Source organism: Mercenaria mercenaria, chromosome 12, assembly GCF_021730395.1.
Source record: "Mercenaria mercenaria strain notata chromosome 12, MADL_Memer_1, whole genome shotgun sequence".
Lineage (NCBI taxonomy): Eukaryota > Metazoa > Mollusca > Bivalvia > Venerida > Veneridae > Mercenaria > Mercenaria mercenaria.
In genome coordinates this window covers 25,495,112-25,567,200 of record NC_069372.1, presented here as the reverse complement: position 1 = coordinate 25,567,200, position 72,089 = coordinate 25,495,112, and positions in this window count along the sequence as shown.

Here is a 72,089-nt window from a genome sequence, read left to right as displayed (position 1 = left end):
TTATATGATATACTATGAAATACTGTGATAGCTATTTTTTAAAACATTTTAGTTTTTCTTTTGACATTTCATATTCGCACAGTTTCACATGTACATCTAGTAGCGTGTAGCACTTCAAAGACGAACAGATAGACAGACGGACAGACAGACATTCAAAACAATATAACAATGCTACGCACATCCTCAACCATTTTCTATGTACCCTTTGCTAACATTTAATCATGATTTTCGGGTACTAACAAGACTATGGTAATACAAATTACTTAGAGTCTGACATCAATAGGTACATGTGCATTGGATTAATAGACAGCAATCCTGTCCCGCTGATCATTTATTGATATCTGTAAGAGATACATGATTCGGTCGAGAACATTTGTGTACAGACGAGAAGGTTACTGGGACGAAGAGAAAAACAAGGAAGACGTGACACTAGCGATGGAAGGTACAAAAGTAAACTTCGCTGACATTTATAGGGCTTATCCGCCCCCGTCTAAACGTTCCTGGCAAAGGGTAGGACACTTACCGCTATCGCGTGAATGGTAGTAAAACTGGTGTAGAGTCTAAAAAGGAAAAAGGGTTGGATGCCATACTTAACACTGAGTTATTAACTATCTGCTCTATGGCATTCGTGTTAATTTGCACAGTGAATTTTCACCTATTTAACTTTTACTCACACGCACACACCCGAATGGCCATTTACTTGTGTTTTATTATGTATATATATCATGTTTTATATTGTTTAACAGAAGCATAGTAATATAAAACAATGAGCTGTCGAGAAACATTCGACACTAAAAGAAATATTTGAAAGCCTTAACTGCAGTCAAAACTACATTTTCTCTCCATATGTTTGCATGATTTTTTTTGGATATTAGCATCGTTATAGTTGAAAACCCGAAACATCTTTATATTCTACCATTTTCGTTTTAACTTGAATAGATTATTATTGGCACTTTAATCTTGGTTTTATTTCGAGAGATATACGGGACTTCTGCCTGTGCATTCCTCCAGTTGCAAATTCTACTATAAATGTATTGACACTCAAAACGATGGTTTATTTATGCAATAAAGCCTTTATTGAAAACTAATATTGTCTCAGATGTTGAAAAGGAAACTATATCTATCAAATGGAATGCGGAATGAATTTTAACGAAGTCGAACTTCTACTGACAATTAGTTTTATACAGTGGTATATGCGTGCAATGTTTCTTTCTGTCCACATTCTTATTAAACCTGTTGGCAATTCCATGATCCGTGAAGTGTTGAAAAATATTCAATCACCTTTATCACTGCTTGCCGGAAACATTATTTGTATCATATTTTGTAATTTGACATGTGTTTGAGGAACAGATTGTGATTATGTTTTATTGTATTTGTCGTCACTCGAAGACGTCGCACAGTTTTTCTTCTAAGTAACTCTGGTGACATTCATTGATTATCAGTGACTTATCCATCTCATCATACACCATTGTACATGGTATAGCAGCATGTCGAAAGTCTGAGATCTCTCTCTCTCTCTCTCTCTCTCTCTCTCTCTCTCAGCGTGCCAATGCTTATACAGACCAATACGCAACATAAACAGTGACTAAAATCATCCGTTTTCGCGCATTAAATCAGGATTTAACGGTACCGAGAAGATTACGCTTATATCAATTAATAAGGTCCATGCATTAATTTATACCAAATTGACGAATACAATAGCCCTATATCTAGATTTTTGGTATGTCAGAAGATTATTTGCATTATGACAAGTAAAAGGCTTTTTTAAAGAAAAAGTAAAAGAAACCCGCACAAGTAAATATTCATATTGTAATGAAGAAAGAAATAAAAACACATAATCATTAATAATTTTGGCAACCTCTAACCCATCGCTTGAAATAACTATTCCTTTCTTTTCGATATCCCGCACGTCCCTATTCCAGTTTCAGTTTGAAAGAAAATACTATAATGTGGTAAATCTAGGATCTTTTCCCAGCATAGAATCCCCCTTTAAAAAATGTTAATTAAAATTATTTTTTTGATTTGAGTGTACACTTATTGAACGGCTTTTCAGTCAATAGACAGAACTATTTACAGAAAGGGCCCATGTTTTGACATTTTACTAGCAAGTCGTTGAATAAGACTAAATGACATATAAAATGACATCAGATACGAATTTTCCAGTGTTTTTTTTTTAAAAATTATGACTTATTAGCCCAGTAAACATTTGTTGAATATAGACTGGTCATACAGCACAAACTATGGACTGGCAAAAGAGTGCTATGATATTTGATCTACATTTTATACAAAATCGTGTAATGATTACACACAAACTACGTGTCCAAAATAATTGGTTATGCCCTCGTGAAATTATTCCAAGCGTGGAACGTTTTCCCATATGTTTTAAAAACTTGTTATATATCAAAACATATATCTGCTATATACAGTCAAACCTGTCCATAAAGACCACCCTTGGGAGAGCCAAAATGTTGTCTTTATTGGGAGGTGGTCTTTATTCACAGGTTAAAATACACTGTAAATATTAAAATGGGAAACAAAATATGTGGTCTTTAGAGCCAGGTGGTCTCTATTCAGAGGTGGTCTTTAACACAAGTTTAACTGTATGTGTATTATTTCTAAGTTAAAATTTATATAGGCACTTGATATTTGGATGAAACATTAGTATGGAAGCGTCCTGGTGCCAGCAGAGAGATTTAAATTTGTCTTACATACGACTTACTATCTCTTACGTAGGACTTAGTATCTCCTACGTAGGACATAGTATCTCCTACGTAGGACTTAGTATCTCCTACGTAGGACATAGTATCTCCTACGTAGGACATAGTATCTCCTACGTAGTACTTAATATCTCCTACGTAGGACATAGTATCTCCTACGTAGGACATATTAAGTACTACGTAGGAGTTAGTATCTCCTACGTAGGACATAGTATCTCCTACGTAGGACTTAGTATCTCCTACGTAGGACATAGTATCTCCTACGTAGGAGTTAGTATCTCCTACGTAGGACTTAGTAACTCGTACGTATGTCACTGACTAAAAGACTCTCCAGCATGCGTAATGGAACAATATACTCGTGTGTACTATTATTTAGTAAGGAAACGTGTGTAATTTAAACTACACAGCATGGATGACTTTATAAAAACATATTTTGCATCTGGTATGAAATACCGTGAAATATTACTTTGTCTTGAAAAATAAATGGGTTTAAAGTTTCTTTACGAAGCCTTAAACGGATATTGTCACGTATGAAGTTATTTAGACGCATAAATAAAAGTGATGAGCTTAGTGTGGTCTCTATGTCATGGAAAATGTAATGACATCCAGCAAACAACTTGGATACAAGATGATGCATCAGAAAACTCCTTCAAGAGGGATATGTTGTTACACAAGAAACAGTTCGCCTGATGATGCATATTTGTGACAAAGAAGGTATTGAACAGAGAAGGAGAACTCGTCTTCAACGTCGGATGTACCTGAATCTTGGACCTAATTATTTATGGCATATCGACGGGTTATGATAAATTAAAAACCGTACGGGCTGTGTATCACGGAGCTATCGATGGATTTTCTCGTTTCATAATATGGCTTGAGGTGCACAAAACAAACAGCGATCCTAAGATAATTGCTGGTTATTTTATGAATGCTGTGAAACATTTGCAAGGCTGTCCAACGCGTGCTAGGTCAGATTATGGCACCGAGAATGTTTACATTCGACAGATGGTCATTTTTCTTAAGGGTCAGAGAGACGAACAGTTAACAAACAGCTGTTTTTTACAAGGATCAAGTAACCATAATCAAAGAATTGAGCGTTGGTGGGGTATACTTCGAAATGAAAATGTTCAGTACTGGATAGATTTTTTCACAATGCTGAAAAGTACTGGTGATTTCAACGGAAGCTTCCTTGATAAGGCTGTTCTGCAGTTTTGTTTCATGGACTTAATTCAGGTACGTCTATATTTTTTTTTACAAAACATATGACAGATTTCTGACCTTTCTACACGGATTTTCGATTATATCGTTCATCGTATAATGATGTTACTTTATATAGAAACAGTTTTGCTCTACATGTATGTAGGTTAATTATTTGCTGGTCGTGTTAAAACTATAATTTAGTGACCAGGCACAGGCACCAGTATCGGACCTGGACAAAAATATGGCCTTATTTTCATCCTAAATGAGTTCAAAATGAAAAATATGTAGTGAAATATGAGCCCCCTTCAAAAGATACATATGTCTACTGAAGGCTAGAATCTCGAGAATCGAGCCTGCGAGCAATGGGTTCACTTCCCGGGCCGTTTTGAAATAAATTCTCTAGACAAACTCACTGTTTCTTGTATACATTTAGCTACAAAATGAGACCGACCCGGTACGTAAACATAGACTAAAGTATAGCTGTCCGCCGATTACGGCTCAAATTCAATAAAAAAAGAAGTACTAAAAAGTATAAATACATAACTAGGGCCACTCAAAATCGTCAGTAGCATCTCAAACACGCGATATTTGCGTTTCATATTTTTTCCACGGTCTTTCAATTGAATGCTACGCCATTGAACAGAATTCATTAAGTATTCTTAAACTCAATTTCTGATTGGCCAATAGCGACACACCTCCGACAGAACCGCAACGTTTCGTACAAAATTACTCGGATATTATCATATCTGTTTCAATGGCGGATCATATCTGTTTCAATGGCGGAGAATACAATCGAAAGACCGACGGAAAAATAAAAAAGTAAATATAGCGTGTAGCAGATGCTACTGACGGTGGTGAGTGGCCATAATTTACTATTTAGTAATACTTGTTATTCATGGCAAGTGGATTTGACCCGTGCTAGGCTGACAAACATCTTTTAGTCCGTAATTTCGTACGTTTCGTTGTGCCACACTTCTATCTACCTGGAGCTTGCAGCATTCTGATAGAATATTTCAGAAGGGAGGGCTTAGAACTTGGGGTTGGTTCAGTTTTAGCTAATGTACATCAAAAATTTTGATAGGTATTGTTTAATTTTTTTTATTTTCAAAATTAGTTGTCTAATTATGTAACTATGTACTGGATGTAAAACTATGAAGTACACTTTGTCAATGTTGATAAAGTAATCACACAAAATATATACTGATGTTTCTGAACGCTTTATCTGAATTCACAAACACTGGCGAATTTATTAGAACAATCCACGTCATTCCATTGGTAATTCCAATCACGAACCATATCCATACAGCGTATTCCTCCGTCGGGGTGGTAAGGCTGACCGGACTTCCAGTTCACGTAACCGCTGTTCACGACTGAACCGTCTAACCATACAAACGTATTCACCAGGTTTTGCTTGCTTTTGCCACCTATCCAAACTCTTCGGCTAACTATAAGATAGAAAATTCGTTTTAAACATACGCGGACGTAGGTGAAATGTGTTTATTCGAGAAAATCTGTTTACAAGAACATGTTGCGATATTGAAATTTAATGTAAAATATGGTTTGAATGCTTTTAAACAATTTTAATTGTACGTCAAAGCTTCTGTTTAAAGACAATATTTACAGTTTTCTTTTGCTTCAAATTCTTTCATGGTTTTTCCTGAAGTTTTAATTTACTATTTCAATTGCTAACAGAGGGGTAATTAGCACTAACAAAAACCTGAACAGTATTGCAAATATTTTGTAATGTGTGAATTGTATTCAAAATTTAGTTTTTAAAGGCATGATATGCACATCTTTCATTTAACTTCATGTGTGTAAAGCTATATTCAGTATATAAACTTTGTATGTAAAGCTGCTTTCACTAAATAAACTGGGTATGTAAAGCTGCTTTCACAATATATGTAAAGCTGCTTTCACAATATATTAACTGTGTACGTGAAGTTGTTTTCACTATATAATATAAACTGGGTATGTAAAGCTGCTTTCACTATATAAACTGGGTATGTAAAGCTGCTTTCACTATATAAACTGTGTGTGTGAAGTTGTTTTCACTATATAAACTGTGTATGTGAAACTGTAATCACTTCGTAAACTTTGTGTATAGCTGTACTCACTATATAAACTGACTGTTTGTAAAATTACATTCATTATATAAACTGTGTAGAGTGTGTAGAGTTGCATTCACTTCGTAAACTGAGTTTGTTTGTAAAGCTCCATTCAGTATATAAACTGACTGTGCATGTAAAGCTTCAGTCACTATATAAATTGGCTATGTGTTTAAAACTGCATTCACTATATAAACTATGTGTTTAAAGCTGTTTTGACTATATAAACCGACTATGAATGTAAAGCTGCATTCAGTATTTAAACGGACAATGTGTGTAAGGCCACATTCACAATCACTGTCATATGTAGTAACAGTCAATGTCATTTCATAAGTGCTAAAACAAATTCATACTGTGGCTATGTATACATTTATTGAGTGCATATGTACTATTTTGGCCGAACACACAAACACGTATATTTTGTGCTTACATCGATGCATGCTTTGCAGTGATTTGTTTTCAAAATAGTTTTCAAGAACATTGTTATCTTTTGACTATATAAGACTACTGATCATTTACTTTTGATTTTAATTGTAACTAAACTGACCAAATATATGTTTTTTTCGGACTTCAAAAATGTCACAGATCTTAGAATTTGACTAAAAGTACTGTACACACCTTATTGGAGTAAATGTTAAGGTTTGATCTATTCCTTCTGAATTATTCTTCCCCAAATTTGATGACACTTTTCAAACAAAAATGACATTTTTGAAATAAATCTTCTCTAGAAAGGTGCCTAAAATGTGAATGATAAAATAAATCAAACCATTTTTTATCAGATATTACTCCTGAAGGAACATGAAGGGTTCAAATGTCAGAACTTATATCAAATGTAAGTATCTTGCCTTCTTATCAAGGTAAAGTGTTTTATTCTAGTCTGCAATGCGAAACATGCAACACATTGTGAATGAAGCAGGTAAAATATGCAAATAAAACAGATATTTGATGTATAATACATATATTTACAAAACTGCAATAGAATTATTTTTGAATATACTTACTACCAGAAACAAGCTTTTCTATTACATCTTGTTCTTGTTGTGATTTTATGTCGGCCAAATATCCACCAAGACATTCACAGTTTGACTGTAATTAAATATTTAGTCACATTTGGGCGAGAACATCACAATTACAAAGTGTTCGACTATTTAAAAGCAACTATGATTTAGATAATGCTCAAACCAGAATTGTATTACTATCAGCGACTGAGAGATTTTACCAGCATGACCTAATACAGAATTGCTGTTGTTTTGTCTTATATGCTAAATCAAAATTTGTAATGATTTCGCATCAAATTTGTCAATGCATTTACAGAGTTATGTCTATCTTATAACCATACGGTCGATGCTTTACACTAAAAATGTCATAAGTATATTTTCATTGGCAAATATATTACATGTAATAGCCAAACTCTCTATGTAAACATTAGTTGCAAATAAAACATTATATGTGGTGGTAGAAGTTTTCATGATCATATTTGTAGGAATACATTTGATTTTTTCTTTTTGTTTTATTAAGTTTAGAGTCATACCGACATTTCCAGTTTTTGGAAGTGAAGACAGACCTCATGTGCCCCACCGGGCATTGTTTCATGCACGAGATACCTGGGTGGAATCACCGATCTTCCCTTAGTCAGGTGGATGACTTGACTTCGATCTTACCTGAAGAACTCTACACTCGAATCCGCGTCAATGAGAGGCAAGTCAGAGACCTTAATCACTCGGTCACAGAAACCCAAATAGTGCACTTGAAACCCAGTACTAACATTATATAAATCGTCTTGCATATGATGATTTGCTCTACCATTTGATATCAAAATTTGAGATTAATTTATTAGGAATCAACAAATAAATGATAATTAATCTATATCTATTTTATTTATCCAATCGTGAACGTTTATTTGCAACACGTGACCGTACAATATATTACCGTATTGGACGCACGTGCATACGAAAAAAGTCTGTATTTTTCCATATTTGGACTGTAGAAAATACAATAAAGCCCGAAACGTGTGAAAATGGTCCGAATGTAAATCTTGAAATCAGTCACATTGCTCTGTATAATATATATTTGCACTCATACCAAGCTGGGAAAATACAGAAAAAGGCAGAAATACAATATTCAATGAATCATCTTTTAATTTAACTAAAATAAAACAGAAATAGAAGGTCGTCCAATATGGTTTTCTCAGCTGGGTACTCGTCCAAATATATCTCTGTATTGTACAAAACAATGTTAAATAACCTAATATTATCTATAATATGACACCTTAGCTTCATCCCAAGTGTACTTGTTCCTCACCAACTTGTAGTAGGTATCATCCGATCTTAGTACGTCTGCAGTGAACACAACCTCTAAAATACAGTCAACAGCATGTTACGTACATCGTAACTGCATGTTTCTTTTGTTTGACTTATCAGATTATTCATACAGTAAAATAAGTATAGCCTGATAAGAAATATATATCATGAACGATACTTTGAGCCTTTTCCTTTTATGTGTTTACTATCTTGGCATTTGCCGATACGAGATAGATAGGTGATAGATATCTGGAAATCTATTGAAATGAAATAAAATTGAGTAAGAAGAACATAAGTAAATGTAATGCTAGAATGCGTAAACGCAGTTTTTGGGAACGATTCACGAACAATCTGAGTTATTCTCTAAACGCACGTGTAAGTAAAATAGAAAAAAATACACCGGTGTGGTCTAAAATCTGAGATTAAATTGCAAGATAATGCAAAGAAGAAATAAGTTTCTACCGGGTAAGCACTTAAAGCTAGTTAAGCTCCAAGCTCCATCAGCTTCACACGTTGATATAGATATGTCTGTGCTATTCATAGCATATCCCTCGTAACACTGATATGAAATCTTACTTCCGACAGAAAACATATTACCATGGAGTACCGCCCTTTCTGGCGTCTTTTCTGGAAGTGGGCAACCTATTAAAACAACAAAACATCCTTTAAATTGAAATAAATACAGTGTACAAATACCTCTGGGTACGGCCATTGTTTATTGACTATTTGACAGTATAAAATATGTCTAAAGAAATTCCTGTAGTCTCAAGTATGTGAAAATTAATTTTCTTGAAATGCAAACAAAAGTAGCACAGAAATATTAACGGACATCCAATAAATAGAACACAATGGAGACAAAAATTGCTTTATCATAGACAGCTTTTCTAATAACTATTTTGTGGACATATACTTAAATCATGAAGGCAAATATAATATGCTGCAGACGTGTAGCGTCGAAGCTTTCTTAACAAAATATAGCATTTACCTTAGTACTAGACAAATACGAAGAGGCATTCGATTAGCTCTTGTGGTCTGTCAAATTGCTTAAGGAAGATATCAAACCTGATGTTAGTCATTTATCATCCACAAGTACCATTGTATGGTCTACAATAATATATTTTCTGTAAATAAATTCTGATTGAGCCGGTGCTAATGGGTATGAAGGATTTTCACATTTCAATATCTCCTTGGATCAGATTTTCAAACCGGATCTGCTATTACTTTGCTTGTCCATGAAACCGCAAGTACTGAGCAATTTTATTACATCATACAGTTTAACCTTAATTTGTTCCGGTTTAAGTTTATGCTATTACTCCAAATGAATTGCAGCTGTATGACGTATGACTTGTGGCGTAATTAAAAGCCACATTGTCACAGAAGTTTCTCATACTTTTGCAAATAAAACACATATATGCAACCTGTTTTGATATTGATTAAATCAGTCAGGGCGTGACAAAACTTTCATAGTATACGGCTGTTCTGCAAGTGTACGTGCAGCTTAAAGTTACTTACCAGAGTTACCACATTTCTGATCTATACTGCATTCACCATTGTCACTACAACCTTCGCATGGACTGTACTCATCCTGAAAAAGCAGAGATATATTGTGAGCATTTAAATACCTGTGAAATTTTATTTGTATACAATCTTAAACATTTTTTTTTTATTTCCAGACCTCTTCTCGTTCACTTATTTTTCAGGAAGCACAATGATTCTCCTAATACCATTAAAGTAGTTGGTGTCATTTTCAAAAGCTGTATCTTTGCAGTCTAAATTCGTTTTCCCTGTTGGAATTATATTCAGCTCAGTCCTATTTTAATATCGATTTCGTTGATAACAAAACAACAAACAAAAAGATGGAGGTATATGATAAATTGACACAGTAGCTACATCTTGGATTTTTGTATTCGGCTCTAGTGGATTTTGAGATTGGTATTTGTATATACTCGGCATTTTCCGTATCCAATAATCATTACCGATTCGATAGTCGGCATATGTACAACCAACGGGAAAGAAAATGGTTTCAAAATAAATCTGTCAACATCGTAATTTTGCTTCAAGAAAAATGTTTAGCTTGGTCTTGCATTTGTACAAAATACTTTCAATTATCGTGAAAATCAGGATTTAAATGGTAATTTTCAATTCCGAGTATGTATCAAATTTCCGTCCGAATTTTGGACAGAATCTCTAATATTTAAACAATTTCAACGACCAAAAGCTTCTAGATCACCCATTCGTCCAGACCCCCGGTCATACCGTACGAACCTCACCTGCCCGAACTAAAATGGACCAAGCAGAAATGCGCCGAACCGCCCCTCCAACATGCAGAGATACACCGCAACATAAAATCAAGCAGAACCAATTACCAAAGCATGTTCCGGATCTTGGAAAACTATCCCGGCAAAATATCGTCCAACGGACGTAGCTGACCCCCAAAAATCTCAGACAAGCATCAAATGTCAGTATCTAATCAAAAATTTTAGTTAATATATTAAGAAATAAAGCATACAGTAAAATCTAATTTGAATCATAGAGTGAACAGGTGCTGGAAACAACCGTACGTTGCATCAAACTTCCATATACCTAAAAATGTAAACATGCCCGCAAGATCTCATTCCCAGTTATACACAGTGTTCGTCATTACTAGATGTAAGCGCCCACGACCTTGCCTCCAAACGAACGAAACCAAGCAGAGATGCATCGAAATGCAATAAAATTATATACAGACACCTCTTGGAAAACTGGAACAATTTATAAACACCTGATTAACTCCGGAACGTTAGATAAAAACCCGTCGATTACCAAGCCACTACAATCTGACACGCGTCCGAGGTTAGTATCTAATCAAATATTTTCAGTTAATGTATTTAGAGTGAAAATAATTGGTATTATCAAATACGGGAGTGTAAACCAGCAGTCCATGAAGCCGAAATGCCAGTTAGAGACAACTGCATTGAAAAACAGCTGGGCACCGTCTTAGAATTATACGACCCCCAAACACATCCGTAATTCAGTGTGCTCGCAAGTCATGCAATCACCCGCCATAACTACACACAACGTAGTAGGCTCCCAGAGAAACTCGGGCAAGCGTCAAATGTTAGTATCTAATCAAAATTTTTAGTTGATATATTAAGAATTAAAGCATACAGTACTATCCAATTAGAATCAAACAGTGAACAGCTGCCGGAAACAACCGCACGTTGTATTAAATTACCATATACCCTGAAGATGTCAACATGTTCGCAAGGTCCCATTCACAGTTATACACAGTGTGCGTCACCACTGGATGTAAGTGCCCATGATTTTGCCTTTAAACGAATGAAACCAAGCAGAGATGCATCGAAATGCACTAAAATCACACAAAGACATCTCGTGGAAATACTGAAGCAATTTACAAACACCTGAGTAACTCCTGAACGCCAGAAAAAGAAAGAAAAAACTCCGTCGATAATCAAGTTACTGTTAACAGACAGGCGTCTGAAGTTAGCTTCTAATCAATTATTTTCAGTTAATGTATTTAGAGTGAAAATACATGGTATTATCAAATACGGGAGTGCAAACCTGCGGTCCATGATGCCGAAATGTCAGCCGAAAGACAACTACATTTAAACATTTAAACACAGCTGGGCACCGCCCTAGAATTATATGACTTCCAAATATAACTGTAAGCCAGTGTGTGCGTAAGTTATGTAATACCTCAAACATATTAAAAACAGTTATTTAAATGCCAAAAGGAAAGCATGGTACCGTCTTACACTGCAGCATTATAAACTGTCAGATTTTAACCAGTGTGCGGCATTACTTGTACTCTTGTTCCTGGACTAGATATGGTTATTTCTTAAATAAACTCCCCCTCACCCCTCAAAAAATAAAAAGAATTTGTCTATAAACTCTGTGAAAATATATCTACGTTTAACTAAAATAATTTCACGGCTGATCAGTAACTCTCAACCCTTATAATATGACGTTGAAACATGATGACGTCATGAGCTAACTGTTGAAAGATTCGGAAAATAGACGTATTGTCTGTGTTATATATTCTGGGATAAAAACTGCCAGACCGTACGGAACATCATCACCGTTCCCAAGCTCGAGTACCCTAACTGCAAAACCTCGGCGCCGCGCATCCCTGCCACCTTATCACCAGATACACAGTGTAAAGGATCGTGTATACGTTGGGGCACCGCCTTCTGATGGTCTTCAGCATGAAACGGTCAGCGGCACACCTATCATCTGGGAGCTCGACCTCCCCCCCCCCCCCCCCGACCCGTGCTATGCAAAGCCCCACCATTATATAGGCACCCATATTGATGCACATCACAGGCTGATATGATACAGATCAGAATGAATGCAAAAAACAACAACAAGCCCATTTTGCTTCTATCATTCATCTTTTATTTGATAAAAACCAGTCAGTCACTGTGATTGTATCCGCATTATAGCCACTATAAACTATATAGTTGCAGAAGCATGACTACCATATGATACATTCTACTAGGTAAGAAAATAAAACTGTATAGGAGCACAATACATTTATAATTTATATTGTTCAAAGGTAGAACGTATTATACATATGTTAGTACCCGGTACAGGCCCGCTCCCTCAGTAGAAAAACTTTGCTATAGCCTTCACCAAGAGATTACGCGGGACTTTTTCAACATTCTATGTTTGTGTATAGGGCGGCTTGACACATAAAGTATGTGCTCTTCACCACTGTACCTATGAGTCGTGCAACATCAAGTTGTAAAAATGAAATGAAAGAACTGCACGCAGAAAAGTGCCATTCAATATTCCACATGACATTGCAAACACAACCAGCCGTGTCCAACTGTATAAAAACAGTTTGGTTAATTCCGAAAGACACGCATCAACACATCCCGACATGCACCAACAGTAGCCCGATGAACTCCCCGGAAACAATACCAGATAAATTCCCTTGCGAAGAATTAATGGCAAGTTAAGGCCTTTACGCGCGCGCAACGCTCCTTGCCTATCCGGCCCGAATCCGAAGCAACCCCCAAGCAAAACTGTTCACATGTCTTCTTCAAAGTTAATATCTTCCATGAAAAAGTGATTATGGAGATTTTTGTAAACCATTTGTTTTAAATCATTATTCAGTTTGTGTAAGGACCTGGCTGGATCCTTTTTGAAGGTGGCCACCAGTTCAACCGTGTAATCACTATGAATATCGTAGATGATAAGACAAAAGTGTTATGTAGTAATTGTGATGACCATCTAATCTGCCTTCTGTTCCCAAAAATATTTTATATTATATGTGTCATTGGTTACTTGCATTTGATTCAGATCAAAACGGCTGCTGTTTGCCACCCAAAAAACATCTACTGAGTCAACAAGCAATCTATCCATCCTAATATCCATGTGATCATAAAACAATTCAGGCGGCGAGACCACACCCGAAAACCGAAACTACACTAACCTATATCTCAACCCTAAGACAACAATAACAATCCTCTCCAAATTGTGACAATGCGATATACTTACCTTAACACAATGAGTGAAACCATTAGGGCACCGCCATAGAACCATGTAAACTAAAATTCCGAATTCCGAGTATGTATCAAATTTCCGTCCGAATTTTGGACAGAATCTCTAATATTTAAACAATTCAACGACCAAAAGCTTCTAGATCACCCATTCGTCCAGACCCCCGGTCATACCGTACGAACCTCACCTGCCCGAACTAAAATGGACCAAGCAGAAATGCGCCGAACCGCCCCTCCAACATGCAGAGATACACCGCAACATAAAATCAAGCAGAACCAATTACCAAAGCATGTTCCGGATCTTGGAAAACTATCCCGGCAAAATATCGTCCAACGGACGTAGCTGACCCCCAAAAATCTCAGACAAGCATCAAATGTCAGTATCTAATCAAAAATTTTAGTTAATATATTAAGAAATAAAGCATACAGTAAAATCTAATTTGAATCATAGAGTGAACAGGTGCTGGAAACAACCGTACGTTGCATCAAACTTCCATATACCTAAAAATGTAAACATGCCCGCAAGATCTCATTCCCAGTTATACACAGTGTTCGTCATTACTAGATGTAAGCGCCCACGACCTTGCCTCCAAACGAACGAAGTTACTGTTAACAGACAGGCGTCCGAAGTTAGCTTCTAATCAATTATTTTCAGTTAATGTATTTAGAGTGAAAATACATGGTATTATCAAATACGGGAGTGCAAACCTGCGGTCCATGATGCCGAAATGTCAGCCGAAAGACAACTACATTTAAACATTTAAGTACATTGTTGTATCGATTATAAATTGTTTTTTTTTTTCTCAACAACTGTTGTTGTTTATTAAGATAACCACAGGAAAGGTAACTCTCGCCCACTCTTGAAACACACTGTTCAAGCCAAAATAAAGGCATTTACATGATATAAATTTGATGCACAAGGTAACAGTGTAAGTGCCAGGTAAATACTAAATGAATGGGTTTAAATTTCGTTAAAGTAACTTTCGGTGGTATACACATTGTAGAGTATGAAAGGAGTTTGCTTTTGTAATTGTGATTGTCAATATAAATATCACCTATCACAGGACCCCCACCTTGGGTCAGAAGGTACAACGATTTGATGTTAATATCTGCATGTAAGTCTTGCAGTTTTATTTTAATAAACACCCCATGCCCTAGGCCTTGAGTATAATCAATGTGGTAAAGAATATGGCGGCATACAGTATACATAAACGTAATTTCACACAAAAAAGTTACAAATACTAAATTATATAATGGCATTATTATCAAATACACATTGATAGATTATACAACTCTGTTATAAACGAAAATAGCAATCAGACATAATTATGTTCTACTATAATCCGGAAGATAAGTACTTGTCTTGAAAGTATGTCAATGTATTTTATGGCTGAATTATATAATTTTGTGTACATGGTAATTTAATAAAGTAAATACATTTCATTGGAGTCAGTATTTGTACACTTTAAACATTGCGATCGATCTCTAAAAATAAAGGATTGTAATTGCGTACAGGCATTTATCTATGATTTGTGTATGGACATTTACAGAGAATAGTTATTGCATGTTACCAGTTCTTAAAGTTACATTTGTAATTTTGTCAGCAGTTATTAAGCAAACTCTAATTAATTATTTAATACTTGCCATAATCATTTACTTCTAATGTTTCATTTGTAGATATTTTTAGAGCTACAGAGCATCTTATGACTGCCAAGTTGGCTGGCATAGTTTAATGAAGCAGTCGCCCGGAACAGTTTTCATATCTATAGATAAAAGCAGGATGAAACCTGAATTTTTTGTTTTTGCACTATGAAGTTTGAAAAGGCTTTTTTATTGTTTGTCATGTTACAAATTAGCTTAATTTAGTTGCACATTATATAAGCTTGTTTATTGAATATTAACAAATTTGTTTTTAAAAGGCAATACACTATTGATGAACATGTGTTGCACATGATTGGATTTAAAAGAGGAATAATATTTATTATGGTTGCATATATTTCAGCTGTTCAAAACATTTTAAAAAGCTTTTGTTCATAAATGCATGTAAAATTTATAAACTATGCTTAGCTTCAGAACAGTTTCTTTAATACCCCAGTCACACATACGGCGCGGATAGCTACGTCTAGCCACGGATAGAAACGTAGTAATCCGTATTGATCCATATCAATCCATAATTGAGCCGCACCTTAAAGTAGTAATCCGTATCAATCCGTACGGCTCAGGTACGTATCTATACAGATTACTACGTTTCTATCCTTAGCTAGACGTAGCTCTCCGCGCCGTATGTGTGACTGGGGTATAAGGTAGTAAACTTTATATGGAAATAAGTTGGTTCACTCTTGATTACAGTGCAAAGATGCTCAACTACGAAGGTATAACAAGGGTATTTAACATGGTATCAATATAAAAGTTATATAATTAAGTATGGGTATTTTTACTTTAAAAATCAGTTTCAAGTGACTTTCGTGTGCAAATTTTAAAGCCTGATTCACATTTGATAGGATTGATTGTGTAAAGAAAAAATTGGTTCCTGTAGTCTCCTGCTCACATCTTAAATAATAAATATAATTTTTGAAAAAGGGTATAGCTCTAAGGGATATGGAGGAAACAAAAAATCATGTATCTAATGTTGCAAACACGTAAAATTTCAGTCAGTTTACCAATTCAAAATATTCAAACTATGATTAAAATCATATTGTTGACAGGGGCAAATATTCCCGAAATAGATTATAGTCTGGCAAACCAATTTTAGCATTTAATTTACATATTTTTGTCAGCAGTAACAAATATTCTAGTGTGCACAGAACATGTTGGTAACTAAACAAAAATTATAAGTAAGGCCCACAATTTGACAATATTACAACAGAAACAGAGTGCAAAAAATATCATTCAGGGCCTCATTTGTGATGTAGTCATATCTCTTGTCAGTCAGTACATCCATAAGTATCATGAGAAAGACACGTATAACGAGTATGAGTACAGGTTCAAGTAAATGGGCGGCATAACTGACTTTGCCCTAAAGGCAAGAACCTGATAATGTAAGATAAAAGATGTTATAGTAATCTGTTATGTGATACAAACAGTATATTAGTAAGTCATGAGGATAACAAAAACAAGTCGAGCACTGCAAGTTTCAAAGACAACCTAAATTAGGCTTCTTGGTTTGTAGTAGTAGTCATTAGAATTTGGGGGGAATAAATTTTACAAATTTATTTAATTTGGCGGAAAATTCTATTGATTGGATGAACAGGCAAGCACATGTTTTTGTAGGATGTAATGTTACAATCCTTCGATGGTTGTATGTTATTGTTATGAATGCGCATAAGTTATCGAAAATTCTCCCCAAAATATACAGATACCTACAAGAACATTAAGGGTTATGTTTCGCCATTTTTAAAATATAAAGAAAAATATAGAAATTGTACAAAACTTATAAGCTGTTCTTAAAATATAATGCGGAAAAAATGGTATAATTTTGTTAAAAACCATTGAATTTATACGAATGATTTTTTTTCTTAATGCCAGGACGAAATATCATTCACCGAGTGAACACCAGATGCAACATTTTCACAAGACGTAATGTTTTGTTTTGTTTTAATGTAGCGTGAAATTTCTGTCGAGTGACTTTCATTTTCCTCGTACGAAGTAAAGCTAAGAAGTGTTTTCAAAAAATAGTTCATATAGCATGAAATTTCTGTGGAAGGAAATATTGTAATAATATTTTTTGGGTAGATGGGGGTGTTATTTCCGCAGATATTGTGGATGAGGTAATCCACGAATTTAAATCCTAACGAAAGCAAAATTCTTGCACACTTTGTGTCCGGAATTTGAAATCAAAACGAACTCGCTGTTTTGGCCAAAATCATAGAACTTTGAGTCCATGAAATTAAATGACTTCACGGTGCAAACAGTTCGTTTTCCTTTAGATAAAAGAAACTCATCATGAACAAAGAAATGAAAGAGACGAGCTAGATGTAAGTATTCTTTCCACACAAAAAAGATTAATAAATGTTGCCTTACAATGTTCCATTCAGATTTGTTCCCGAAAATGTATCCTTTTGTCTTCTCTACACTACTTCCAAGTATGAAATTTTCCTCGTCTGTAACACCAATTAGAAAACATGCGTGCGCCAGAACGTGATAATTTATAAATTTGCATTTTTTCTTTGTCTTACATGTCTGAATACAGTGATCTAGTCCCTTTTCTAAAATTGTTTCAAATACATACACAGTCAAATCAATGTCTTCGATGATCCTTATTCGCCTCGAAAAATAATACTTTTCAGCTGATAATGTTTGCGCTAAACAAAAACATGTAATATAAATAACCAAGTATGATTTTTTCATGTTTGTCTTCTACTAAAACACAAATTTCACATGCAGAGCAGAAATTAAAGACACATTTGGATTGAAACATTCTTTTCAAATGACTATTGTAGAGAACATATTCTTGCGCTGAAACCTTCCATAATAGGTGGTAAATTTAGAAGCTTTAATAAAACATGTTTCTCTTTATTGTCCAAGTAAGCATTGCATAAACAAATAATGTCGATAAAAACGGTCTTAGGGGAAATTCTCCTGAACGAATTTATGAATATTTTACTTTTCACCGGTAAAAAACAATATAGATGTCAAAAGACTGTAAAACGGTTTGAATTTATACTAGGGATGGGAACGAATTTTGAAATCAATATTCTAATATTTGATTTGCCATTATTCTACCTACTGTATCCTAGGTATTTTACTGCCACCTGTGTTAAAAACAGTTTGAATTAATACGTAATTTAGTTACAGCAGTAAAACTATAATAGCTGTAAAAATGAAAAATGTAACAGTCAATGACAGGTATTTTACTGCTGTTATTTTAACATACTAAATTTATAAAATTACATGAGATTTATCTCCCTTTAAGCTTAGACGACTCAATTTCAAAGACACAAGATTGAAATAAATTTTACATTTTAACTTATTTCATACACTTTAGCTTGTACGTAGCATGCAAAATGCACACAATACATTTTAGAGAAATTTAAAAGAAAATTGAAAAACAACCTAATTTTGCACTGCCATTGCCATTTTGCATCAAGGATGTCAACAATGAATTTTGAGAGACTGGGTAATTGAAACTTTCAAAAGCACACACCTTCGTAAAATATAGCAAAAAATCGCAAACTCATATTTTCGGACAATTTGCCAGACTGTATTATCAAATAAGAGTGTTTGCACACTTTTTCTCATGTTGTTAGCCGCGACACTGTCATTTTAGATCGAATTTTAACTAGCATTGAACCTTTTGCGACCTAAAATATCGACATTTAATATCACAACATGTCATATTTCGATTCGAATTTAACCCGATGAATGAAAAACGTCTAAATTTGAGACTGCATCAAATTTCGATCCAGCTCAATGACGGAAATTTGAGCCTGATCGAGTTTATCAAATTTCCAGTGTGCGAACCTGTTCATGATCATAATTCAGAGTTTAAAACTCTAACATTGCAATTTTCAGCCAGATCAGAATATCGAACTTCAAGTTATCAAGAAAGTAATGCATAAGATTAGTATTAGATTTCGAACCTGTTGAAAGATCGAAATCAAAACTTTCAAAACTATTGAATTTGAAGCAGGGTATTACTATCTCAGTAGCACGGAAATTGAATTGGAATAGCTCATAAATATGTAATGGAACAGCTCGTTTAAAGCCTGCTCGACGTTTTGAAAACCTGGCACTGCATTTCGAGCCTGTAGAATATCAAAATACAAATTTTCTAAAAAGAAAAATGCAAACTTCGAATTAAATTTTCAAAAAGCTTAATTTCTATCTAAAATTGAATATCTAAAAATTCACATTAAATTTCGAAAGAGCTGATTGAATCTCGGTCCTGCTCGAAGACGAAATTTAGATTTTTGAAAAGGTGACTTTGTACTCAGCACTCTCAGAATTTTATCTAGCCCCAATATTCAAATTCACATTTCAAGAAGCTGAATTTCGAAATCAAAATTTTGAAAATGCTGAACTTTAATCTACCTCTAGATATTAGGCAAGTACAAAGAACGCTATCGAGATTCAATCTAGCGATGCATTTTCCGCTTGCTCAAAAATTTCACGAAGTTGAATTTTGTTCGGAGCTGGCGTTGAATTTCAAGCCAGTTTAAAGTTTCAAAAAAAGAAACGATCTTCGTCTTGATTGACTCGAAATTCATGCTAGCTCGAAAATTAACAATGTGAAGATGTTCAACCTATTTAAAATCGGCTACTGACTGTAAAGAAAATCATATTATCACACCCTATAAACGACTGTACTCTCCCTCTTCCTCTTGCGAGTGATCAAAACAATTAACTGACAGCTAAAAATTGAAAAACAACATTTTAAAGTGACTGATTTGCTTTGAACATATGTGTATTTATATTTTATTTGAAGCTGAACATGATTTGTTTCTTTACATAATGTGTTAGTCTGAATACAGGTTGAATAATAGCAAAAAAAACTCGATTGATCATTGATTTTGTCCATAAATTGTATATATGTCTGCGTCAAAAGTACATATTTTCTTGCTTGAAGAATGACCTACATGTCAATTCCATTGTTTCATGAATAAAGAAACAATACTAGTTTGGTATAATAAAATAAAATCATTGCTAAAATCTCCAATTTGTTTATAACCGTCAATGAAAGAAGATTCGGTGTGATTCTCTGACTGTATGCATGCTTGCTTTAGTACTGTACAAGTGCTTGCGACATTCGGTAAAAGACTGTATGCCTGTTTGCGACTGACTTATGTTTAAAATATCGGCGTTTCCTAAGTTCCTATATTATTTCTTCATAATGATAACCAGCAAACAAAGTTTGAAGGAGGGTGGTATATAGGAGTCACCATGCGGTCTGTTCGGTCTGTTTGTATATGTGTCCTCATAAATGTGGTTGTGCAATTACTTCAATACTATAACACCTACCTCTCTTTACACAAAAATGTCGGCAATATATAGTTAATGTTTGTCTTATTCATATCTTTTTCTTTTTTATTTCTGACAGTGTTTTAAGTGACACTTAAAGGTGAAAAAGGGTGTGTTTTTCGTGTCCGTGCCATAACTTCTTTAGGCATTAAGGGATTCCGAATAACAAATGTTCACCATCATGAGACCATCATGAGACGATGTGTCGCACACAAGACTATATTTTCTAGAATTTCAACCCATTGAATTAATAAGCTTTGAAAATATGAACAGTAAATGGGGTGATTTGTAGTGAAACGGCGCCAGATTTAATCCACTAACCCTTTGTGGATTTAGCTTTCTTGACAGCCTAGCACAGTAAACAGCTCTAGTTTGATTTTGTCTTTGTATTTGCCATCAACACTCGAAATTTAACATGAAACTTCTCTTATTTTACTGGAAAAAAATCTCTGCGAATGATATATAAGTCCCCATTTTACAAAAAGAAGTGTCATTAGATGAAAACTGAGGGCTCATTAGGTCACCTGAGCAAGAAGAATCTTGGACGAGTTCGATATTGGGCCATCTCGGCTCAAAAACTAGGTTACCAGGTCAAATCAAGGGAAAAGGCTTTTTAACAGTCTAGAGATCACAGTTTGGCCCAATCTTAATGACACTTGGTCAAAATATGACCCTAAATAAAATCTTGGACGAGTTCGATTTTGGGTCATCTGGGTTCAAAAACTAGGTCACCAGGTCAAATCAATGGAAAAGCTTGTTAACACTTTTGCGACTACAGTGCAACCTCTGTAGAGCAACTTCCTTTGGGAGGTACAAATATTGACTGTTATGTAGAGGTTGTTGTTCTGGAGAGGTAAATTTGATAGTATATTTCATCTTAGAGAAATTTTGAAGATGTTGTTATAGAGAGGTTTTTGCTTAAGAGAGGGCTGCTGTGGAGAGGTTTTACTGTATATGTTAATGAAACTTTCTTCAGAATGTTTGTTTTAATGATATGTAGGTCGAGTTTAAATCTGGGTCAGATGGGTGAAAAATTTTGTCACCAGGTCAAATGTAAGAAAAATTTAGTTAACTCTCTAGAGGCCATATCTATGCACATATTGTAATTAAACTTTGTCAGAATGTTAATCTTTTTAATCTATAGGTGACGTTTAAATCTGGGACAGGTGGGATCAAAAACTACGTCAAAAGGTAAAATGAAAGGAAAAGCTTGTTAACTCTCGCGAGGCTATAATTACGACAATATCTCTATGAAACTTGGTCAGAATGTTAATCTTGATGATCTTTAGGCTAAAATCAAATCTGGGTCAAGTGGGGTCAAAACTAGGTAACCAGGTTTAACATCAAAGGCAAAGTTTATTAACTCTCTAGAGGCCACATTATGACTGTATCTTCATGAATCTTGGTCAGAAAGTTAAGCTTGATGATCTTTAGGTCAAGTTTAAATGTGGGTCATGTGGGGCCTAAAAATAGGTCACCAGGTCAAATCAAATGAAAATGTAGTCAACATTCAAGAGGCCACATTTATGACAGTGTCTAAATGAAACTTGGTCAGAATGTTAATCTTTAGTTTTATTTAGCCAAGTTAGAGTCTGTGTCAGAGGGGTCAAAAAAGTAGGCCATCAAGTCAAATCAAAGGAAAAGCTTGTTAACACTCTACAGGTGGTCACAATTTTGGCCCAATCTTGATGAAGCTTGGTCTGAATGTAACTTCAATAAAATTTTGGATGAGTTTGATATTGGATAATCTGAGGTCGAAACCTGGTTCACCATGTCAAATGAAAGAAATAGCTTGTTCACACTCTAGAGGCCACATTCATGGCAATATCCCTATGAAATTTAATCCGAATGTTTGACTTGATGTCTTCTAGGCCAAGTTCGAATCTTGATTATGTGGGATAAAAAACTAGGTCACCAGGTCAAAACATGAAATGAAAAAGCTGTTAACACTGTAGAGGTCATATTTATCACTGTATCTTCATGAATCTTAGTCAGAATTTTTACCTTGATGATCTTAGGCCAAGTTCGAATCTGGGTCATGTGGGGTCAAAACTAGGTCATCAGGTCAAATCATAGGAAAAACTAGTTAACTCTCTAGAGGCCACATTTATGATCTTATCTTAATGAAATTGAGTCAGAATTTTAATGTTAATGATCTAAAGGTCAAGTTCCAATTAGGGTCAAATGGGGCCAAAAACTATGCCAGCAGGTCAAATCAAATGTAAAGCTTGTTAACAATCTAGAGGACACATTTATGATTGTCCGCAGTGACAGAAAGCGTTATCACTATCAGATGTAAATTATTTCAAACATGAGAAATAACGGTTAAATCTTGATAGGTAGTAACCACAATGGCTGTACTACTCACGCACGGTATTTGTAACGATAACATGTTTATGTTATTATTGAGAAAAGGGGAATCGGGTAGTGAAACCATTATCAGTGACAAAATAGTTCTACTACTTTTGAATCTTGTTGACTTTTACCATGAAGTAATCTATGAATTACTAATAAAGACGTAATCGTCTTTTCCGATAATATTTTCGTAACCGTTTTCTATTTATACGTCCATTCGCAAGATATTGCAGATGCAATAGTTTTTAAAAAAAACAACAGAGCATCATTCTGTTGGCAGACGGACAGACAGACGGGGGTCAACCTTTAGTCCCCTCTTGTTTCATCTCATCGATATTTTGAAATCGTCAGGTAACATTTCTTTGCGCGATTTCCATAGGGAATTGACGGTTAATTTCTTGCATGTCATAGTAGGGACCCTGTGTATACTTTCAGTTTCTAATTCTGTCTTTTATGATGGTATATGTGTTTAAAACCAACAAGGGAATACTTGCATGTAAACGATGCTGAAGCATTCAATTCATTATATAATATAGTAGGATAGCGAGTCACAGACCCTCCACCCCCACCCCCAATGGATTAGTACAAGCATAGCACGAAGCATTCGACACAAAATGACAATAGATCATGACGATGATCAATAGCGACAATTTTGTATGCATTTTTATTTCATTTACGCCTTTAAAGGACATAAATCACCTACTGTAGTCGCAAAATTGAGTGTTACTTGCTTTTGGTCTTAGGTATCCGGTCCTTAAATAAGCAAGTTCTGTATAACAGCGCAGTTTAAAAATATCAAATGTTTTTTGTTGTTTTTTTTTTCTTTCTTTCTTATAAATACATGTACATCAATATATCACATATTTATTCAATATTATAATTTTAAATGCACTATAGCTAGAAAAAAAGGAAATAAATAACAAGAAGAGTATGAAAAGGAAACATATAAAGAAAAAAAGGTAACGGCTTTGGTAGTAAACATCGTTTGTACATATCTCCAATCATTGTTGAAACCATCAAGAGAAGAATTTTGAAAAGCCCTATACTTTCGATTTTTAATCTGTTTGACAGTTTTTGTTTAAAGATAAGCATGTTTGGTATTGTTTCCTTCGTTTTACAATTATGTAATATTTTGAAAACAAGAGAATGAATGATATTATTTTTTGAATGAAACAAAGATAGAAATTTATCTTCAGTAACATCTATACCAACTTCGATAAGCTATTGAAACAATTCGTTCCAAAAAGGTTGTGGGTTTTTTGTGCTTTTTAATTTGGACTTTGGTTTTACATTTTTGAATTTTTAGCCTTTTCTGTTTCTGTATTTGTTTAAATTTATTGTTTAAAAGGTATGACTACGTTCTTTCTAGAATTTCATACATATTTATTTTGTTATAGGGGTATTTTGTTTTTGAAACTTTCGCTTCTATTCTTTTGGGATTGATAAAATAAGTATATGATAGTTTAAGAATTCCTTATTAGAAATGTTGTATTCTATTTGTAACTGACTGAAAGTTTTGAAATTATTTGTGCCTGTATTAAAAATATCCTTAATACGATTTATGGTTTTTACTTTTCCATACCGGGAACAAAAGTGGAGAGTTATTATTCTTTACATATGAATTTTGCCAAACAATTTATTCTAATATGTTTTGAAGATTTTCAGTTAAAATTTATTTTACTCCATGCAACTAATATGTCATTTATGAATTTGTTTTTAAGTTTTAAGTTTTAATATTTCTTTTGTATTATATTGCATTTGGATAAATATATTCCTCCTAAATGTTGCATGTGTTTCTTTGTTATTTCTTTCCTCAGTCCATGATTTAAGTCGCATATTATTCTTTTAATCCAGCTTGATTTTAATGAGTTTAAAAATATCGGTACGTCAATCATATTCTTCAAATACTTGTATCACTGTATCCCTTTTAACTTTATCCTTGTTTGAGTTCCATATGAATTCATAACAACTTTGAGTAATTCGTTTTAAAATTTCATCCGAAGTACTAGGTAGAGCAGGAAACAAAAAAGTCAACTTTGGAAGAAGGAGTGATTTCAATACTGAAATATTACCTATAGTTATAAGGTGTCTAGCTTTCCATCTATTAATGTCCGATTGAAATTGTGAAAATCAATTATCATAATTTAGTCTAAGTATTTCATCAGTCCTTGAATGAAAAGTTACACCAAGGGTTTTTACTCTTTCTGAAGACCATGTAATGTTTCAAACCGAGTCTGCAATTTTCACTGTTTGCCTTGTTCTCGGTGCTTCCAAGGGATCTATTTTCCAGATTTTATTTATTTCACAACAGCCGTTGTTAAGTGCTGTGTGGCGGCCGTAAAATCACGACCGGATGGGGTTCCATGCAAACCGTGGTTAACGTATTGATAACATTGGACATATTGTCTTTCATATCAATGTTGACTTTTGAGAAATAAAGACTTAAAGATATCCGATCCGCAAATAGATACCATGTTTTGGTATCGTTTAAAAGACTTGTGTCTGCTGTAGAAGACTTAAGGCATTAGTATATAAGATGATGTAGTCTGGTTGTTGTCAATATATCAGACAATTGTATTGGTGTAAATTATACTTAGGTTTCTTAAGAAAATAAGTACAATATTATAATAGATCATATCTTGATCCCTATAGAAATCACTGACTTTGTTGTACATACTTCAATTTTAGACGATGGATGTTTAACTGTGTCTAGGCATAGACCAGTTATATCGAACTGAAGTGTTCCGTTGTGTCCTACGAAGGTGCGCCAATCGTATGCTTATCAATTCGACCTAGGTATATGAGTTTACTAGAAAAAAATAAACGATCAGCACATTGAGAGTTTAAATGGTTTTAACGTCAAATGAGCAGACTAGAATCTTATAAACTTGAAGAGTGCCGAATTGAACAGAAATGAAATACACTCCGCATGTAGTCTGCTGAAAGATATTATCAGTGAAGTTTCGGAACATTACTTACCAATATCCAAGTTCAGAGAATACCTCAAACCTTATTGAGACAGTGAACTTACCTTACTGCACAAAAAATTTTAAAAAATGCAAGGAAATGACGAAGATGCGTAATGTATAGTGTCGCACAGGTAGACCTCATAACTGTGGAGATTAAATATACAGCAACTATAAAGCTGCAGAAGGCCATTTTCATAAAACTCACAGGAACAGAGTAGTGAAACATATGAAATACCTTGATGAAGATTTTAACAAAACGGCAGAGATTGTTTCTAGTCAATTCTGGAAACATGTGAACACTAGACGTCGCATATGTGAACAAAATAGTGCTGACATCAAATTTGGTAACGAAGTGTATAGGCACAGAGGATGTGAAACAAAACTATACTTTCGTGACCTATTTACGCCGAAATTGTCAGAATTTGACCAAACATGGCATGATACAGTAAAATCGAATGTTGAATCGTCGTTGAGTTCACTACATCCTGATCCGTCTGTTGTAGTGGTTTCTGAAGATATCGACAGCTTAATAAAGTCCTATCCAAATCAAAAGGCTGCCGGTGATGATTGTGAACGTCTGAAAATTACGTCAGAAGTGTTGTCTCCAATACTTGAAAACATATATACCTGGATGTTCCAGATATTCTTAAACGTGAACATGGTGCAATTGTAAGTCTTCACCAAGGAGGAAAAGGCAAAGAACGACTCCAATAACTATCGGACCATTACTTTGACGTATGTGCTGTTTAAACTTTTTGAAATGGTTTTACCAGCTGCAAAGATAACATCATGTATGAAATCAATACAGAGCAAAATGGTTTTCTGTAAAATTTCGGCTGTCTTATGACCGCCTTTTTAGTTAGAGAGTGCGTCCATTTTGCAAATGAGTATCAGTCTAAAGTGTTTATTTGCTTTCCGAATGGACGCAGGCATTCGACTCTGTCTGGCATCACGGACTATTGCTTAAAATTCGTCTCATTACAGATGATAGTTCATATCTAGCATTTCATGAACTATATCGTGATATGGCAAGTACGTCAGGAATCGGGGTTTACGTTCAGAGGTATTCAAAGAGCAAAAAGGAACCAGGAAATGCGGAAAAAAGTTCTTCAATTTGCTACATCTTATACATCAATGATCTTATAAAAGAATTGGAAGCAAGTGGTTAAGGTTTGTGTATCTACAATTATCGAATATAATCACAAACTGTAGCTGATGACATGATATTGATCTCGTTCTCGCCTCATTGCCCTTATGAAATGTTACGCATATGATATAATTATGCATGAAAATGGCGTTATGAAGATAATGCTGCTAAAAGTGTGGTTATTGTTTTAAATGGCAACAAAAATATTATAAACCATGGTCTCTTGGGCCAGACAACAATATATACATTTGGGAACTTTTTGTGAAGTATATAAGTAAGCAGACGTCGATGCAAGAAGCTGCAGTCAAACTCAGAAGTTCATTACTCAGTGTCACAAGTAGTGGTTTGGATCCGTACTGTTTGAATGCCGTTTCTCTGCGCACCATTTACAAATCTGTGGTAATGCCAAAAAGCCCTGTATCGATGCGAGTTATGGAACTCCTATTCTCAAACGGATATATTGCGGCTGGAGATCTCGCATAGATTTTGTTTGAAATACATACCAAAGCTATCAATAAATACAGATACAAACTATATATTATGTGAAATCAGTATGGAATCTATTGAAGTTATAATTAATGAAAAGAAGCTTACATTTTTGGTCATTTGTGTTCTCTACCATGTTACTTTCTAGCAAAGCATATTTTTGTGAATCGACTCGCCCTATACATGAATATATATCAACAATACAAAGGCTTTATTCCAGACATTTATAGGTTGCTACAAAAGTACACTCTAATTCACGTCTTAGATACCGGTCATTTTCCAAGCAAATATGCTTGGAAGACAACATAGAAGCTCATGTCTCGATGACATGCAAACAAGCACAGTTAAATGAGTGGTTGCACGTGAATCAGCTGCTGCGCATTTATTACACCGGAGTAATCCTTGCAGTCTACTTACAACCTGTAAATCCAATTCAGAATTACGTCCTCTGATGGTGAAGATGAACTTTGTTATCAACCGTGTCTTTTCTAGAATATATTCTGTGCAGTGTCCAAACTGTCAATCTCTTACTGAAGATGTAATAATTTATGCAATGTGTTTTTGTTATTCTACGGATACGCTGAGACATGAACTATGGTCGTGTATGATAGACAGGGCTGGTATAGAAGCATACAATGATATTGTAGGCAAACCTCCACGAACACAGCTCGTGGCATGTATTAAAATATGTACTTTAGGCTAGGACAGTGGTCAGTTGCGAGATATTTCATTGCTAAAACTGTTATGTAAAATGTTTTCCTACATATGATTGAAAACATCGTTAGTAATGATATAATGCTTGTTTCGTCATTGCAAGACGAGGTTTTCATTAACAATATTCCTTCGCAAACTTGTAGGAGCCTTGCCATTTCGTTTCGGGTTAAGGTTGCTGTACGCAAGCTTATGCTACTTTGGGTGATATGTTGTTTTTTTTTCAATAATTATAAGGGCCTCAGATCGATCATTTTCGCTTGTTTAAGAATTATCGCCGATCACTTTTGAAATTTCAAGTATCGATCGGTAATTCAACTCCGTTTTACTAGATCTTATACTTAGTTCTATTATTACAGATGTAGGAATAATTGAAACTATTTCATATAAACGTATGAACCAGTTGTTTTCACTGTCGAAGGGTAATCCTTTGTAAGTAGTATTTTAGTATGATTTATATGCACTGTGAATCTAATGCATATGTTTGTCTGTGTATAATAAGTAATGTATGTTCTGCTCTTCATATTATGGAGGAAATAAAAGTATCTATCTTTCAATCTAAGTTTTAGTAATGAGGCCAAGTACAAGGAGATCTTTTACTGCCTCTATATAATGACTACTTTTGTGATAGTTCATAAAATCTATAAGGCAGTTCTTTTTAAGCAAACAACGCAACCAAACAATACAGTAATAGACTTGGTTTGATACTGTTTGTTCATGACAGATAATGAAATGTGCAACACCCCTCACACCCATGTCATCTAAGTTTATTTTAGTTGTCACTGGTTATCACATGAATGTGGAAATGGTCTAATGGGTTTGGAAGAGAGTATAAGATAATTTCAGAAATTTCCACTGTCATAAATAAAATGTTGAAATCACATGCTAAGCCTCGAACCACTGATTTCTATCGATTATTCTAAAGAAATTTAAAATACCAAATGCAAATATTTTATTCAAATTATACGCATCTTTATCAAGACATGAACACAATTTTAGTTAATGTAACAAAGGTCGAGTAGCGCCATTTTCTTCAGTTGATTTTACTTTTATACAGTTAATGTCAATCTCTTGGGATGATTAATTCTGAATTGCAGGAATGCGATTTATGATGTTCAATTTATACCTTGCAGTACGTTGTTAATATGCCAACAGAAAATATGCAGAGCAAACGTATCTTAGTCTCAGTAAAAGTATATAAATATCTAAACAGGACAGTAGTTTTAATTTTTATATCAATGTTTATATCTGAGTTGAAAAAGATATAAACTATAAATTTGAACAGAAGAAAATCGCATTCAAAGTAAATTCTTTTGCGCTCTTTTACCAGTACTCAGTTTATAATTAAATTCTATTCTTTCTTAATTATTCTGTACCAAGTATTTTAATGAGACGTTTTCAAACATCTTCCTTCAAAACATGTCCCGAAATTTTAAAGGCATAATCAAACAAAATAAATCATTCCTTTTTTTTTTCTTTTTTTTTTATAGACTTCACTTCTGATATAAAGGACTATGAACGGTCCGAAAGTCAGAACATGTATCAGTATTAGTATTGTATTTTATAACAAGAAAAAAGTTTGTATTTTATTCCTGTTTTTTTTACAATACAAAGTATGCAACACAATGTTAATGCAGCAGACGAAATAATGTATAGTACAGATATACTACAATAAAATTATATTTAAATATACTTACTATTAAAAACAAGCTTTACTATTATATCTTGTTCTTGTCGGCCAAATATCCACCAAGGCTTTCACAGTTTAAATGTAATTAATATTCAATCATATCTGAGCGAGAACCAGCATGACCTAATATAAATTTTGAATTACGGTAAATGCTTAACGATAAATATTTTTCTTGACATATATATTACATAATTTTATACTAATAAAACTCTCTATTTATACATTAATTGCAAATAAAACACCACGCACGTGGTTGCAGAAATAAAAGTTTTCACATACATCCCACGTAAGAATGCACTCGGACACCTGGGTAGAACAACCGATCTTTCGAACCCACATCAATAAGGGGCAAGTGATTGAAAGTCAGCGACTTTATTCACTCGGCCACGGAATCAAAATAGTGCACTAAAAATCAAGTACCGACATAATATAAATTGTGTTGTATATGATGGTTTCCTCCAACATTTGATATCAAACTTTAAGATTGATTACCTATTGTATAATTTATAGGTGTGAATAAGTAAATGATAATCATCTATAATATGACACTTTAGCTTCTTCCCAAGTGTACGTGTTTTTCACCAACTTGTAGTAGGTGTCACCTAATCTCAGTATGTCTGCAGTGAACACAACCTCTGAAATACAGTCAACACTCAACAGCATGTGACATGCATCATAACTGAATGTTTCATTTGTTTAACCCTTAGCCTGCTAAATTTCTAAAATGGACTGGTCCTTTATTCAATTTGGACAATACCATTTATTATTTGAAGGGGTGTTTGCTGCAAATTTACTGACTGAATAGCGAACAGTGCACACCATGATCAGACTGCACGGATGTGCAGGCTGATCTTGGTCTGCACTGGTCGCAAAGGCATAATCATCTGCCGCTAGCAGGCTAAGGGTTAACTTATCAGATTATTCATACAGTCAAATAGGTATAGCCTGATAAGAACTTTATCATGAAAATACTTCAGCCTTTTCTTTTGTTTAATCGCTATCTTTGCATTTGCCGATACGATATAGATTGCTGGGAATCAATTGAAACGAAATACAATTAAGTAAGAAAAACCAATAGTAAATGAAAGAAAGGCGTAAACACATTTTAATTTTGTGAACGTATTACTGACAATCTAAATTATGTTTTAAACGCACTTCTAACTAAAGTAGACACTGCAACAGTCTAAAGTCTAAAATTGCAGATAAAGCAAAGAAAAAAGATTCTTCCAGGTAAGCACTTAAAGCTACTTAAGTCCAAGCTCCAGCAGCTTCATACGTTGCTGTTGAAACGTACACGGGTTCTGCTAGCCCGCGCACACAACAATATACAAACGTGGGGGAAAATAGGGAGATTCTGCTCTACATGTATATAGGTTATTTGCTGGTCGTGTTAGAATAAATAGTAATCAGTTTATTCAGGGTCCCTGGTCTACTGGGAAATAAGCAGTAATATTTTCATTCTTGGCTTGTGAATATTATGGTATATCTGGTCAGGAGAAATGTAACTTTTAAGGAAAGTATTATAGTTTCATGGCTGGGAAGGTGTTCGTCTCAGACAAACTCATATGTGGCTCTACTGTACCAGTCAGTTCATAAGGTATTTTGGCATACTTAAATGTGTGATGTAACCAAGTGGTCACTGTGATTTCTAACCAGTACTGACAAAATTGCCAAGGTCTGCCAAGTATTTATAGTTTTGGATTAGCACACGGTCCCTGGCTTGGCAGGGTTGTCATAGAGTCACCACACAATGTGACATCATCGCCAAGTCTGATTTATATTGGCATATGGCGCCTACCTTGGTAGGGTTGTCATGGCAGAATTGCCATCTAGTAAATCACGTAATTTACCAAGTTTGTGGGATAAAGATTTAGTGCTCGTCAGAAATGGCATCGATGGTAGACAACAGACGGTATGAGCATGTGTGTCACAAATTGACATACGGGCCTTATTTTATCTGTATTGTAAATGCAGGTATTGCATCATCTTTTTGTAAATTTTTGAGTTATTGAGGTCAATGTTAGATTTCACGCATGAAATACCTCTCATGTTTTTCTGTATTTCATAACTTAAATTTCCATGTAAATTTTATTAAATTCGGTTCAGTAATAAGAAAGTTGATATTTTACAAACTTCAGTAATTCATGTTTTTATCCCAAAAACCACTATAATGGGCCTCAAATTGTCAATTTCAATCCGCGCCAAAGCAGTTAGATTCCCCGGCTATGTCGTGAATCCCGTGGAATTACAAATAGTCAAGAGTTTACGCATAGGCCGTGAATCCCATGAAATTTAGTAATTGGCGGGACATTACCCTTTAAATAGACTGGACTAGATATGCCTTGCGCACACCACCTTCCGACATTATAGACGAATCTATGTCTGAATTATTTTCTTGCTAGAAATTTATGCTCGATCGAGCTTCTTCCGCCAGACGATTTTCCTGGTGATGTCATAACCCGGAAGTACAATGCCCGAGGTTCACTTGTCTTCACTCGCCTGGATGTGATTTTTCCCAGCGCAGAGCTTTCGTCCCATGGTTGTGCCGTAAACCGCAAAGACGCTGATTTTTGTTATCCTCTGAAGTCAGCTCAGGGATGCAATCACCTACCACCATAGGGAGCCAATACGGAATCAACGTATTCACGGTTTAAAGGGACTTTATTTCAAGATACGTTTTGATATTGTTTGTGCTACTTAAGAGTTCGCAATTAAATTAAAGAACTGTGACACGTCACTTTAGAATGGAACTGTAAGATCTTTTGTATCCGGAGATGCTGAACTTTGATTTTTTTTTTCTTTCTTATAATCAGTTTTTTTTTCATATCATCTATTCATTGTAAATAATCATCTTATGTAAATAAATTTGTAAATATTGTAAAGGGTGTTGATTTGTTCTGATGGTTACTGTCGCCGGTACGGCCATTCCTGTCACAATGTGTTTGTTCTATTCATAGCATCTCCCGCTTGATATTCCGTCTTACTCCCGACAGAAAACATGGAGTGTCGCCCGTTCTGTCGTGGTCTTTTCTGGAAGTGGCGACCTATTGAAAACAAAACACAATTTGAATCAATATGAATATAGCTCACGGATAGGTTACTTGAACCGTTGATCTCCGGGCGAGGCCACTGTTAACTTGTTTACTAACTATTTAACAGAATAAAATGTGTCTAAAGAAACTCGTGCCAGTCTCAAGTATGCAAAAATTAATTTTCTGCTGATGCAACGGCGCTACTTGACCTTTGTTGAATAAACTAAAACAAGAAAATATTATAACTTTATTGTTATGTAAATAAAGCTTGCTTTAGAAACAGTAACAGTACCAATACCAATTTTGGTGTTCCTAATAAACTTTGATTTGGTTTTTCTTTTCTGTCTTAACTTGTGGTACATCGATCTATAGATATGCAAAATTATAGAAAAATCTGTCCGCTAGAAATAATTGTGAAAAAACACCCTTAATAGGAGAAAGTTACAGTAAAAACAGTAACTGGTGGTCAGAATATTTAGTAATTTTATCATACTTCTGAACTGTCTGTATACTGTTAAGTGAGGCTTCCATGACCGAATGGTTAAGACCGCTGACTTCTAATCACTTGAATTTCACCACTTAAGGTTCGAAACCTCATATAAGGTGTTTGAATTCTTCATGCAAGTAAACAGTCCAGGCGGCTTGTTGGTAGTTGTACTCTTGTGTCAATGTCTGGGAGTGCACCTAGGGTCTTCCTCTATTATTAAATGCCACCATATTACCTACACTCTTACTCACCCAATGATAAAAACTACATTTTAAAAATATCTAATTACAAAAACAATTAATTATTGACTACATCATCTGTCAATTTCAAAACTTGATACAGTGTTTCTTTAATTTATACTAATTGAACGGAGAAAGATATTTAATTATTTACAAATATATAGTTTATTAGCTAATCACGAAATTAAAATGAAATTTAACACCTTCTGTCTATACTGGTTTTTATAAAATTTCATATTACTTATATTTCCATCAAATACACCTCAGGGTATCTAAACACGTGTCCATATTTTAAATGAAAACTGAAAAGGTTCTGCCATAATATTTATTTGAGCCGTGCCATGGGAAAACCAACATAGTGGCTTTGCGACCAGCATGGATCCAGACCAGCGTGCGCATCCGCGCAGTCTGGTCAGGATCCATGCTGTTCGCTAACGGTTTCTCTAATTGCTATAGGCTTTGAAAGCGAACAGCATGGATCCTGACCAGACTGCGCGGATGCGCAGGCTGGTCTGGATCCATGCTGGTCGCAAAGCCACTATATTGGCTTTCTCATGGCACGGCTCATTTGAGTTTTTAAAGCGCACAGAACGTCTGGCTACATAGTTTGTGAAAATGTTATTGATTAGAGGAAGAAATTGATAGTGTAAAACTTAAAAAAAAAGCATTTTGAAGGACGTGAATATTAAAAGAAGTTCAGCATCAGCTATTTAGCAATTATAAATGCTTAAACATACTTCTGCATGAGGCTTTATTTTTTCTTTCAATTCTAAAGAAATATCAAACATCTGGTACTGGTACATGTACTTTAAAACAGTTCAATTAATCTTGTCGCCGGTCAGTTTAGAATTGTTATTGACAGGTGGTCGGTCTTCATGACGTTATATAACCCCAGAATCTAATTCTATAAGTCTGTTGAGATGAGCCTAGACAGAATGGTTTTCTGAGAAAATATCAGTGGTAGAACGAAGAAAGAAACTAACATTATTACAGCATACTTAATCTCATCAGACTTCGTAAGTCTACCTTCGCATGGACTGTACTAATATAATCCTGAAAAAATATATATACTGTGAGTATTTTGAATACCTGTGATATTTGTTTAGACTTACAAAGTCTGTTGAGATCAAATAGTCTGTAATAATATTAATTTCTTCACACTGACACTAAATTATTTTCTCAGAAAAACATTTTCTCTCTAGGCTCATCGACAGAGGCAAGAGATATTGTAAATTTTTTTAGAAAGTGGTATCAGAGAGGATTGATTTTATGGCCAGGTGCTTTACATTCAATGACTCTAACGACTGATGCCAGTCTAATATTTGTTATGTGGTACATGCTTGTGTGATATCTATCACTTTTAGCGTTTATAATCCTCAACTCATGCATTTGTTTTACTAAGTCTTCAAAAATGCTGAAATAAAATCCTATAGGTTAATCAACCGTTAGCTTAAATGACTGTTAATGGTCTCGAACAAATGGTTTCGAACAACTGGGCCCAGGATGTATATAACAAAATATATCTCCTGATACCATTAGTGTTGTAGGTGCCATGTTGCAAAGCTGTATCTTTGCAGTCTAAACTAGTTTCCTGCGTTGAGGTGACGTTTCAGTTTGATGTCAAAGTGGTCATGACGATCCATTTACAAAGTTTGTTGAAATATATCACCTAGTCAAATGAGATATTTTTACACGTACATTTTACCTAATGTTGTTCATAGAAATGTACATTGTGTAGCGGGCTGTTAAACGTACACGTTTGTATCTTATATTTTAAAGCTTTTTGAGCATTCAGTCATTTTAATACACTTTCTTTTCTTCGATCGAACATGGGTAGCGTCCATTTGTAGCTTTTTTTTGTTTTTTGTTATGTTAAAATGTTACAAAAATATTGAATAGTCTCTTCATTTACCGATAATGTCGAACACTATGGATTAGGGCAATTGTTTAAATCTTTCAATTTCCATTTTACACATATTTGGGATACATTTAAATCATAAAATAATGTAGTATATTAAAAAAACTTCTTATATTTGTATGAAGTTAAAAATGTTTTACTTGTTTTCCATTCTGCAAACATTTTGAAGTAATTCAAGAATAACATGTTTTTAACTGTTGTGAATCGCATTTTTATGCTTTTCAGAGAAATACCGGAATATATCAGTGAAAGAAAATGTATAATCTCACTGTAGCAAAGCAGTGAAAATGGTATTTTATTTTTGATGGTACATGAGTTACACGCGAATGCGTATAAGTTATCGTTAATTCTTTACGAAAGATATTCCCTCGAATAAAAATAAAAATACTAACAAGAGCATTTAGATATTGCTCCGACGGTTTAAATAAAAGAAATGTAGAAATTTTATAAAACTAATTAATATTTTAACATATCTATCGTAATATCATAGGATTGTGACGTTACGATGCAATCCACGTGGAAAATGGTTATAATATGGTTTAAACCATTGAAAATACATGAAATAAAAAGACAATTTGTTTGTTTGCTTTTTTCTAATATCGTTCACCAAGCAAACACTAGATTCTGTATTTTCAGTAGATGTAATTCACTTAACAAATAAACAAGGCCTCCAAGTGTATCGTCTAATTTATCACGGTTCAATGCTCAGATGCGCAGGAATTGAAGTTTCATAACAAAATATTGTAACATAGCAAAATATCAAAAGATGAAGATGAAGATGACAATGTGACTGGTGCATGACAGAAGATAAATTACTATTTGTTCAATATGCATAGTACCCATTTTACAGAACAGCACGTTTTAGGTGAGAAGCGCGCGACTGAAATTAGATATGGGTTAAAACATTTTCCCCTTCATTATCATGGTTCATATAGTACAACTCGGGGATGAGGTATAACATGTAGAGTGATCTGGTGCCAGTGGTAAATCGATGTTTGTATCAACCGTGCAAAACTGAAATATTCATAATTTGTTAAAAAGAATTTCCGTTAGGACCGCAGTCATTTACATTTTATTAGTTTATGCAATGCTTAAATGCACAACAGGAAATATATTTTATTAATTATACTGCCTATGCCACGGTACGTTTCCGCTTAAGAATTTTTTTTTAAGATGTTGTCATGCAACTATGTTTTATTTCTACTTTGGAACTGAGATTTTATTTCATGACAAATATGAAAAATATATACTTACTCATTTACATTACGCTTTTGTGCCAAGCACAAACAATAACAGCTGAAAAGTATCATTTTTCGAGGCGAATAAGGATAAAAGAAGATAATAATTTGACTGTGTATGTATTTGAAACAGTTTTAGAAAAGGGACTAGATCACTGTATTAAGAAATGTAAGGCAAAGAAAACATGCAAATATATCAATTATCACGTTCTAGCGCACGCATGTTTTCTAATTTCATTTCATATTTGGAAATAGAGTAGAGAAGAAAAAAGGATACATTTTCGGGAACAAATCTGAATGGAACATGGTAAGGCAACATTTATTTCCTTTTTGTGAAAATGATAAATAAATTTGTACAACGATACTTTGAAGGCAAATAATGTAACTCGGTTTGATTCAGTCTGTTCATAATACTTTTTTTATATGTTTTAAGTTGAAACATATTTTATTGCATAGAATACAAGCATTTATATAATTGCAACACAGGTAGACATTAACAAGCAATGAAATTATAGTAATATGGCCGGGTCACATGTTCTACCAGCATTAGTAAACGGACCTTCCCTTGAAAAGTTAACTATAACTATGATAAATGTATAATATTAAATACTTTTGCAAATTAAATATTTTAACACGTATTACAAAAAATATTGAAGAAAAATACCAAGGCGTGACTGAAACTGAAGAAAAGAAGGATGATATATGTATTTAGTTTTATGTTGAACATGATGTTGATATTATTGTTCTTTTATTCTAAATGCACGTACTGCTGAAGTAATTAGTAAACTGCTTTTGTTTGAGTATATGTCAGATCCGAACAATAGCAGAGTGTCATTTAAGAGTAAATGCCACATTTGCCTTTATGAGAATGCCTATAGGGCAAACATTTTCCTACGGGCAGAATTTCTTTAAACTTTGTGCATTGACTGAGATTCAAGTTTAAGATGGAAATATATATAAAAAATCGTAGGTACCCAGGCTTGATCTTGAATTATTTGCCCTTTGAATGTAGATTTTTCAGTATTTTTTTCCGACTATCAAGGGCAGATAATTCATGACCAAGGCTGGGTTCCTATGGTTTGTTTTATTTCATATTTCTGTTTTTGATTTGATTCTCTGTCAGTAAAAAAATAAAGTTTAAAGAAGAATTTATTTCTGTAAGAAACTTTTTTCCCCATGTCAACATAGAGAATGTTGCAAATGTCCTTAACTATGAACATGACAAAATGATATTGCGAAGTCCTAGTCTATTCCATGGACCGAATTTCTTTTAACTTTGTATACACTGCCTTCATCAGGATAATACACATACAAATATAAACAACGGACGTGACGTAAAACTGATAACGTAACGTCAAATGGCGGGAAAACGTTAATCAAAATATCAAAATACAAATACATATGATTATATCTACAAGGTACTATCCCGGATATGAAAATACCAAAAATTTCCTATAGTAAGATTATATAAAAAAGCGGTGATAGGAAAAAACGGAATAGTACCCAGAGTATATGTGTAAATGCACAACTAAACATGCATAATGTTCATGAAATTAATCTATTGTAAATAGCAGTTTTGAATTTAATCCTTCTGGACTTTTTGTTTTTAGTTTATGGATCCAGAAAGTTTCTTTACAGAGACAGTCAATATTATTTTTCACAATATCAATCGGCATAAATGAGAAGTCATTCATACAATGATTATTTGCATTGAAATGTGTAGCAACATTGGAAGAGAATGCAGAGTCATTTATGCCGATTGATATTGTGAAAAATAATATTGACCGTCTCTGTAAAGAAACTTTCTGGATCCATAAACTAAAAACAAAAGTCCAGAAGGATTAAATTCAAAACTGCTATTTACAATAGATTAATTTCATGAACATTATGCATGTGCAGTTGTGCATTTACACATATACTCTGGGTACTATTCCGTTTTTTCCTATCACCGTTTATCTTTTATAGGCATTTTTGGAGAGATAAATGATAACGAAATGTGCAAAAATAGTTTAATAACTTATTTCGATATCGAAATAACAGCAAAACATCGTCAAAATATGTGTCCGGCTACTGGTTTACCTCACGGAGAAAATAGCTTCTTTTTGTGTCCCCATTTGAGGCCCCATGGAACCCATATTTTACGTCACAACGCGATTCTGATTACAGAATCGGATGCAGAAGAAGCTGAGGTTTGTGCAGTGTGGGCTTCATTTATGTCTAATAGTTTTTGAGGAAATAATGGAGCCAAAATATGAAAATTTGTTCCAACCAGTATCATCTGTATGTAAATTTGGTTGTAAGAGCTGAGTGCATGATAACGAAAAACAGAAAAGAAAAGTATTTATTCCCGTCTCCATGGATATCGGTGCCGGCACTTATGTTTGAAGTCCGCCAGCCGCTATGTGTGTAAGCTACCCTTGAAAGCTTGAAGAAGGCCTGTCCCAAAATAAAACTTGTTGATGAGCATTTCTATGTTAAAACAAAATAATCCAATGAACTTTCTACGTCGACATAACAAATTTATTACCCAAGTGTACATGACGAATACCATAACCATGACCTTACAGTTTATAAACAACATAACAGAACGGTTTCTCATTGCAAGACATTTAAATTTTAGAATTATATCGTCAAAACACAGAAATATTTGATAAACAAACAACATCTTTACCAACATTATCTACCTGACCATTACATGTTCTGCCATACTGTCCCGTACGATGAATACTTAAAATATTCTCAAACAGTTGTCCTCCTTTAAAAATGAATACCATTTGTAAAGAAATAAAAATAAACAAATGCTGTCTAGTTACGTGAAATTTCAGCACTGGGACATCATTGCAAATGTATCGAAACGTTCTTTGAACATTGTGAGTTTTTAAAGGCGCTGAACTGTCAAAAGTTATTCAGAAACATTTTTACCAAATAGAGCTAAAATTTGTACAAACGCGACGCTATTATCACAGTTTGAAAATGTCTTAAAAGTAATTACATTTTTCCCTATGTTATCTATCAAGTACTCCTTCACAAAGTCCCCACTTCTTCAAATGAACACAAATGCTTCGAATAGTACTGGTTACAAAAATTTTAAATTATGTACACAATGTTATTAAGATTCCGTGTTGGGGTTTACATAGACTAGACTACATGTATATGATTTTGTTCAATACAATAAATACAATACGGGAGGTGTTGACACGATATCTGTTTTAACAGAGAATCTTTCTCATTTGAGAAGCGCTATTTCTTGTTACAGACAATACGTGCCACTGATGTACATATCACTTCAGTGTTACTATACTGGTTAAGGCATTTAGATAGAAGTGCAAACAGTTGAACAAAATTCTAGATAGGGAAAGACAAAGGTGTGTTAGTTTCGTCAAGTTTAAATCTGTTATCATTGTAACAACATTGTACTTAGCGGCATTGGTGTATTTTCAGTTTAGCACAATGTACGTAACTTCTTGTTATCTGAATTTGTCAATAAAGAAATATATCTCTTACGCATGCTTCAATAGATCGAAAAATTGTGTATACATGTCTATGCAATTTGTAATTTTCTAGATCACCTACAACATTCAAAATACGTTCGTCCGTCACAGTTAATGTTCCCAATTATGTTTACATTTGTATATTTTCAACAAGATGTTGTTGTTGTTGTTGCTGCTGATGTTACTGCTGTTGCTGCTACAGCTGCTGCTACTACTGTTGTTGTATCTGACTGACTGTATTTTGCCTAATAATTTTGTTTCACATGGTTATTACTTAATCTATAAAAATGATATTGCAAACAGCAACAATAGCTGTCTCAGTTATAAAGCAATGAACTGAAATAAGATATGACAAATACACTTCATATGAATCTGTTGACAGTCGTATACTTACATATACTTATTTGACATTGTTTTTTATTCTTTCAATATTGCATACTTTTTAAATTACAGCTAAGGACTAAATTGTCAGATAAGGAACGAGGCATCCAGTCACAGTGCTTGCGTAACGTCTAGTAAAATGTTCCTACCTTACTTGACAAACCATAGCCAACGAATGGCTGTGATTTCTAAAATATTCCGTTTTAGGAAAATGAGCTGTAAGCATGTTTAAGGACGAACTATTTATTTATCTTCATCCAATGCAATCGTTTTATAGTGCAAAGCGTTGTTTCTGTCCACCTCTTGTTCATTTTGAGTAAGAGTTAGATCAATGATTATGTATAAAGTAAACATCCGTATTTAGAATATGGAAGCCAAATATTTTCATAGACTATTTACATAGACTAGACTATATGATTTTGTTAAATACAATAAACATTTTAAACACACTCATTTTTCCCCATACCTAATGCAATTAACTGAAACGCAATATATATTTCATATTTACAAATTTATATTCTCTTTCATCAAAACGTTTTAATGGGTCCAATGTTATTCATGAAGCGAAACAATTTATTTAATCAAACATTGTGACTTTCGAAATGTTCATCTTTACGTGACGAGAAAGGCTATGATAGATAATTAAAATTTTGAAAACACAAGTCATATAGCTATATCGTTGCGGAAACAAAAGCGTTGTAAGAAGCAATATATTTATATATGTTCAGACATCGACACACGTGTATTATCAACTAAAACAATTTACTGTGAAAACAAGAAGGAATGCAACGTAAATACAAATTTATGTACATTTATAAAATGTTTGTCTGTGGTCATATAACAGATCGTTACAGAATACCCTCCAAGTGAGGGAAATACTGTTTGATGAAAATGGATTCGATTAAGCCTTTAAACTGTATAAGAAATGCATCAAAATACATTCATACATTCATAATAAATATATTATGGACATATATATATATAGCCATGCTTTGCTGTTATACATGAAAGTGTATGGTCTTAGACGGACATACGTTTATATAGTGTCGTATTTTTAAAGCTTCTGTTCCATCGTCTCCATTTTAGTCAGGATGTGTTTTGTTTCAATAGTTTTACCTTCCGTTCTCTCCCATTTATTTGAAATATTACAAAAGATAAAGGTTTGAATATTTTAGTAAGTTAGTCTTTTGTTATTGAACAGTCATGGGATTTAGTTTGCCTCACCGATCCTATCGTCCCAAAAATATACAGTATTAAATAAAATATGAATTAACATTTGCGCATTTATTGATTATAACGCGGGTTCTGGTTTAAGTCCATATCTCAACACGGGAATACACAAGATTTAGAATTTGCAATAAACGAACGTAAAATTATGATATTTGCTAGATAGGCACTTTACTAAAATAAAAATCTTTTGCTAAGTAATTTGACTATTAGAATCACGGCGTAATGTTTACGTTTAATGATACTAGGATTCAGAAAATATAACCCTTTGCATATAAATCAGCCCCAGAGTAACATTTTGTCTCATTTTTTCCTGCAAAAAGGTACCTTTGCAGAGCTCAATTGCTTTTTGTTACTGACATGTAAGTAGTAAATAAAGGGAATTAAAAAGTTAAGTATGATCGTTAACAATATTCCAGTTAATTTCGCCTAATGTAAATATAACATAAAGCCGTGTGTGTGCGTGGGGGGGGGGGGCTGCGGGGGTTTACTAGTGCGTGTGCGTGTGCGCGTGCGTGTGCGTGTGTGTGACTACAGTAATGTGAGTTAAGTATAGATACATACTGTGTGTATATGTTATGCCACTAATTTCTTGAAGTTTTTTTACAAGTGGTTATTGCTTAAAGCTGTTAAATTGTGACACCAAATTTAAGTAAACAGGTAATACATTTAGCCAGATAAACTACACTTCTTCTTTTCAGGAAGATTACGTTCAATGTGAAAATTGTAATGCCCACGGAGTTTGCAGCATGCAGGTCAGTTGGGAGAACCATATGTGTGAAAACTCAGGTGAGTAAGTAACAGAAGTACGTCAGAAAACTTTCTGTTTTACAACGTTCCTCTAAAAGACAAAACACAGTGTATATGTTTACAATTGTCTTCAATAGATTCATGGTAAACGGTCAGTTTTTCCTACAAGCTAAGCAAGCAATATGGTAAAAATATAACTAAGCAGTCAGAAAATGCAAGGTTAATGATTCAGAAATAAAAATCTATTAAATCAAATTAGTGCTCATCGGCTTTATTTTCAGTCATCCGAACAAAGAATAAATACGGCACCTATTATTTGACTGTTTAATATTTCATAAATGTGATGGCAGAATAACGTTTGATACACGTCATTGTTTTAAGCTATTTATGCTATACAGTAATTAGATATAACTGTTTGTGTTTTTGGACAACGTGAAAGTTAGTCTTGTTCAACGAAAAAGAAATAAAAATGATTATATTTGTTTCTAGGCTAAAAAATACTTACTAATTAACATTTCATCTATCTTTAAAACCATCGATCGTTGGAGATTACGAAACATATGTACCAGTGGAAATAACAAAAGTAATGTATTAACTAAGTAGTTGGAAATATTTGATTCTTATTATGAAAAAAAAAACAGTTTTAAGTTTTAATTTCTTGAAATTACTTTTCAAAGGTTGTCCCTACCCTGAAATGAAGACCGGGGTAATGTTACTTGGCAACCAGTTCTCCACCGGGAGCAGGATCAGATACAAATGTAAGGAGTGGTACGATATAACCTACACAAAGACAGCAACATCATCATGTCTGGAGAGTGGAAATTGGACTGCAACAGACTTCCTGTGCTTGCCGGGTATTTAACCCTTACCATGCTAAATGTCCATCTTTCAATTTGGACAGTACCATTAACTGTTAAAAGGGGTGCTAACCAAAAACGACACTGACTGAATGGCGGACAGTGCAGACCATGGTCATACTGCTAGGATGTGCAGGCTGATCTTGGTATGCACTGGTCTCAAAGGCAGAAACACTTGCCCCCAGCAGGCTAAGGGTTAAGATAATATTTGATTCATTAAAGCAGTTTATCATTTTCATTTAGAAGTTAACTATTATTTTAAGTTTTTGCATAAGGCAGCGCCCAGAAAAGACACTACTTTTCAAAACACTTGAACAATTTAAAATAAGAATGAAATATGACGAAAGAGCGCATTCGATATAATGATTTTAGAGTCCATTGCCGTTTTCATACATTTCATACAACCTCATAAAAGTGTTGAGTTAAGCATACTGGCAGTTTTGGATCTCTACAAGTTCAAAAGGTGAGACTGTTTCATATGAGCAGCTGTCAATTTGGCTGTGTGACGGACACTTTTGCATCCCTGCTTTAGAAATTTGCCAAATGGAGTACAATTGTGTATCTCATGACTTACCCTTGAATTTGATCATAGACATGTAATACAATAACAATAATGCAATTGATTACAGATAGTGATCTTAGTAAATTACAACAACTTTTTTTCGTATTTCACAAAAAAAAATAAGTCGTGTATCTTATACTGTTTTGCAGCTCTTTCAAATTGTACGTGCATCATTTCTTGGAAGTTTGGTAACAGGGTCTATACATATCTTTATCTACATAAATTTTGTAAAAATACAGCTTGGATTTCACAAGTCAATAAAAACAGGCAGTAAAGGGATTTCGTATTGTACTAAGAATCTTGTATTGCTCACGTCACACGTGATCCTATTTAAACAATATTGTTATTACAGTTGTTTAAAGGGTTTCTCTTGGTTAAAGGGAAAAGTGACTACGTCCAATGTTTCTGATGAATTATGCAAATTTGAAAAATCTTGGTAGACACTCATCTATTGAATATTTCTATGAAATTCTTTCACATCTTGGTCGGTATGGGAGATGTCGTTAGGAAATTTTTCTTTTGTTTTTATCTCTTGCCATCCCTATGTGTAACCAAGAGGAACAACTCAGATAACCTTAAAAAGGACCACCAGGACAAGTTTCATTAATTTCCTATTGCAGTTCGAAGAAAATGTTGACGGACGTACGATGGACGGACGGACGGACATATAGGTGTATGACGGACGGTGAGCGATCACAGTAATTCTCCTCGAACACGTTGTGCTCCCATTGGCTGATAAATTGACGTCCGTGTAAGAAGTGGTATGATCGTAATTTTCATTGTTTACGGATCATCAAAATATAAAATAACACATTGCTATACTTAACATTTACATTGAATTATTGTTCAGACTGCTTTATTTGCCGTGTATTCTTGGGCATATTAGAATAGCAAATTTACAAATACACAACCGATACTAAAACGGATTTTATCTGTTTACAGTATACGAGTGCTATCATTGGACAGATGAAGACCTTGCAGCTATGGGTAGTTCGAGAACGGTAGCAGTTCAAAGAGAACGGTGTAAGGATGATTTGGGTCATATTTACACGCAGGGATCTAACGCAGATTACCATGGAGTTAATAGCGGATGTTGGTGCATCAAACGGAAAACCAGTTAACAGTAAATGGTCGATATTAAACATGTAAAATACACTTAGGCAATTCCCGTACGAAATGAACGTCATAATTTTCAATGGAAAAGAATGGGGCGAATGTAAATATTTACTAACCAACAGTATCATGTCATTACGTTTAAACTTTTGGAAATATGCCTACTGAGTACAGGAACTTAGTACATTTCAAGGGACGCATTATCTTCCAACTTTCATAGAGTTTTCTCTAAGGGCACATCATTTATTTATTGAAAACAGAGTGAACATTAATGAAATAAACAACACCATGCTAAGTGGTATAATGTTAATTTTAAGAGAAATATTCTGTTGACAGTACCATTTGTCTCTCCGGACAAATTTGTTATTCAACTCAAACAGTGCACAGTAGAAAATACGAAATCAAAAATGGCTATTTCCATTTATATAATGCACTTTCAAATAATCATCTTAATCTGAAAATTCAAATCATGAATAAATCAAACAATACACGAGTAGCTAATTGATGGTAGAAAAAAAGTTGTTGACTGATCTCATATAGTGCCTTGTACCATTATTCATTTGTTATAGCTCTCATGTAAGTTTGCCATTAAAAAGGCATTCGAGCATTTTAGAATTTAGCTCAGACCCGGGTGTTATAAAACAGGGCCTAGGGGTATGATTCAAAATTTTACCTGTCGTCAGTAAACTTTGCACAGTTGAGATGCTGTAGTTTCAATATTAATCCCTGATCTCAGTTATATATTCTTGAAATTCTATCTAAAACCCAGAGGCGTTCAAATATGGTGGTGGGTTGCAGGAGCAACGCTTTACCAGCGGAAAATACTCCTTTCAATATTACTCTATAATGATCGTGTAAAATGTGGTCATGTGGCCGATATATATTCAACTGGCCTATGACACTAGCAAATCAAACAACGTGTCAATTAAGTAAGTTTCATTATAGAGATATAACCTCTGTCAGCAGACAGTGAAGGAATCACCGACTGGTATCAAGATAATTAATATATACAGCTATTTTCCGTATGTATGCGACATTGAAAATAAAAAAGACGGTTTTGAGATATTTCCACTTTTAAAGGGTAAGGAAAGCCTGCCAATAAGTTAATTCTATGTGAATGCCATCATCAAGCATTTCATAACGCTGAAATAATTTTTAAAATCGGACCACTATTGAAAAAAGATATGGCAGTTTGAAATTTAAGAAAATGGCTGATCATGGAGGAAGCCATTTTAGTGTGTTTATGACGTCATTTACACACTACCAAATTCTTTATTTAGCAAAAAAACTTTTAAACCTTTTAAACAGATTAATCAATATTCATATGAGCCATGCCATGGGAAAACCAACATAGTGGGTATGCGTCCAGCATGGATCCAGACCAGCCTGCGCATCCGCGCAGTCTGGTCAGGCTCCATGCTGTTCGCTAACAGTTTCTCCAATTCCAATAGGCTTTAAAAGCGAACAGCATGGAGCCTGACCAGACTGCGCGGATGCGCAGCCTGGTCTGGATCCATGCTGGTCGCATACCCACTATGTTGGTTTTCTCATGGCACGGCTCATATATTATGTTTCTTGAGTGTAAAGTGTAAAGCATGATATTTCCTTTCATTGTAGCTGGAAAAAGTAGAGACATTGTTTTATGGAAAGAAGTAAATACAGTTCAAATGTGTATCAAAAAATTTAGTAAATCCGCCATTTTCTTTTTTGTTGCCATGGAAAATAATTTAAAAAATTCCAGCTGACGAAATTAACGTAAGAACAATGTAGCCTTTCCCTTTAACCCTTAGCCTGCTGGTGGCAAGTGTTTCTGCCTTTGCGACCAGTGCAGACCAAGATCAGCCTGCACATCCGTGCAGTCTGATCATGGTCTGCACTGTTCGCTATTCAGTCAGTAAATTTTTAATGAAAATCCCTTCGAATAATAAATAGTATTGCCCATATTGAATGATAGCCCAGTCCATTTTAGAAATTTAGCAGGCTAAGGGTTAAAGAATACATAAAATATATTATAACTTCTTAAATATTTGCTTACTAGGCTTATCTATATGTCGTAATTTATTGGGATTTATCTAAGACTTACATTTACCATACTGGTTATGTTTACTCTCAAAAATTTTGAGCATGACCTGTCAATTAAAGTCAATTAAAACAGATGTTCTTGGAATAGTTCAGAGATCAATTTTCGTTTATCACTAAATTAAGAATAAAATCTTATAGAACTATTTGCAGTCTCCATGCAAAATAAAATAAATACTATTTGTAAGAATACAGACGTGTAGAGTTTTTTTTTTTTGGGAAAGGTCAAATAACACAAAAATATTAAGTGATTTTTTTCAACAGACGAAACAACGACTTTAGTTTGTTAGTGTTGTAACTTTCTTCCTTCATAAATAACGTTTTTGTTTTCGCTCATTAATCAGTTTCAAACATTTTAGTGTACTTTTTGTGACTTTATAAAAACTGGTTGAAGTCGTGAAATGGATACTTTTATATGATTGTATAAGATATTTACATAGCAACTATTTGTGAGTTGTCAGCTTAGTTCTGTATTTAATCATTTATTTGTATGTTTTCTCAAAATCAATAAACAGTATCTACTATTTGTAAGTCTCTGTAGTCCATTAACAGCTTATAGTGTCCAAACATATTTTCTATATTTGGTCTGGCGGCAAATGGATCGGGGAAACGGACAGTGAATTGTACACAAACCTCTCACTACCTTATTCCTGACTACCTGCCAGTCAATTACTTTGTCAGAGCTCTTATCCGAATTTTGGTACATCTATGTTGTATATAGAGCTGGCAGGCGACATTTTAGTTTCGCATTTGATAGACTTAAAAACAATTATATTCACACAATGGTTTCAAGGTTATTTTGATTTTAGTTTTCGTTATCATTGTCATTTTAGTCAACTTCAATTTTATTTCAATGCAAAATGCCATTCATAATGTTCCGTCCACAGTATCAGTAGTTTCGCCAGATATGTTAAGTGCGTTCCTGCAGTCAAAACTCTCAGTAACAACTTTTCAGGTCAAGCATTAAATGCACTTATTCTAATTGCACTTGTATACAACACATTGTTTATTCTATGAAATATTTATACTAATATTTGAAAACAATGTATTACATTATTGAACAGACTTCCATTTTTATTTCATTTAATCTATCTATTTCATAAGACTATATGAATTCACATATAAATGTTATGCTAAAGATGTACCCACACCCACAAAATATAGAAATCAAAATGGTTAGTTACCTGTACTAACACGACTACTGAGACGAAATATTTCTGTCTTGCTATAGCGCATTTTATTTTGACCTGGCGGGGCGGGGTTTCGCGACGGTCCACTACATTATTGTGCAGGGTATGTAGTGTATGTAACCAATGTAGCGTTGAATTATAGTCGTTGGTTACCGAAGATTACGGAATTAAAGAATTATATTGCTCTACCTATTCTGCACGTTTTTTGAGATTACCATTATTTGCATAAGTCAGAGATTAACTCCGCCCCGCCAGATCGAATAAAACGCACAATAAAACTAATCAATATCCCGCATAAATTGCATTGAATCGTGCAAATTTGTAAACATTGTCTAAATAATAGACTGTTCCATTATTAATAGTACAAAAACATCGCTGACCTCAAACCCGAACTATACAACACCAAATGTTTTGTTTTACTGTTAGAGGCTATTTTACATATTTTGCGGAATCATATATTAATAAGAATCTATCACTGGTTGAAGATGCAGATGGAAATATCTGGCTCGAGGGTAACTTTTTAAGCGGTAGCGAGTCTCCGCCATTTTATATAACTGTTATTGAAGTGTATATCTAATACTGTTCTTTTTTCAAGAAGCATTGTATCTATTCAAAGCACTGAAAGTGACCTGTGTCTTTCCACTGACTATGCTGAGTTTCTAAAATCCCGGGCTCTTCTGTCTACATGAACGAAAGTAGAAGCGAGATTAACAAAATTTTGAAAGCTATATTAAATTGATTTTTATAAGCAATTCTAAAAGCACACATTTTACTACATGAGTAAAAGGACAATGAATTGCATAACTCTCGAAGTATCAGAAGAAACAACAGAGTTTAAATATCAATGCAATCTAAATTCACAAACACTCGCCGATAATTGAGAACAATTACCATCGTTCCATAGAAGATCCCGGTTGTTCAACATGCGAATACAGCGTATGCCACCGCCTGAACGATAGGGTTTCCCAGGAAGCCAGTTGACATAGCCACTGCTGACACTAGTGTTGTCCAACCAGATATACGTATCTTCGTCATCCTGTGTATTCCTACCACCTATCCAAACATTTCGTTTGATTCTCACTAAAAATAAATTTTTACGAGATAGCATTTTGATGTACATTTCAATCTATATTAACACATTAGTATACCTAGTACAAATACGCTTACTAGAATAGAATATAGTTCGAACAAAAACATTCAGTAGCATCATTTTAATAAATAAATCTAGGACATCAGTAATCTGAAGTCCCCTTAGAATCTAAATATTTGCAATGCATATTTTTGTATAATATCATGTTGCAGTCGTAGACACTTAGTTAAAGAAATTTGACCTACACAAGAAAAATCATATTAATAAGAGCTATTTAATTAAGACTGTAATCACAAAGGGGAATGATAATGTCAAAAGAAAGAAGGTCAACTTGATCAAATCAATAGCTTTTCGGTTATGTTCCGGACAAAATAAAATATAAATGACTAAATGGATTTTGGACAATGCGATTTCTGTATCTTCCCACAGTAAATAACTCAAGCAAGTATTATCGTAGAGTTATGGTTCTTATACGCTGCACATTTTCTGCATGTTCTTTGTCACTGTATGAAAGTTCAGCAAAAATCCCTTAAATAGTTTTAGAGCTTTTCTCAGGACGAAAGTTATATAAATAATTTTGATAAAGGGGTGTAATGTAAAAAGTGAATAAGGTGTAGTTATGGTTCATGTACATTACACTTTCTATCACTGTCCTGTATTGTCGTTTTCAGTTTGAATACATTCCCTTTTGTCCTATATTTTGACCCGAACAAGTGAATTCCATAAATAAAGATAAGCTGGAAATAATTATGGTAGAGTTACGGTTCCTGTACAATAAGCATTCTCATAACTGTGTAAATATCTATAGAAAATTTAAAAAACAAAGTTCAAAGTCATGGCCTTGACACCATTTGCTGCAATGCCTATAGTGATGTATTGCTAAGAAATACATGTGAGATAGAAGCAGTTGATTGAAAGAGATACAAAACTATTTGAATCAGCAAATGTTAAATTCAATGTAAATCTACCTGATAGATTAGGAAGCCTGTCCAGAATTAAGTATCAAATAAATACACTTACAATAAGATACAAGTCTTTGTACCCTCGTCTGCTCTTGTTCTGTTTTTATGTCGCTCAAATATCCACCTAATTTTTCGCAGTTTTTCTGTAATTGTCAAAATATGCAATATAATTACAAAATGCTATATGTTTATTTGTTTTGCCTGTTTGTCGGCAACCGAATTGAAGTTTGTACACGCATAGACACATTCATTAAATTTTCGAAGAATATTCATTCTAACGTTTCAATCAGTGGTCCATTTTTTGACAATTACCGTATGGGAGACCGATGCGCCATGTTGACTGACAAATGTCAAATGCCAAAAAGTTTGTGCAAATTAAACATCAAACGATAATATGGAATGCCGGTGCCTAGTTTAAACCAATTTATTTGATTGCAAAACCAACTAATACCAGCTACATGCAAACACTAGCGTATAAATCTAACTTCAAGTTAAATAATTTACTAAACAACGCTTCTTCATAACAGTTAACAAATTTAAATTTTTACAAGGAATATATCGAAACTAATTGCAATATGAACAGATATTGCGATAAAGTATATGAACAGTCGTCTGTTAAAAAGAGAATTGTAAGGTTTCTTGTCATACCTAAACTTGTTACAACACTGTACCATAAATATCGGCCTGTTGATTTGTTACGAAGTGTGTAAAGCCCTACTTGTGTGGTTGAACGAAGTGTATGTCTGCTATGTGAACAGGTGATTTCGAATTTTATTTAGCAAATAATAAAACACTTTTTCAAAAGAGATTGTGCTCTGACAATCTGAGACATATGAGCCGTGCCATGAGAAAACCAACATAGTGGGTTTGCGACCAGCATGGATCCAGACCAGCCTGCGCATCCGATTCCAATAGGCTTTAAAAGCGAACAGCATGGATCCTGACCAGACTGCGCGGATGCGCAGGCTGGTCTGGATCCATGCTGGTCGCAAACCCATTATGTTGGTTTTCTCATGGCATGGCTCAATTATCTTAATTAATGGTGTTCAACCCCTTGTCAGTTGGATTCTGCTTTTCTCTTTGGATGTGTCTGACAAAACAGAAGATTCGATGACGCCAAAGGAATCGAGCTGTTTTGAAACTTGTCTTCGGGTCTAAGTACATGCGAATGTTCCTGTAACTTTTCCTTTCCATATTTTATACGATCATTGTGTGCTTTCATATCTTTAGTAACCATTACGAGTGTATGGGATGCACCAGTCAGAAATAACGTCATGTTACTTTGGAACATAGTTTTTGTTACAAATGAGGTTTGGTACGCACAGATAACGGGGCTGAACTCCTCGAAGGTGTTTTTGTCACTAAAAACTCCAATAAATAAATATATTTATTTTGTCCAGTTGTCTGTAAGTTCTTTATTAATTTTTGTCTTTTGACAGGTTCTGTGATATGCTTCTCTGTAACATCTTATCCCCTCTCTAAATTTTAGTTTGTTTTTCTAGGGCTACTCTTTTCATCCCCCGACGAAGTTGAAGGGATATAGTTATGGCGTTGTCCGTCCGTCCGTCCAGAGCCATATCTAAGAGACGGTTGGGAATATTAAATAAAACTTCATATACATGTTCACCACTATGAAGTTATGCGGCCCTTCAAGTTTCAGTCAGATTGCCAAAGTAACACCAGAGGTATGGCCCTTAGAATTTTCTAGTATATTAACTATATAGGGTACTATGAATGTGGCAATTTCTGCTTCATAACTTGTGATATATTTGACCTAGAACTGTGAAACTTAAACTGAATTTAGATCACCATAATGTGGTTGAGTACACACAATTTCGTCCGGATCTCTTTACTAACTTCAGAGTTATTGCCCTTTAATTGTTTAAAATCCATATATCTTTACATAACAAACCAACCAATTGGTAGAATTTCATTAAACTTCTTCCATTTTTTTCAATGAACATTTATTATAAACATGTGAAGTTGTGTGTGTCTGTGTGCGTGTGTGCGTGCGTGCGTGTGCGTGTGTGTGTGTGTGTGTGTCCGGTTTTAACGTCTTTTTCAACAATTTTTCATTCATATCATTCATATAATCGACGGTGTCTACTTGTAGCAGTGAGCACAATGCCCAACTTTATAGTGCTGCCTCACTGGCAAATCACGCCGTTGACACGTGACATGATACCCCACCCAGTCACATTATATTGACATCGGGCTGACCAGTCTTAGCACTACCCCCTTAATGCCGAGCGCCAAGCGAGGAAGCTTCTATAGTACCATTTCTTACGTCTTTGGTATGACGCGGCCGGGGATCGAACCCACGATCTCCCACACTCGAAACGGACGCTCAACCACTAGGTTACCGTGGCGGTTGCCTTGGTCACACCCCCTCCTCCTTCTTCCCCCCCCCCCCCCCCCCCCCCCCCCCCCCCCCACTACCAAAAAAAAATAAATAAATAAATAAATAAATCATTCCTTATAAAAAAATCCAAAAAGTAGTCCGCCAAGCTTTATTTAGTCACTGACCAGATAAAGCAAAATTTATCTGACCCCTTGATTTTTGCCTTTATTTTGCATGAAGGTAGGATAAAAAAAATTTTCAAACCTTCCATGAATATTTATCAACATGCAAAGTTGTACCGTTCCCCCACCTCGCTCCTCCACCCAGTCATGCCCACCCACCCCCGATCATGCATCCCTCCCCCTCCCCAACATTTTTGATTTTTTGATTTTCATCAATATCTATAATCAACTTGTGAAGTTGTAACCACACCCACTCCGCCGCCAGTCATGTTCAAGATATCTTACTTGATTGTGCTCTCTTAAGAACATCTGTTCTTTAAAGTTCAAATGTACATGTTAAACAGCAACACAATATTTCGTTCTAGTTACATTTCAAGCTCACATTTCGAATAACTCCATTTAATTCTAAAAGCTAAGCTTATTACAGTAAACATACATTTGTATTCCATTCAAAATAATTTCATTAGTCAGGATCGACGTAACATACATTTATTTTGTACACTTTAAACATTCATTTTCTGTTGAATTGGTTTTGGTTAATGAAATTATTTGCTTCATGGTAACATCATTAAATTTTTGCTGGATATATGTTTTGCCATTCCTCACCACAAACCCTTTCGGCGGGGGACACCAATTCCTCGAATTTGCTTTTTTATACTGATTTTTCTGGGGGTCATTCGCCGATTTTCATAGAATTGCACTCTATGGTGTGTCTCCTAATTATATTTTCGTATTTGTTACATGCACCAATATTGAGTTCTGCTTTACCTGGGACGATTGTATGTATTTTCGCTACCATCCATGAACAGGCTCAATAAAATCGAGCCTTTAACATTTTCACTTTTATCATTTTGGGCGACTAGTGGAGTTTCCACTTTTTCTATTTTACTTTTATTGTCTAAATTAATTATGTACACATCTACACCTACACTGCTATATGGTAACTGTCTGAAGGGGCTTCGTTTTTGAAACGTGAATTTTTCTACTGGATATTTATGCAGTTGTTTAGATGCTACTGGTTATTATTTTATAAATGCCTTATCTAAACATGTAAGCTATCTATTAGTTAAATTTAAAAAAAAAACAGTATTCATGAAGACGAGTAAATATATAAAATACATCTTTCCTCAAAACAGCGGTAAAATTAGAATGCTTATTTTTGTTATAACTTCAAGTGTAGCATTTTCATCGTTGCAGATGACTTGGCCAAAACTCTTAATTCAATATTACTGTATTAAGATTTCCTTTCGGTCAATCTGTTCGCCAGATTTAATAGATCTCAAACCTGTACTATTCTAATTATTTCTACAACCAAGCATTGAGAAAAGATAAGTTAAGTTACGGAGTTACCTTGGCTTTGTCCCAAGTAAATTTAGTGTTCACTACGCTGTAGAAAGTGCTTCCTTTTTGCTGCTCCTCTTCCGTAGATGCAGCTTTTAAAATAAAAAAAAAAAGAAATAAAAATGGTGTAACCGATTGAGGGGATTGGTTTTTTTTTTTTTTTTTGGTTTTTTGGGGGGTTTTTTTCGTCGCCATCTTTCCACAAGTCAGTTTATATTACTTATTCTCACATGTTTTAGAAATAATTTGACACGTGTGGGGGCTTTGTGTAGTCAACTATTTAAGGTATGAATGTTATAAGATGTATAGCCGATAAATTGTAAAACAAAGCATTACACGGGTATCCGAACAGAAAATTGATAGAATGCCCGGTAACAGTTTTATTCTACTCATTTGATATATTCAGTATTAAAAGACTTAGTCCCTTTATGTTGAAATGCATAATTTGAACCAATCATTTGTCCAAAATCACAGCTATTTTAAAAGATATCCTTTTAAATGTGCACATTCCAGTGAAAAATGCACTTTTGTATGATTTTAAAAATGCTACCACAGATCAACATTCGCTATAGTATATTTGAGCCGCGCCATGGGAAAACCAACATAGTGACTTAGTGTCTGGTCAGGATCCATGTTGTTCGCTAACGGTTTCTCTAATTATAGGCTTTGAAAGCGAACAGCATGGATCCTGACCAGACTGCGCGGACGCGCAGGCTGGTCCGGATCCATGCTGGTCGCAAAGCCACTATGTTGGTTTTCTCATGGCGCGGCTCATTTGTCTGCTGTAATAGGCATACATACATTGTCAACACTCACCATTATGACCATATTTGTTTGTTTGTTCTTTGTTATTCATTATTGTTTTAGTCAAAACTAGAAAAAGCACCAAAAGTTACCTGAAATACAATTAATATTTCTTCCACTCCACTCTCCATTCTCAGAACACGTTGACGACACTGTACCTGTGTTGTTTACTTCATAACTGACATTGCATTTATAAGCAATTCGGTTTCCAACAGAAAACATGTTCCCAAGAATAGTTGTTCTCTCTTTCTCTTTGGGAAGTTGGCACCCTATAGAAAACATTGAAGGGGATTTTATCTACGGATTGACCATCGATGATTTTCGAATTTCTTTAATATAATTTATAACATAGAGTGTTACATAAAACAATTTAATAATTGAACAACAGTAGCATATCTTTGCGTTTAAAGTTTGGAAACACACGTATTGAGTACAGAAACTTGGCAATTTTAAGCTGGTAAATTTAGCTGAACACCGTGCATGCGATTTGTCTCAGATTTGTCAGGACATAATCTCTTTTAATGTTATAGAGTTCCCATTAAGGACACATCATTTATTTATTGTAAACTTAGTTAACATTACAAGGAAACTTCAAGTGATATTATTGATTTCATAAACAACACCATGCTAAGTGGTTGTTACATTTTTGTATAATGATAATATCAAAGAGAAACGTTGTGTTGGCACTGCTATTCGTCTCTCGGGACATATCCAACATATGCACTTTGCAAAATGCCAAAGTTGTTCTTCCATATATTATGCATATTTTTCGACAGATAAATATTGGGTAAATTCACGGTAGTTTTCAGATATGTTATTAATGCTTATAAACTCAACCTGAAAATATATCATCACTTCATGAATAAATAAAACACTGTCCGGGTAGCTAATTGATGGTAGAAAAAACATACGGTTGTCAAATGATATCATAAAGTGCCTTGTACCATTATTCATTTGTGAACATGAGGGCCTCCATGACCGAATGGTCAAGGTCGCTAACTTCAAATCACCTGCCCCTCACCAATGTTGGTTCGAGCTTTGTTTGGGACGTAGAATTCTCATGTGAGAAACCACCCAGCTGGTTTATGGAAGGTCAGTGGCTCTACCCGGGTGCTCGCCCGTGATGAAATAATGCACGGAGGGGCATCTCGGGTCTTCCTCCACCATCAAAAGCTGGAAAGTCTCCATATGACCTATAATTGTGTTGGTGTGACGTTAAACCCTACGAAAACAAAACATTTGTTAATACACCCATGCAAGCCTGTCCATTAAGGGGCATTTTAGAATTTAGCACCGACTCTAATGTTATCAATAAAACCTGGCATTTCTCAAAAATATATTTTTGTGATTTTGTACGCACTGGTATCAACGCAAATGTGTGGAATTCAGTTTCAAATTCACAGTTATTCGAGGTTTTAATCAGTTCGCATCTAAATATGGATACCACCTTTTTATTTGACTTGATTTACATTTAATCACGGTCAGACCAGACAACCAGGACGAGAAAAAGTAACTTGTATCGGTAGTTGATTGCACGTGTGACATCAACAGCAAAGACGGTATCAATGGTAAAAACAACCAAAGTCCGCTTAGGTGTCACGTTGGTCTAAATTATCATTCTTGGTGCAGCAGTTAGAAATGTTTTTCCCCAATTACAATCTTATTTACTCACCCGAATTTTCACACATGTTATAGGAACGATCCTGGTTCATTTTGCAAACACCGTGGTCATTACATTCTTCACATGGCGCGTATTTGTTCTGGAAATGTATGCAAATGTTCTAATTGTTGTTTTTACATCTGTATTTGTATCTGTTTAAATTATTCAGCACGTTCTTGTTACTGTTCCAGTGCTCTCGGGTATTCCGAACATTTTTTTAAAAGAAATACATGCGAGATTATTACTTTAACATGTATAATATTTTCTTAATATATTCGTAAGTAGACCATTAAATCGCTATAAAACAAAGGCAATTTAGTCAACACATTCACATTTGCAACATTTAACAACTGCGTAACATTCTTTGAGTGTCTACGGCAATATCTAGAAATATTTTGTCTTCTTGGACATATTAGAACAAAATGATATTCATCTTCAATGACATTATATTGACAAGTGTACTTTCTATATTTCTATATCTACCTTTTCAGCAGAAAGCTGGTGCGAAGATAGACGTAATTTAGCTCAAATATTTCTGTCACATTTCATTTTGCTTTAATTCTTTATATAAAAACAATGAAGATCTTGAACACATTAAGTATATAAAGAAGGCGAAGTGGGCTGGTCTTTCTTTCTTTCTTTTTTTTTTTTTTTTTTTTTTTTTGCTGTTATATCTGTTATTGTAAAGATCGATAGTCGAAAATTTATTACATGGTTTCTTATATCTGTTGAAAGGAATCAGCCTCATATTTTTTTTCTAAGCTTCTGAAAAAATGCAAACATAAGGACTGAAAGCTATTTCCTGTGCGATTATATGGTTTAAACCACATCAATGCGGTTTACTGATGTGGTTTATTTGATAATTAAATGTTTCTTTTTATGCTTTTTGACCACACTGACTTTTTGCGAATCCATACATCGCGTTAAGATTCACTGATGATTATACCCGTCTAAATGCACGAAAATAGCAGCCAATCCTTATATTCATTTTTTCACTGTGGCTAGCTACCAAAATAAGTGGTTTGCTTTCCACTAGAATCAGAAATCACACATTGATCTTTTCGACATCTAAGCAGAACAGTCAAAAATATTTGTTATATACTTTAATTCGCTTTCCGAAGAAAATATATTTTTAAAAAATCTGATTTTTAAAATATCCTTTAATCCAGGAAAATATCTTACCCTTGTGAAATTCAATTTTTTGTCTTTAACATCGGAAGAAAAGTTATAAGTGCAATTTAATGTACTTCCGGTTAAAACTTCATCCTTAAATAAATCATGTGTTACCATATTCCATTCGGATTTGTCGCCGAAAATGTATCGAGACTTTTTCTCTATGCTTTTTCCAAAGATCACGTCTCCACCATCAATGCCAATTAGGGAACATGTATGCTCTTTAACAAGATAGTTGATAAATTTGCATCTTTTCTTCGCTTTACATGTCTGTATACACTGATATATTCCTTTTTCTAAAACGTTTTCAAACACATATGCTGTCATGTTACCATTTTCGTTGGTTCTAATGCGTCTTGAGAAATAAATCTTTTCAGCGGCAGTTTTCTGCATTATGTACAGAAACAAAACGCAAGAAATCATTTTGTAAAACATTATATTGACCATAACGATGTAGTCTGAAGCTGTTTCGTCAATAATGTTCTTACAGCATGCAAAGCGTTTTTGTCTAATACAGGCACAAAAACAACATGCGAAATCACGTGTTCCATCACTTACATTATCTTTTGAAAAGTATACATCAAAGAAACAAGCGGGAATAGTGCAGTTGTTGATTTAAATATTTATAATGCAGAATTTACCTTAAGTGAAATCATATGAACTGTTTTGAATTCTGCAAATTACAAAATGTCACAGAAAATAATACAAGTCAATTTTGTTATACGTTTAGAACAAAATGTTTAAAGTAGAATCTCAAATTTTCAAGGAAATAGAAAAAAAGCAGCGAGGTAAACTGTCACAAAAATACAAATAAAAGACACGTCTTTGTTCTTTTAGGATTGGATTTTATTTTATACATTTAATATAGGTATAACCTCATCGGGATTTCTAGGAAATTCATGAATCTTTGTTGATTTGCCAAAAGTCTCCTTTAAGTCTTGTACGTGTCTAAACGGACCAAAATAACATTCAATCCGTACATTTACATTTTATGCATCAGCTTCTACGAAAATAGTCTTTCAATGAGTATCAGAAAATCGTACTAAACATGAGACTGTCGATCATTACAACATCTAGACAGAACGCCTTTGTTAAAAATGTGGCTGCCTCTTTTTTCCGTAATGAACATATATATATTAGTTTCGTATTAAATCCTATTCAACATAATAATTATTGTCTTTTATATTTGTCCAAAATTTAAATATTGATAAGCAAAGTGGAAAATTTTATTGAATCTGTTGTTTTTATTACCTCCCTTTATGGCATTACTGTAAAAGTTTAACCTGCTGCTCAAAATTCTTAACTCTAATAATGGCTAGAACTAGTGCGGATTGCTAACAATCGTCGTCATAAAATGGACTGAAGTTTTCATCAAAACTGAAAAATCATCTTAAAAACCTGATGAACCTCCGTGGCCGAGTGGTTAAGGTCAGCCAGATCTATCCAGGTGCCCACCTATGACTATTGAAATGATGCCGAGGAGCGCCTAAAGCCTTCCGCTTGTGTATAATCCACCTGATCCGTAATAGGGTCTCTTTATTTTACAAGATCCAGAGACAAACCGTACATCAGTCTCAGAGGATGTTATCATCTGAGGATGGTAGTAAAAGTTTGTTTTAGGAATATTTTTGATATTGTCATTTTTGCATAAAATTAGGCCAAAGCACACTTTCAAAACAAAGTAGTGCAGAAATTTTACATCTTTTTCATTGAAATGTTGCTTTTATTCTAACTCAGATATACCGGGAACCATTCACAAACTAAGAAAAAATTATTTATCTAATGTGTGATGACATACAAGTACAAAAGTTGCTACAAGATGCAGCAAAAGGGAACTCCGCGCAAAAGCACTGTAACGTAGTACTGATAGAACAAGAGATGATTTAACAATACTAGTGTCTTTGTTGTAGACAATAGGCAAGCAGTCTGATGAAGTGTCAAGAAAGTTGGAGCAAAAACACTGCCTTTGTAGTATGATTTCAATGTTGTATTTATTGACCTACTTATTGTCCCATATGCAAAATTGACCTGAAAGTCTCAGTATATGGAATAAAATGTATTGTATAAATTCAGACTTACGTAGATGTTCATCCGAAATTAATGAGTTTCAAACTTAGCTCAGATAAGACCATTGTTTTGATAAATGTCTAATCAGGAATGTGGGCTCTACATGATACTTTCAAGTTAAATGATGAGGAAGGATGTCGTCAAGATGTATATTTAATGAAACAAAACTGACATCATTTTATTCCACATAGATGCGTGAAACTCAGTTTTTTTGAAAAACCAATGAGTCTGTTTAGATTACCAGTTGGCATAATTTAACATTGAACTATAATGTAAAGAATAATCAACCTTTTAATGCTTTTATTATTTTCCTTTTAAAAACTGACTTTCACAACCACACAAATAAAATAGCAAATCCTGATATGTATTCATAAGTATTTTCCATAGAATGTTGCTAGCAGCTTATTCTTTCCCCCAAGGACCTTATTTACGTCTTAAATTTTTCTTCACCAAGATAGCCTGCACATCCGTGCAGACTACTGTTCGCTTTTTAGTTAAGTAATTGTCAGTGAACACCCTTTGAATAATAAGTGGTACTGCCGAAATTGAAAGATGGACTAGTCCTTTTTATAAATTTAGCAGGGTAAAGGTTAAAGATGATGATTCTCTGTTTGAAATATAGCTCACTGATCTGGAAGAAGACTATAATTTTGGGAAACACATCTAAATCTATTCATACTTCATCCAGATAACTAAATGATCCTAAAAGAGTTATCTTTAACTGGCTTCATTTTTCCATGTTTGACAAAAATTTCCAGATATGAAAAATGATGTTTTAAAGCTAAATCTTTATAAAACAGACATTCAGGTACCTAGTTTTCAATAGAAAGCAATATCAGATGCAATTTCAATTTTATGTACCATCACTAGAAAGTGCACCAATATTTTAACCTGAAATTCTAAATAAAATAGTGGGGGAATGATTTATATATTTGTGCGAGAGTGGCCCATGTGCCATATGATGTGGGTGATGATATTTCAAGTCTGAAGAAAATCCAAATCTATAAAGTAATTACAGAGATAAAGAGAAAATGCATCAAACCTTTTAACCAAGGCAGAATTGGCATCAACACCAGGTTGAGTAGGAAAGCTCTCCATATACTTTGTCTAGTTGAGCTAACAAGTAAAACTACAAACAACCTAAAAGATGCTTTTGTAGAAAAGCACAAAAAGCATAGGCAAAGGCAAGATTTAGTTTATTGGGGGCAGGAGCTAAAGACAAAAGTGATGGTTGCCTTAGCAACTGAAATGCAATAGCAATTATCTAGGTCATTGATATGGAAATGGTTTTCAATCAATGTTCAGGTCCCTGTGGTCTTGGGGCGGGGTAAGTCCAATCATCATAGGGAGTTTCAAGGTTCTGGGTCAAATGGTTCGAAAGTGATAGATGAAAGAGAGCTTGATCTTTGATCTACAAATCCGAAAATCAATAGGGATCAGTAGTTAGAAACATGATGTTTTTGAAACATCTGACCCCACTTGACCTATGACCCTTGGTCAGGACTGGTCAATGCCGGACAATATAAAATCCACAGGTTTTAAACCAACTAAGAAGTTTTAAATACATATGATATAGATGAGTTTACAAAATAAAATATATTGTTTGAAAGAAAGAAGATTTACTGATAATATAAACCCCCATTATGTTATAACAAAAAATGGGAGAAAAATGATAAAAGCTACCTGTTCGTCTTGTGGGAAAATGAAAGCAAAATTTATTAAAAGTACTATCAAAGCAGGTAATTTAGATATTCATAAAGCAATGTTACCTTTATTACCTAAAAAAGGTTTAACACTTCCAGGATATAACTATTGTGGACCAGGAAATCCTTTAGATAACGGACCTCCTGTCAACGAACTGGATGCAGTATGTATGGACCAAGACTTTTGCTATGACAGTGGTGTAAAAAAGAGTACATGTGATAAGCAAATGCTTTCCAATTTAAATAACACTAAATCAAAAACATTTGGAGAAAAGATTGCAAAACATTTAGTTGTAAAACCAGCTATCAAAACGAAATACAAACTTGGGTTGGGACAAAAACGAAAGTCAAAAAACGGGAAAAGGGGATAGAGTATACCCCCGGAATCACATGGAGTGATGAATTAGCAGAAGAATTACACAAACCAATTAAAAGGAAATTTAGGAAACGAAGAGTGATAGTTAATGATATTGATGATACTTGGTCAGCTGATTTAGTTGATATGCAAACCTTTTCAAAATATAATAAAGGAGTAAAGTACTTGTTAACCGTTATTGATATATTTAGTAAATATGCTTGGGTTATTCCATTAAAGAATAAAACTGGAGAATCTGTTACTGAAGCATTTGAAAAAATAATTTCTGAAGATAGAATTCAGGGACGAAAGTCCCCGAAGACTGCAAGGATTCCAACAAATTTATGGGTGGATGAAGGAAAAGAATTTTATAATAAAAAGTTTGAATCATTTTTGAATAAAAATAAGATTAATATGTATCATACATTTAATGAAGGCAAAGCTGTAGTAATTGAAAGATTCAATAGACCTTTAAAAAGAATAATGTGGAAATATTTTACAGCAAATAATACTTATACTTATTTAGATAATTTGCAGGATATGGTTGATAAATATAACAAAACAAAACATTCTAGTATAAAAATGACACCAACCGAAGCTAGTAAAAACTTAAATAAAGGTACTGTTTACTTTAACTTATATGGTTATTTAAAGACACCAAAGAGCAAAGCAAAATTTAAAATTGGTGATCGAGTTCGTTTAAGAAAACTTAAAAGACATTTCGAAAAAGGATATACACCAAACTGGACAGAGGAAATATTTATAATTTATAAAATTAATAATACAAATCCCAGAACATACTCTATTAAAGATTTAAATAATGAAATAGTTCAAGGTTCATTTTACGGACAAGAACTTTTACCTACTACACAAGAAGTTTTTACAATTGAAAAAGTTATTAGACGAGACTATAAGAAAAAACAAGCTTTAGTAAAATGGAAGGGTTATAGCGAAAAATTTAATAGTTGGGTTCCGTTTAGCGATCTTGAACAAATTTAATTTAGAAAATAAAAAGTTTAATTATATAAATGAGCAATAAAAATCTAATTTCTAATAATGGAATAGAAACAATAGATCAATTAATTATTCACTTAGCTAAACTAGCTGCTGCTTACAGAAAAGTTATAAGTTTTGCGGAAGAGTAAGTACTGGATTATATATTACAGCAGGTTTTTTTGGTTGCTCAGCTGCATTAGCACTTGTTCCAGCTATTCAGTTGTAGCGTTGCTGGTGCTGTTTCCATCAGTAATACCATATTTACTTACTGACTAAAAACTTGACGACAAGAAGTTATTTTAAAAAAAACTTCATCACAAAATAAATACAATTATTACAAAAGCACGGATTGAAAAGTAAATAAAGAAGATCCAAATTAAGTTATTCAGTTTCTTCCGATGATTTTTACATTACTATTAGAAATGCAGGAAGAAAAAATTTATTCAACACCTCTTGAAATGCATATGAAGGAATTTAAAACTTAACGGATTATTAATAAAGCAAAAAGAATAAGAGTTGGTATTAAAGATTATAAAGGTTTATTAAAGATTTATTTAATGTTTTTTTTAATAAGTATTTTATGATAAAGGAGAAAAATAATTTATATCAGTTGAAGTAATATTGCATCAGGAAAAAAAGTACGTTTTTAGTTATTATTAAACGAAATATATCCTAATTTTTATATATTTCCATGAAACCAATTCACGAATGGCAAATTTTATGGTTCCACGTGCAACCGAAGGTTCCAGCTTCGCAACAGTTATAATTCATATAATCTTTTTGAAACTTGCTGCTCAAGATCTTCCAATTTTTATTTCCTTTTCAGCTAACAACTTTATACAGTTCATATAAAAATGTTAATCTTCTGCTAAACAGTTTGTTGGTGTTTCTGTTCTTGAACGTTGGTATTTAACTAACAGTAACGTTTTTACAAAACAAAATCACGGCAACGGTGTTTTAAAAGGACCCCGAGTGGGCAGTTGACATTCTTTTCTTAACTGATCTATTATATAAACCATATGGAAAAAACCATATTTGATGGATTTGTTTATGTTAAACCGAACCAGGAAAATTATGTTTTAAAAGACTTCAAAAAAAGAAACAGAACGGAAGAAAACAAAAGTGGTTTCAGATTATTGATAAACTACACAAATTACACGGAAGATTGGTTTTTATACCAAGATGTTTCAAGAAGGTATTTACAAATTTTAACAGGTGATTATCAATTTAGAACTTATATGACGTGTAATTCTTAATTCAAAAGATATAGATAATTTAAACAAATTATCTCAAATCAATTTATTTCAGTAGGTGCGTTTTTAAAGATTTTTTTCGATAAGCTATATTTTATATATGATGGTTAATAGAATAGGTAGATAGAATGATTATGCCAAAATTATATAGCACTTTTAGGAGAAAATAATGATTCCAGGACAAAAAACTATTCATAATAAGAAAGTTCTTAAAAGATGAAAATGTTATTTAATCCAAACTTGATCAAATAGTTAGCGATGAATATAAAAATCACGTTATTGATAAATTACATAAAATGGTTATAGCAAGAAATCCTTATCTTTAAAACATAATTTATTTGAAGGGAACTTGTGGTTGTCTATTAATGAAGTTGAAAATGCTGAAAGATTATGTGGACGTTCCCAGACAAATAATATTCGAAACATTCCTAAAAACAGTATTGTAAAACCGGACTGTGTTTCTATATGAAGAATAAACATTTATTATAAAGAGCAATTATGCAGCGTCTATAAGGAACCTTGGTATTCATTCTGGGTAATAAACAATGTGCTGCAAAGGAGAAAAAACCGAGAGTATAATGTAGAATATCAAAAACTAATGGAAAATGATATAAGTTTTAAATTTTTTAATTTCTCTCTAAAGATAATTTAAATCTTTATTTATTTTTGTTATTTTTTTTATTAGTTTTTAATTATTTTTTTTTAATTATTTTTTATCCTTGTTGCTTATAATACGGAATTATATTTTCTAAATAGAATATATAGATGGAAATCGAGAGATCTACAAAAACGATATTATAAGAAAATTTTAATTTAAAATTAATTTAGACAAAGATCCAAAGAATCAATTATATTTAACTATTAAACGTCTCTTTTGAAATACTTAAATCTGCTCAACTTAAAATACCTTTAAAGGTATAAAAAATTTTAAACGTTGTTTTTTTAAAATTAATTTGCAAATATGGGTAAAAAATGATACTATATATAAATCAGCTTATTTTCAATCAAAGGCTTAGAAAATAATTAATACAAACGAAAAATAAAAAAAATTTACATCAAGCTTTTGTTGTAATATATATAATAGAATTGGTTATTGGATTTCTGAAGGAAGTGGTGGATGAGAATAGAGTCAGTTGATGCCTCATTCTATCTATATAGTTATAAGTATAGTCCATTGGCTGCTTCAAGGTATTTAGAATTACCAAAAACCATTACAACATCCAATGAAAGGATTAATAAATATAAGAAATGATGATAACGAATGTTTTTGATGGTGTCATTTAGCTATATAAATTTTCCTGTTAAAGAAAACCCTCATTGAGTTTCAAAATATAAAAAACATTTAAAACGATCTTGATTATCTGGATTAAATTACCTGTTAATTTAATCAAATTACTAAAATTGAAGTTTTTAATGATTTATTTCAGTTTATATATTTGGATATGAAGAAACCTACGGGGAATTTACTCCATTGTAATATCATAATATCAATACGAAGAACACTGTGATATGTTACTAATTAATAATGATAAAGATAATGGCGACTGTAAATCACCAGCAGACTCCAGACCACATTATGTTTGGATTAAAGACTTTAATAGATTATGGTTTTAACAAAACAAATACATGCCAATAAAAAACACTTTCTGTAAAACGCTGTCTGCAACATATTTCTCAAGGAAAGATATGAAATGAACATATTTCCAAATTGTTTAGCTATTAAATGGTACCCCAAGGTGTAACTAAAAGGCCAAAAGAGGAAGTAAAGTAAAATTTAATAAATTAATTCATAAAGGTTTAGCAGTACCTTTTGTAATTTATGTGATTTTGAATCAATAACTAAAAAAAGTTTTAACTGCTTTACCATCAACTGAATCTTCATTTAATGTACCATAGTCAAAATCATATAGATTGTGGTTACGGCTATAAAGTTGTTTGTTGTCTGTTCATGATAAACAGTTATACTAAACCAACCCAGATTTATAAGAGGGTCCTAACGCATGTTTATAAATGTATTGAAAAAAATGCATGAGGTGAGGCATATTGTAAGAATATTTAAAGAACATTTTAACAAAAAAGATTTGAGAATGTCTAAAAAAGATGAAAGTGAATTTAAAAAACAAAAGTTTTGTCATATCTGTGAAAATTTTTATAAGGAAAATGAATATCCGGTTACTAGTCCAATTTGACATTTAACAGGAAAATTAGATGAGCTGCTTACTCTGATACTGTAATATTTTTTTTAGACTAACGACAAAATTCCTGTTATTTTTTCATAATTTTAGAGGTTATGACGGTCATTTTATTATGCAACATATAGGAAATATTTTAAAAAGTAGATTAATGTTAATTCCTTACAAATATGGAAAGATATATGGCATTTATGAATTTTCCGACTTGGTTCTTTTATGATCATTCCAATTTTTGTCTCCATCATTGGATAACCTAGTATAAAATATTCCAGAATTTAAATACTTTCTCTCAAGAATTTGATCACATTTAGAATTTTTAAAAACAATAAGGTGTTTAGCCATATGATTACATGGATCATTTGAAAATTCAAAGAAACAATATTTACCTTCTAAAGAGATTTTTATTCAATTTTAAATGTAAAACATATCTGACAAAGAATATGAGCATTGCTAAAAATATCTTGGAATAAATTTAAAAATAAAAACAATGGGAGACTATCCAGATCTATATTTAAAATCTGACGTATTACTTTTAAGTGATGTATTCGAAAATTTTTAGAAAAATTATGTTTGGAGGTTACTACAAATAGATCCTTGTTTCATTATTTTAGTAGCCTGGTTTAGCTTGGGATGCAATGTTAAAATGATGGAATTAAGTTAGTTTTTACAACTGATATTGATATGTATCTTTTATGAAAAAGGATGAGAGGAGGAATAAGTTATATTTCAAACAGATACAGTAAGCAAACAATAAATATATGAAAGATTATGATTCCTAAAACTTGACCAGCAAAATACATTAGGTACTCGACGGTAATAACCTTTTACGGTTGGGCATGTGTCAAAAAAACCTTTGCACTCTGGAAACTTTAAATTTATATGCCGAAAAACAATTCACAAAATTAATTGCAAAAGGTAAAAAGTAAACTTTTTAGTTGGAATGTGATCTTGACTTTCCAAAAGCATTTACATAAAACCCACAACGATTATCCTTTAGCTCCTGAAAAATTATAACTACCGACGAATGGCTTTCCATTGATAGGTAATTCTATTAAAACAAATTTGAAATAGGAAAAAAAGTAATGTAAAATAATTAGTTCCAACTTTAATGGAAAAAACAAAATTATGTAGTTCATTATAAAAATCTTGAACTAATATACACAATTAGGGTTAAAAGTAAAACAAATACTCAAAATATTAACTTTTTGACCGAAAAGTCCTTGGTTAAAAAAATATATTGATTTTATAACTCAAAAAAGATCTAATGCAAAAAATCTCATTTGAAATGGACTTTTTTAAGTATAATGAACTATCTGTATTTCGTAAGACGATGGAGTATTTTACGCATGAGGATTAATATTACATTTAAACTCATGATGAAAATCCCTGTTAATTAAAGTATATAGCCAAACCTTCATTTGTTAGTTCAAACGATGTTTAACTCTAACCCTTTTTGTTTATTTCATAGAATAAAAGAAAAGTTTGTTATAAAAAGACCTTGTTTATGTTGGAATGGGTATTCTAGATTATCAAAATATTTAATGTATGATTTTCATTATATTACATTAGGCAAAAGTACGAGGTATTTGTAAAACTATTCACTGACTCTGTTCATTATGTTATGAAATCAAAAATACACAGATGCATTTGACGGATTTTTCATAAGGACAAAGATTTTTTGATATTAGTGATTTCGACTAACACATCATAATTTTATTTCGACAACAATAAAAACGTAATTGGAAATTTAAATGATGAAGCGCGGCATTCCATTGTGAATTTGTTGGTTTAATGAAGTTTAAAATGTATTCATATTTATTAGAAAACGAAGTAGTTATATAAAAAAATGTAAAGGAATTAAAACACTTGTTGTGAAGAAAACAATAGTTCATAAAAATTATAAAGATACTTTGTTTAATTCAACCCTATCTAATCACACTTAAAGTTATTCGTTCTGACAAGCATAAATCATTTTCCAGCTATGTTATAATAAAAAATCTTTATCTGTATATGATGATAAAATATGATATATTCTTGACTATTGTGTGTTGATACATTAGCTTAGTTCTGAAATTAACTCTTAAAGGTATAGAACAATAAATTGTTAATTGACATATATTAACGTTTTAAAGAATTAATATAAATAACTTTTTTTTTTTTTCATTATTTTAAATTCATTAGCATAAATTAATAGAAATAGATTCATTTTTTCTGTTATTTTTTACATTGTAAACTTTGAAGAATTACTTTTTCTTTATTTTTGTAGCTGTTGTTTCGTTCTCCTTTCATTAGCTATTTTAATTACATCAACATGAATAATTAAAATGCAATTTTGTTTAATTGTTACTTTATTACCCTTTGAACTAAACCAGGACTAGCGTTTACAGTTTTCCATTGATATAATCCACTATCAGTATCTTGGGTATAACATGTTAAAAACAATGGGAGGCCTTTCTTATTAATTGTCTTTCTATTTGTCTTTTATTTTATTTTACTGTTTTTTCATATTATATATTAAATATTTCCCATTATATTAATTATTCAGTTATAAAAACACTGGTAAAAAAAAAGTAAATTAAAGTTTTACTTAAAGTTTTTAACTTAAAAGTTTGGTTTCAGATTCTGGTTCATTAAAATATGTTCAATCCGATATGTGAATCTGATGTAACTTTCTTCATAAGGCGTAAATGGTACTTCTGTGATGTTGAAATCGTTATAAGGATACAATGAAGGTCAAACATTGGTCCCTTGAGTTTAAATAAATTTTAATTTTTAATTTTTTTTTATACATAGATATTAACTGATCCGTGTCATAGTTCTCGGTGCTTTATTCTACAGTATTGATAAGTGTACTAATAATTAGATCTCATCATTATTCCACCACCTAAATATAAAATGTAATATTGGGCTTTTAGTCGGTTTAATTCGGTTCACCTATAGGGCTCGAACCGTTAATAAAATCTTAATATTTATATATAAATTCCCGGTTTTTTCGACTATCAACACCACCCTCAAAGCACATTGGTAAGCTCTTTTATTGTTTTGGGTTTTGTTGTTTAATATATCTATATAATCTACATAATTCCAGGTTTTATTTCAAATATATTTATTTAGTTCAGACCGAAAGATTTTTCAGTTGTTGAATATATCCCAGGCAACCATGACGGTTATAAATACTTTTCATTTTTTGTATTCATAAAACTGTTTTTATAGTATTCGAAGGAGAAACACTTCATGTCCCCACTTTCCTCTAACCTTTTTTCTATTTTTTTGTCTTTCTTTTTATGTTGAAGGAATTATTTTCAGCGCAAATTCATAAAGTCGTCTTGTTGTAGAAACTTCAGAAGCAGTTAATTTGTTTAACACACCCTTTGTTCTAGCTAAAATTGTGTTTTCCATTGTTTTAGAAAAACATTTTTTTACTTTTGTAATTTCTGGGGTAATTAGTGGTAATATTCTCAACTTTGGGTTGGTCTTTGGCTTTAGTATTAGCAGTAATTACTTGAGTATTAGCAGTCTATTGATTCTCCTTGTTCAGCTGATATTTCAACTACAGAGTCCAAGGGATATTTTTTATTTCTTTTAATTTTTTATCTTTAAATTTATCTTTAAATTCATTAATATCTTTTCGTTATATACCTGTAAGTGTACTTATTTTCCGCAGTACTTTAAATTGTGGGCGTGTGTCAACAGTAATAATCAAGTTCCGAGTTGTTTCTTAAAATGTTCTTGCTGATAATTAATGGTGTTAATTGCTTTAGCATAGCAGTGATTGATTCTCCTTGTTTACTAACAGATTTTTCAACGACAATGTCAGTTAATTTTTATGTTTTTCAACTTTAGCATTAAATTCATTAATATTCAATCTTGTAATTTTTTTTGTATTATTACTTAAGTCTGATACGTTATAATTATAACGGTTGTCAACAGTACTACTTCCAACTCGAATTTGTTTTTTAAAGTCATCTCTTTTAGAATTAATTCTTTTTTAAGGTTATCTAATGCCGTGTCATATCATCACCTCTTTGTGTGAAGCTTTGCTTTTACGTTCTGATTTATATTCTGCAGTTTATTTGAAAAATTAATTCTAATATATCCTTTTATGGCTTATTTTTCAGTTTCAGTATTTAGTTTATTTATTTCTGTTTTGGATTTATTTTTTTTTTTACCCTGATTACAAATTTTGTAACTTTTTCTCAGCTTCAATAATCTTGTCTTTTAGTATCTCATGTTTAATCATACATCTTTTAATTATTGAACTTGATTGTATACCTTTTCAAAAATTGATTTCTAATACCTTTTTTTTGTTTTCATATCTGTCTAATCAGATTTCTTTTCAAGTTCTTTAATAGAATCAACCATAGCTCTTTCATTTTCTTTTTCAATTTTTATCTTGTAATTGATTAATTAATAATGAATTCTTTTGAAAATTTCTTTGGTTTATTTTCATATTCTTTATCTTCTGCTTTAGTGTTTGTTTTATACTTTTGTGTGTCAAGATTATAGTTATCTATTACTCTTTGAACTTTTTTTAAAATAAATGTCTTAAAACTGCATCGTTGGGTTTATTTGGATTCCTAGGTTTATAAGGTTATCTATCCTCCCATATCTAATGCTCTGTCATGGTGTTATCAAGTTTCTTATTTTTGTGAAGATACGATTCCGTTTCCTTTTTTTTTTTTAGTTTTTTTTAATTGTTTTTAGTAGCATAATCACTTAAATCAATAATCAAATTTTAAACTTTATTATACCTTCAGGTGCACTTATTTGTTCTTTTATTATTAAAAAACTTCCCATTATATAATTATTTATTACCAGTAAAGTTTTTTCTAAAAAATACTGTCATTGGTTTGTCAATATATAAGAAATCATTTTTTTGATTTGTTGCATTAGCAAAAGATTTAGGGTTAATAATGTTGTTCATTACAAATCATATCATTTTCTCGTTTAACCTGGACTTTCATATAAAATTTAATGATTGAAACAGTTAAATTTTTTATCGGATTTCTTTTTGGTTTTTTATAGTAAGACTGGCTTAATTTAATAAACACAACAGGTTTTTGTGATCGTTCTTGAATAAAGTTATTTTGATATTTCATTTTGAACCTTTTTATCTTCAGAATACCAAAATCATAAAATATTATACTTTTTGTTTTTCTGATTCAAGATTTTCACCAAGGTTTCTAATTTGATTGAATCAGCCCGAATATTCAAGTTATTTCATTTGGGATCTACTTTAATTTTTTTTTTGCAATTTGACTTAATTGG